This window comes from Bufo bufo, chromosome 2 (genome assembly GCF_905171765.1).
Source record: "Bufo bufo chromosome 2, aBufBuf1.1, whole genome shotgun sequence".
Taxonomy (NCBI): Eukaryota; Metazoa; Chordata; class Amphibia; order Anura; family Bufonidae; genus Bufo; species Bufo bufo.
The window spans coordinates 218,136,611-218,208,699 of record NC_053390.1 but is presented as its reverse complement, the minus strand read 5'-3'; the positions used below and the strand labels follow the sequence as shown (position 1 = coordinate 218,208,699).

The 72,089-nt window shown below is 46.9% G+C and overlaps 1 protein-coding gene across 1 annotated transcript; it reads left to right on the top strand.

Moving 5' to 3' along the window:
• Positions 1–30,616: 30,616 nt before the first annotated feature.
• CCDC92 (coiled-coil domain containing 92) lies at positions 30,617–70,653 on the top strand. Its single transcript, XM_040416218.1, has 4 exons — positions 30,617–30,862; positions 54,431–54,595; positions 55,874–55,915; positions 69,495–70,653. Exons 2-4 carry the CDS (start codon positions 54,466–54,468, stop codon positions 70,265–70,267), a joined length of 945 nt encoding a protein of 314 aa, XP_040272152.1. The 5' UTR covers positions 30,617–30,862; positions 54,431–54,465; the 3' UTR covers positions 70,268–70,653.
• The last annotated feature ends 1,436 nt before the right edge of the window (positions 70,654–72,089 follow it).

Genomic DNA, 72,089 nt, shown 5'->3' with positions numbered 1-72,089 from the left:
TGGCACTGGGGGGAAGCTGGAGGCACTGGGGGGGCAGTTGATGGCACTGGGGGGGGAGCCTGATGGCACTGAGGGGGCAGATGAGTTTTTATGAAGAAAAACATTCTTTTAATTAGTTTTTTGTTATTAGAGTACTCGATTAATCGTTGGATTAATCGCTAGAATACTTAATTACAAAAATAGTCGATAGCTGACGCGCTAACTATATGATGTCCGATTTTCATTTTTTTCATTAATCACGGGATAACACGTTTAAAGGGTTTCTATCACTTCATATGACATAATTAGCTGGCAGACACTAGCGATCTGCTAGTGTCTGCTCTGGCCAACCATCCTACTATAATCACTTGTGGGGCAGCGGTTTTGCTAAAAAACTAACTTTTATAAATATGCTAATGAGCCTCTAGGTGCTATGTGGGCGTCATTAGCACCTAGAGGCTCCGTCTACCTTCATACACAGCGGCCGCCCAGCACGTCCCTCCAGCCCGCCCATGTCCTCCTCCGTGTGACGCAGCGGCCGAATTCTCGCGCATGCGCCGTGCGCGGCTGTATTCGGCGCATTAGAGATGTCTGAGCTCGGAGCGGTCAGACATTCAATGCGCATGCGCGGCTGTATTCAGCATTTTGTGTGCTTGAGCATTTGGTGTGCTCTTTAAGCCTACTGTTTTCATAGAACGGCGCTACAAGAATTAAAGCAGAATAACAGACAGTCTGGTTGGACTAAAAAGTTAGAGATATCAAAATTCTTCTAATGCCACAGCGCAAAAGGCACTTTATAGTGCTGCGCCTGTCACAGTGGAACTTTCAGACCTCAGAGGACAAAGCAATAGCGCTCCTCAACTTGCACAGTAAAGTGCAGCAACTGTTCCCTGAGTGAGCAAGCAAAGACACCTCAGCGGAGCTACCATAGAGGCCATAGAACGTGTGTATTAAACTGCTGCCGACCCTTAACCCCTTAAGGACATAGGACGTACCGGTACGCCCTATTTCCCGAGTCCTTAAGGACACAGGACGTACCGGTACGTCCTGACTTAAAATCGGCATTCCGGCGCCGCGGGGGTTAATCGGAACGGGATGCCGGCTGAAATCATTCAGCCGGCATCCCGTAACAATGCAGGGGGGGGTCATTTGACCCCCCCGTATCGACGATCGCAGAAAACCGCAGGTCAATTCAGACCTGCGGTTTTCTGCGTTTCCGGTCCATTCGGGTGTCCTGTGACCCGATGAACCGGAAAAAGACTGCGATCGGTGGCGTAATTATACACCACCTATCGCAGTCCGAGGATTTGGAGAGGCGTTGCTGGCCCTGGTGCTGAACGCCGCTGTCCAGGGTGCTGATTGGAGCAGGGGAGAGAGGCGCGAGATTCAAACTTCCTGCGCTCCTCTCTCCCCTCCTCTTCCTGTCCAGCACCCTGACCGTGCAGCACCGTTCGGCACCAGCTCCTGCGTCCCCCTAATCGCCATCCATCACCCTCCTGCACCCATCGCCACCCAGGTAGGTTAGGGTCAGTGAGGGAGAGGCACCGTTAGGCAGGGAAAGAAGGGAAAAGTTAGAAAAAAAAAAAAGTTCTTTTATTTCAAAACTTTTTTTGATCCATCAGACCCCAGACCCCCCCACCAGCCCCGCACCCCCCCCCCACCCCCACCAGCCCCCCACCCCCCACCAGCCCCCCTTCCCCCACCAGCCCCCCTTCCCCTCACCACCACTTTTTTTTTTTTTTTTCTGCGTGCGCTGACTGGCCGGCACTTTTTAGCGTCCGTCCACTGTTAGCGCATCGCCCACCCCACCACCCCACCGACCGCTGATCAGCGTTGTACCGCTGATCAGCAAATTTGAACTTTTTTTTCCTAACACTTGCCCTTTCTTTTTTTGCCTTTTTTAGTACGTGAACACCCGTTGCCCCCACACACACGCACATATAATAAAGGTTTCCACACACGCACACTTACACGCACACACACCCATGGCCCGCCGGATGTTCTCGGCCGAGGAGGCATACGCCCAGATTGCCTCCGACTCTGAGAGCCCCAGTGAGGATGAGGATGACCCCACGTTCCTTTTGTCATCCGCATCCTCCTCATCATCATCGGATGATGATGAGCCACCGAGGCGGCGGAGACGCCGCCAGGCGGAGCCAGGGGCCCCACATGCTAGGGATCCTGTGGCCCACCCTAGTACGAGCCGCCCTGGGGTTCGTACTGGTTTCCCGGCCCACCAAATAAGTCCACCGGAGCCCCCTGCCGATGAACTTAGTTGGTGTCCCCCAGTGGACTTTGAGCCTGAGATTCCGGATTTTGCTGGCAATCCTGGAATCCAGATTCCCACAGTGGGGTTTACTGAAATTGACTATTTTAGTTTTTTTTTCAGTAACCCACTGGTGAATCTGATGGTGGAGCAGACGAATCTGTACGCCCAACAGTTCGTCGCTCAAAACCCAGGCTCATTTTTGGCTAGACCCGGTGGCTGGACGCCGGTCAGTGCAGCCGAGATGAGGACATTTTGGGGCCTCGTGCTGCATATGGGTCTAGTCCAAAAACCCAGTGTCAGGCAATACTGGAGTGGGGACGTCCTATACCAGACCCCACTGTACAGTATGGTCATGACACGCTCCCGGTTTGAGGCCGTCCGGAAATGTCTGCATTATTCCGATAATGCAGCATGTCCACCCCGAGGTGATTCTGCCTATGACCGGCTGTATAAGATACGGCCGGTCATCGATCACTTTGGGGCCAAATTCATGGAGGCCTACGTACCTGGAAGGGAGGTCGCGGTTGATGAGTCTCTCGTTGCGTTCAAGGGGAGACTCAGTTTCCGCCAATACATTCCCACAAAGCGGGCGAGGTATGGCGTGAAGCTATACAAAATTTGTGAGAGTACCTCAGGGTACACTTACAAATTTCGTGTGTACGAGGGGCGAGATTCCCGTATTCAACCCCCAGAATGTCCCCCCACTCTGGGTGTTACCGGGAAACTCGTGTGGGACCTTATGTACCCACTGCTGGATAACGGTTACCACTTGTACGTGGACAACTTTTATACCAGTATCCCCTTGTTCAGGTCCCTTGCCGCCAGATCCACGTTCGCTTGTGGGACCGTGCGGAAAAATCAACGCGGCCTCCCTGCCTACCCCCTCCAGGTACCTATCCCCAGGGGTGAGACCTGTGCCCTTACCAGTGGAAACCTGTTGCTGGTCAGGTATAAGGACAAGAGGGATGTCCTTATGCTGTCCACAATCCACAGTAACAGCACCACCCCAGTCCCTGTGCGAGGTACCGCGGCAACGGTCCTCAAGCCCGATTGTATCGTCGACTACAATCGGTATATGGGAGGAGTTGATCTCTCTGATCAAGTCCTCAAGCCATATAACGCCATGCGCAAAACCCGGGCATGGTACAAAAAAGTTGCGGTCTACTTGGTACAGGTTGCCATGTACAACTCTTTTGTACTATCCCGAAGCGCTGGCAGCACAGGGACATTCCTCCAATTCTATGAGGCAGTCCTCAAGGCCCTGATCTTTTCGGACCGGGAAAGAGCAGGCCGGAGTACCTCGGGAATTGGAGGCGCCCGGATCGTCCCTGGCCAACACTTTCCAGGTGTGGTCCCCCATACTGGAAAGAAGGGACGAACCCAAAAAAAGTGCAGAGTGTGTCACAAGAGGGGGATACGGAAGGACACCACCACTCAGTGTGACACGTGCCCCGATCATCCGGGCCTCTGCATTATCGATTGCTTCAGGGAGTATCACACTTCCATGGAGTACTAAATTTTTATAATCCCCAACAGTCCACTAGAGAACATAAAAAACTATGGCTCTCAGACTTTGGAGACACGGAAACATTTTTTTTTTCCCCAAAAAATATTAGTTTTAGTGCAGGCATCCTCAAACTGCGGCCCTCCAGATGTTGTAAAACTATAACTCCCAGCATGCCCAGACAACCTACAGCCATCAGCAGGGCATGGTGGGAATTGTAGTTTTACAACATCTGGAGGGCCGCAGTTTTTAGGATGCCTGCTTAGTGTCTCCAAAGTCTGAGAGCCATACATATTGGGCATCGTCGCGTGCGTAAAAGTCGTCGCTATAAAAATAACTTTTGCCCAAACGCCTCGGATGAACGGTGTTAAAAATATAAAATAAAAACGGTGCCAAAACACCCATTTTTGGGCAAAATTTCCATTTGAATCCTTTTTGCCGGTAATAAAGCTAGGGTTAACAGCCAAACAAAACTCAATATTTATGGCCCTGATTCTGTAGTTTGCAGAAACACCCCATATGTGGTCGTAAATGGCTATATAGCCGCACGGCAGGGCATAGAACGAAGGGAACTCCATATGGTTTCTGGAAGGCAGATTTTGATGGACAGTTTTTTTTTTGACACCATGTCCCATTAGAAGCCCCCCCTGATGTAGCCTAGACTAGAAACTCCAAAAAAGTGACCCCATCTAAGAAACTACACCCCTCAAGGTATTCAAAAGTTACTTTACAAACTACGTTAACCCTTTAGGTGTTCCACAAAACTAAATAGCGAATGTAGAAACAATTTTAGAATTTAATTTTTTTGTTACATTGCCTCAAAAAGAGTAATATAGAGCAACCAAAAATCTAATTTACCCCTAAAATAGTCCCAAAACAACAACCACCTTATCCCATAGTTTCCTAGATGGGGTCACTTTTATGGAGTTTCTACTCTAGGGGTGCATCAGGGGGCTTGAAAGGGTACATGGTGTCAATAAACCAGTCCAGCAAAATCTGCCTTCCAAAAACCATATGACGTTCCCCTTCTTCTATGTCCTGCCGTTTAGCCAAACAGTAGTTTACGACCACATATGGGGTGTTTTTGCAAACTACAGAATCAGGGCAACCCATTTTGAGTGTTGTTTGGCAGTTAACCCTTGTTTTACTCCTGGAAAAAATGTATTATATTGGAAACTTTTCCAAAAAATAGAAATTTCAAAATTGTTTCTCCATCTGCCATTAACTCTTGTGGAACACCTAAAGGGTTAACAAAGTTTGTAAACCCAGTTTTGAATACCTTGAGGGGTGTACTTTCTTAGATGGAGTCACTTTTTTGAAATTTCTATTCTAGGGGTGCAACAGGGGGCTTCAAATGGGACATGGTATAAACAAAACCAGTCCTGCCAAATCTGCCTTCCAAAACCCATATGGCATTCCCCTCCTTCTATGTGCTACCGTTCGGCCAAACAGTAGTTTACGACCACATATGGGGTGTTTTTGCAAACTACAGAATCAGGGCAACCCATTTTGAGTGTTGTTTGGCAGTTAACCCTTGTTTTACTCCTGGAAAAAATTGATTATATTGGAAACTTTTCCAAAAAATAGAAATTTCAAAATTGTTTCTCCATCTGCCATTAACTCTTGTGGAACACCTAAAGGGTTAACAAAGTTTGTAAACCCAGTTTTGAATACCTTGAGGGGTGTACTTTCTTAGATGGAGTCACTTTTTTGAAATTTCTATTCTAGGGGTGCAACAGGGGGCTTCAAATGGGACATGGTATAAACAAAACCAGTCCTGCCAAATCTGCCTTCCAAAACCCATATGGTGTTCCCCTCCTTCTATGTGCTACCGTTCGGCCAAACAGTAGTTTACGACCACATATGGGGTGTTTTTGCAAACTACAGAATCAGGGCAACCCATTTTGAGTGTTGTTTGGCAGTTAACCCTTGTTTTACTCCTGGAAAAAATTGATTATATTGGAAAATTTTCCAAAAACTAGAAATTTCAAAATTGTTTCTCCATCTGCCATTAACTCTTGTGGAAGACCTAAAGGGTTAATAAAGTTTGAAAAAACAGTTTTGAATACCTTGAGGGGTGTAGTTTCTAGAATGGGGTCATTTTTGGGAGGTTTCTATTATCTAAGCCTCACAAAGTGACTTCAAACCTGAACTGGTCCATAAAAAGTGGGATTTTGAAGATTTCTGAAAATTTCAAAATTTGCTTCTAAACTTCTAAGCCTTGTAACATCCCCAAAAAATAAAATATCATTCCCAAAACAATTCAAACATGAAGTAGACATATGGGGAATGTAAAATCATCATAATTTTTGGGGGTATTACTATGTATTACAGAAGTAGAGAAACTGAAAGTTTGAAATTTGCTAATTTTTCAAAATTTTTGGTAAAAATTGTATTTTTTTATGCAAAAAAATTAAATTTTTTGACCCAATTTTAGCAGTGACATGAAGTACAATATGTGACGAAAAAACAATCTCAGAACGGCCTGGGTAAGTCAAAGCGTTTTAAAGTTATGAGCACTTAAAGTGACACTGGTCAGATTTCCAAAAAATGGCCTGGTCCTTAAGGTGAAAATGAGCCCGGTCCTTAAGGGGTTAAAGTGGCAGAACGGCAAAGGCAAGATAGTCAGAGAAAGAGCGCCAACCCTCCTGCGATCCCTAGAGAGAGAAAGAGACGCATGGTGAGAGGCCAAAATCCTGAGCCAGAGTGCCCGCACCGTTATCTATGAAGAGGCCACATGTTGCAACCAGCTAGTTTCCCGCCATTAGGCCCAAAGCCTGCAGCAGCGTATCCAAGCCAGCGCATCGCAAGTCATCACAGAGCATCGCAAGTCATCGCAGAGCATCGCAAGTCAGCACAGAGCATCGCAAGTCAGCACAGAGCATCGCATCACATCAAGAAAAGACAAGTCTCCTTTAAGACTGACATTTGTTCCAGCAACCTACAGATTACAGCATCCTGCTCTTCATAATAAGCTCAGAGCTTTTCTTTTTATTACTTATCATTGCATGTAGGCTTTGGCATAAAGATACATTTTTGTGTTCAGGAATAAAAGACTTTAAAGTAAAATAAAGGACAGTTTGTAGTACACGGACTCTTAAGTATTTAAAGTGAAAGTAATTTATTGCCTGCATCTATTGCTATTGCATTTAAAGTGAAAGTCATTTATTTTTGCATTTGTCAATATTGCATTTAAAGTGAAAGGACTTTTATTAGTAGTATTGATTGTTATAGCATTTAAAGTAAAATGTCTGAGCCTAGTATTACCATGCCACTGTTAGAAGATGCAAAGACGAGAGTAGAGGGGGAAGAGCAAGAGAACCTGTCCGAGTCAGAAGAGTCTAATGCAACACTAGTCTTGCCTCAAGCAAATATAGCCCAAACAAATGAACTAAGACGTTCATCACGTGTCAGAAAACCGACCCAAAAGATGCTGGAAAATTTGGAGCAAGAAGCAGCACTAAAAGGAAAAAAGTTTCCCAGAATGTATGATAAGTGGTAGGCAATTAAGAGTGCCGCATTTGTGTGAGGGGAGGCGGGGCGTTCACTATTTAAACCTGGCCCTCCTCCCCCCACTTGTCGGTTCGAACTATTTCGAATCGGCTTGTGGGTTGGTGCCAGAGAAGGGCATGCGTCACTGGAGGATCGGGGGATCGGCTGCGTCGGGCTCGTCGCTACGGTGATTAGGTAGGCAGGGTGGCTTGCACACCCGTCTTGCTATGTATAACATGTGGGGCTGCCGAGCGTGCCGCAGGTCCCCAGCTGCGCTGGAGACTGCCCGCACTCCCGATCGCTTCCGGCACCCCGAGACAGGCACCCCGATCCGCTCCAGGCCCTGTGCTAAGCACCCCCGCTCCCACATGCAGCATCCCCCAGGCGGGCACCCCTCACCTGTGGCTCAGCAGCGACGGGTCCCGACGTGCGCTCGCATACCCTGAGCATCGGTCACGCCGGCCGTCGGCTCCACGACGCAGCGTTAGATATCACTCCCTCCCGTATCAGAACATAAACATTCGTTCCGCCGTAGAGGAAAATGCCGTCCGCTCACACAGGGATCCATTCATTAGCTGCAATCAGTAAGCGGAGGTCCAGCTGCAGGATCAGGGGGCGGAAGCCGAAACCTATAGGCGATTAATACGCCGCGGCTTTCCCTGTACAAATAGTCGATAGCGGTGGGCACGGGATGCAATGTTCCACATGGCGGAGCGCAAATCCCTCGCAGCCGCTCCTGATGCACGTTCTCCTGGTAATTACAATTAGCGAGGCAGTGAAGGTGGACATGCTTATGTGACTTTCAGTCATGTCTAGGAATCCGCTGCAGAATAAACTCGTCTTCTTTACTGCACCAAACTCAGGCAAGACAAGATAAGCAGATACTCAGACATGTGCACTGTATAACAAGTTAGGATTTCAATGGTTAATTCTAACCTAGAAGGGAATCACTGGCTTGCTGCGCTCCAGCAGGTCCTGGCTTGATAGAGGGCGACACCTACAGGCCCATACTGGTACTGCAGTCCAGGTGCAGGGCTCCTTTGCTCAGGCACAGTGGCTAGGTACTAAGGCAGGAGTAAAAAAAAAAAAAAAAAAAAATATTTAAATAAATTTGGAATATGTTCAAGGATCAAAAATAAAGAGGGCTTCAAGGAGGGGGGCTGGCCACGTCACTTTGCGCACTCAGCCGGGCCGCCCGTAAGCCCATACGGTCAGTCAGGGGGTTGGTTCGGGCGCAGTCACAATAATCCGGTGGTTAGCTAGGGAGCGGTGGCATGAGTGAAGGGTCGCCCAGCCGGCGTGCGCTCACTCACACGTCTGTCCTTGGTTATTCAGGTCCACAGGTGGTGGGCTAACTTACGATACTGTGGGGTTCGTGGCTGTCATGGCCGCCAGGTGAGTCAGGGGTGGTGCATGCGGGGGCCAACCCCCTCTTTTCTCCTGCATAGGCGTGGGGGACGGGGGATGGTGGACTATTATGTCCAGGCCTCTGGCGCATCTCTTACAGGGTGGCGCCTACAGTCGTGGCCTTTGGTGGGGAAAAAAATAAATAAATAAATAAATAAAAAATAAAAATAAAATTAATGGTATAGATAGGAATGTTGCTTTGCCAGGTCTGTCACGACTACAGACTCCTTATAAAGCCCTGCCACGACTGCAGGCATCAGTCTGTCACAACTACAGACCCGCTCTAAAGCCCTGCCACGACTGCAGGCAACAGTCTGTCACGACTACAGACCCGTTATAAAGCCCTGCCACGACTGCAGGCATCAGTCTGTCACGACTACAGACTCGTTATAAAGTCCTGCCACGACTGCAGGCATCAGTCTGTCACGACTACAGACCCGTTATAAAGCCCTGCCACGACTGCAGGCATCAGTCTGTCACGACTACAGACCCGCTCTAAAGCCCTGCCACGACTGCAGGCACAAATCCGTTACGACTACAGACTCATTATTAAGACCGGCCACGACTGCAGGCATTAGTCTCATGTCAACAGACTCATGAGGTAATACTACCACGTCTACAGGCGATGGTCCGTTACTGCTACTCTCGATGTAGGGCCCCCTCACGACTACAGGGGCTAGTCGGTCACATCCACAGACTCGGTAGCACTCCCGTTAACTACAGGCACTGGGTGGGCATCTACGGGTAGTTGCGTCACGACTACGCACGTGGGTCAGCCACGGCCTGGGAGGTCAGCCTTCACGGTCACAGGTAGGTCCAGTTAGGCTTCAGTCTCCCAGCGGGTTCCAGTCACAATAACCAGCCCCTAGGTGAGGGGGGGCACTCCCGCACCAGCGCACAATGCCAGGGAGCTGTGCGGCTCCTCACGCGGCACACGGTTCAAACCAGCGGGGGCCGGGGCCCACGGTAAAGGAAGGGCTCCCTCTGATCCGGTGCACATTGCCAGGGAGTGGCGCTGCTCCCCACGCGGTACGAGTGTCCAGCCGGCGGTGGGTCGGCCCTAGCTGAGGAGGGGGGCTCCCCCGCACTGGTGCATTCTGCCAGGGAGCAGCGTGAGCTCCCCACGCGGCTGGGGGGTAAGGCTCCTCATCTTCAATAAAGTCTGGCACGGGCCGCCGTGCCGTTAGGTAGGCAGGGATCAGGGGAAGGAGTACTAGGCTTGGTCAGGGGGAGCAGATCATAGGCGGTGGCTGGCTTCCTGCTGCCGGCCGTACATAAGGTTCCAAGGGGGTTATTTAGGCACAGGATGTTAGTTAGTCCGTGCAGGTGATCTGCGTTATACCATGCTCTTCATGCTCGTACTCAGAGCTGTGCCCATACGGGAGCTGCTTAAGTGGTTGATAGTGAAAAAAAATAAAATAAATATATATATATATACACATTTTTGAGTCTCTCACGCATGGCTCCGCCATTAGAGTCTCTCACGCATGGCTTCTCCGTTTTAGGTTTACACATATGACTCCGCCATCGGAGTCTCACGCATGGCTTCTCCGTGTTAGTTTTACACATACGGATCCGCCATTAGAGTCTCTCACGCATGGCTTCTCCGTTTTAGGTTTACACATATGACTCCGCCATTAGAGTCTCTCACGCATGGCTTCTCCGTGTGAGTTTTACACATACGACTCCGCCATTAGTCTCTCACGCCTGGCTTCTCCGTTTTAGGTTGGCACATTAGAATCTCTCACGCATGGCTGCTCCGTTTTAGGTTTACACATATGACTCCGCCATTAGAGTCTCTCACGCATGGCTTCTCCGTTTTAGGTTACACATATGACTCCGCCATTAGTCTCTCACGCATGGCTTCTCCGTTTAGGTTCACACATATGTCTCCGCCATTAGAGTCTCACGCATGGCTTCCCCGTTTTAGGTTACACATATGACTCCGCCATCTGAGTCTCTCACGCATGGCTTCTCCGTTTTAGGTTTACACATATGACTCCGCCATTAGAGTCTCTCACGCATGGCTTCCCCGTTTTAGGTTACACATATGACTCCGCCATTAGAGTCTCTCACGCATGGCTTCTCAGTGTGAGTTTTACACATGCGACTCCGCCAGTAGTCTCTCACGCCTGGCTTCTCCGTTTTAGGTTGGCACATATGACTCCGCCATTAGAGTCTCACGCATGGCTTCCCCGTTTTAGGTTACACATATGACTCCGCCATCTGAGTCTCTCACGCATGGCTTCTCCGTTTTAGTTTTACACATATGACTCCGCCATTAGTCTCTCACGCATGGCTCCGCCATTAGTCTCTCGCGCATGGCTTCTCCGCTTTAGGTTTACACACAGGACTCCGCCATTAGAGTCTCTCACGCATGGAGGTAAAAAAAATAAAAAATTCCTCACCAGGCCCAGCTGCGCCGGGACTAGTCTCTCATCTCACCATAGCTAAGAGACTGATGGCCAATTCCTTGGCCAGTAATACTCTGAGGGCTTACAAGACAGCTTGGCGCCTGTTTCAGAGATATGAGAACACCTACCCGGCCGCTGGCCGGGGGCCTATCACTCACCTATTGGGCTTTGTCAGGGTTTTTGCCACTCTCAATTAAACCTGTCCTATAGCATTGTTAACTATACATGGCAGGTATTCAGCACCATTGGTACAGGCTACATCCGGACCTACCGTCACTCTTCTCCGCCCACCCGATCAAAGCGGCGTTGAAGGGTTTGCGCAAGATGTCTGTTGTGAAACGACATGGGCGTCAGCCATTTACCGGTAGCTTGTTCAGGCCGTGACAGGCAAACTGCAGGGTAAACCGTTCGGGCCGCAGGTTAGCGCTCTAGTAGAAACAGCCTTGTACCTGGCTTTCCATGGATTCCTCAGGTCGGGCGAGCTCATGGGCACCAATACGCTGGCTGGGTGCTTGCGGAAAGGTCAGCTCATCCGGCGCGGGTCCATCTATGTCCTCACCTTGGCCTCGTCCAAGACGTCACGGCCGGGGCAATCAGTGGCGGTCAGATACTTTCCCACGGACAGCAGATGGTGTCCGGTGCAGGCCTTGGAGGCTTGGCTGCGTAGTATTTAGTCCAAGCGGCATGTTCGCCCGTACTCGAACTAGGCAATGCCCGGCTAACCACTGCGGCCTTTCTTACGTAAATTCAGGTTAGTTGACAGGTTCAGGGGTCGGTCCTCGCTGGATCACAGGACATTCCTTCCGCATGGGCGCGGCAGCGGCGGCGTCCATGCATAAGGTGCCAGTACATGTCATCAAACGGTTGGGTCGTCGCAGTTCCGGGTGTTCCATGCGTAATATCCCGGGTCCTTATACGAAATATCATTGGCTTTCGAGTTTTGGTCTGTAGTTTCTGTTATCAAGTTTTCAAACTCCTATGCATGGTTCTTTTGGCCCCTTTAGGCTACCCTTCGATAAGCAGTTCCGGCATAACTCTGCTGCTTCTAGGTTGGGGGGGTGGAGTATAGGCTTAGGTAGGGTACCCTCTCAGCATGAGCCGATCCGAGCACAAGTGGTAGGCAATTAAGAGTGCCGCATTTGTGTGAGGGGAGGCGGGGCGTTCACTATTTAAACCTGGCCCTCCTCCCCCCACTTGTCGGTTCGAACTATTTCAACCCACCCAGGAGCCCTCCCTTCTTTCAGGTCTCATCATTGGGGTAGCCCCCTTTAGGCTACCCTTCGATAAGCAGTTCCGGCATAACTCTGCTGCTTCTAGGTTGGGGGGGTGGAGTATAGGCTTAGGTAGGGTACCCTCTCAGCATGAGCCGATCCGAGCACAAGTGGAAATTATACATTAAAGACCTTCGTAGAAAGCTGAAACAAGAAAGTATAAAAGGGAACTTGAGTGATATGGTAGAAACAGTAGAAGAATCTGAATCAGAGCTTATAGCAGCATATGTCAACCTGCGGTCATCTACAACACCTTCCTAGGATATTGTCAGGAACATGGACACATATACTGCGGTCACTAAAGATTTAGTAAAGCTCATGAGCGAACTATCATCTGCAGCAAACTATGATGAAGCAGCTAAAGGTCTAGATACCTATGAGAACAAGTCCAAAGTCACTACTGGGATCAGTAGAGAGACTGAACAAACAAATCTTCAGACTACCTTCAAATGTATGTTCTGTGGAGAGAACCACTTCATACACAAGTGCCAACAATTGAAGGAGAAGTCCCCAGATAAAAAGAAAAGGTTTGTACTTGAGATTTAACCAACTGTGTTTCGGTTGTCTAAGAAAAGGCCATGTTACTAAGGAGTGTAAGAAAAAGGCCACATGCAGCGTTTGCAAAGGACGCCATCCTACACCACTACATGAAGTTACGTCCAAAGAAAGATAAATCCTCAATACCTAAAGATGCTGAGGAAGAAAATAGAAAGTATCGGTATTCTCTTGCAGAGTGAGGGAAAGAGAAAACAATGGCACATGAATGGTTGTACCAGTGTGCATTTTAAATCCTAAAAGGAGGAACAAGAAGGTATACGCCTATGCGCTACTGGATGCCCAGAGTGACGTCACCTTCATTGATCAAGAAATCTGCAAGAAATTACAAGTGGCTACAGAACCAGTGAAGCTCAAACTCACCACAATGACAGGAAGAGACACATTAGTGAACAGTCAAAGGGTCAAAGGACTGAGAGAGGACTTCATTCAAACTTCACATTAGATCTATCTCCAGCTTATACAAAAGATGATATACCTCTAGATCGAGATCGCATACCTACCTGTGAAACAGCCAATAAATGGGAGCACCCATCTATCATATCTCATGAAATGTCCACACTGAAGGAGTTTGGCCTTGGTACCACGAAACGTAATTACAGGAGGAAAGGGTGAACCCTATGCTGTTCAAACTGATCTAGGATGGGGTGTTTGAGGAAAACAGCAGATTGCAAACTCAAGACAGGTGACAGGATTGTGTCATCAAATATCTGTCCAAGAGTTACCAACTGTAAGTCCAGCGAAAGTAATCAAGATCCTTGAATGTGATTTTAAAGACATAAGTTCTAAAGAAAATAGTGTATACCAAGAAGACATAAAGTTCGTACACACTCTAGAAGAAAGCATTCAGCAGAATCAACAAGGTCATCATGAAATGCCCTTACCATTTAGGAAACAGCCTCGTCTGCCAAATAACAGATCTTGCCCTAGCAAGATTGATGGAAAGAGATCCTAAATTCAAGAAGGATTATTTGAAATTCATGAAAAGCATCCTCGAAGGACATGCAGAGAAAGTCAATAGTCGACCTATAGAAGGATAAGTGTGAAAGGAAAAGTGTGGTACTGTCACGGGGTGCCAAAGGTGCACTCTGTCTCCCATCAGCTGCAGACCTGCTGCTTAGCTTCGGGAGCGAGGATCTGTGTTTGGCCTCGTTCCCAGGGCGGCTTTGCTAGCTGGGAGGCTCCCTGCTCCTAGGTCTGCCTTGAGCGCTGAGCTGATCACTCGGTGCTCGATTTGTCTGTCTGTCGGTCATGTGACGCTGGCCACGTCACATGACCCTCACTCCCCACTATAAATACAGGCAGCCTGCTGGCCACAGGTTGCCTGTTAATTTTAGGTATCTGGTGATTGTTTTGTTCCTGTATACTTACCTGATCCTGTGTTCCCTGACGATTCTCTGCCTGCTCCTCCTGTACTGCGCATCTCTCCTGGTATCCTGACCCCGGCTTCCACCTGACGATTCTTTGCGGACTCCTGTTGTACTTCGTTTCTCTCCTGGTATTTGACCTCGGCTTTTCCTGACTATTCTCTTCTCATTCCTTAGTACTGTGTAGCTCTCTAGGTATTGACCCGGTCCGTTCACGTTCCGTTATTTGTCTTGTCTGTCTTCCCAGCACGTATCCTAAGTTAGGGACTGCCGTCTAGTTGTCCCCTGTCATTAGGACTTGTGAGGCAAGTAGGCAGCACCAGGGGTGGGGGTGGAGCGCAGTGGTCACTATCCTCCCCCCTGTGTGTAGTGTACGTTACCATCACAGATTAACAGGCCGTAACCTAACCACTGTATCATGAATCCTCTGGTGACCCTGACTGACCATGTCTCTAACCTGACGCAGATGGTGCAGGAGCTAGGGGAGAAACTCTGTTCTTTTGAGCTAGGACAAGGTACTTCCATTCCTCAGGCCTCCAGTCCACATTTAGAGCAGCATATTAAGCTTCCTGAGCCCTTTTCTGGAGATCGGAAGAGGTTTCTTTCCTTTAAAGAAAATTGTAAACTTTTTTTCCGTTTGCGCCCCGTATCCTCTGTCCCCGAGAGTCAACGCGTGGGCTTTGTCATTTCCCGGTTACAGGGTGATCGCCAGGACTGGGCATTTTCTTTACCTGCTGACGCCAGTTGTTTAACATCAGTGGAGGGTTTTTTTCAGGCCCTGGGTACCCTGTATTATGAACCAGACAGGACACTGGTAGCCGAGACTGCTCTAAAGGGCAGCTAGACCTGCCAATAACCTTAATACAGTTTATATGTTTATATGTTAAAGGCAGAAAGAGAGTTATTTACAGTGACTTCATGTTTGGATGCCATATAACAGTTATATATTGTGTTCACAGAAGCAGAAAGATAATATGCCTTTAAGATTCATTAAATGAATGTAAGGTAAGCTCAATGACACAGCAGAATCAATAGAAAGCATAGAGTTAAACTGTTGTCACTGAGCAGGAGTCTTGACCAATCACAGCCAGCCTCACACTGAGCCTGTGTGGGAAATCCCTTAGCAGAAGCTGCTAGAATTATTACACCAGAGGAGAGGAGCTGAACAGACATTCACTCCACTAACAGCTGAGTTTTATGGGAACAAGGGACCAAATGGGTATTTAGTAAGGTTATGTGAGGTTCCTATTGTTAGTATTGTGATTAGAACTGTATACTGAACTAGTTATACGTGTTTACTTACAGTTCCACCAAACTGCTCATACCAGATCATACTGAGACATAAAAAGCAAACTAAGCACCAAACTAAAGTGCAAAACTGCTGAAAGCAAACAATCTGCAAATAGTTACTGCTAACTGCATACTGCAAACCAAGTTGAGCAAGTAGAACTATTGGTTAAACCTCAGATATACCTCTCAGAGAGATCATAAAGTGCTTAAATAACTTAAAGTGAGCACACAGATACTGAAGAGAGAAATATATCCATTTTATGTTGAATGACAAGCTTGAACAGTTGAACCACCATTTTGTGATACTTTATTCAACAGGTGTTTTGTACATGGACTATCTGCTGCGGAGGTGGCAGTGTTATATTAGAAGAAAAGTTAATAAACAAGTTATCTTAAGTATTTGGTGTGCTCTTTAAGCCTACTGTTTCCATAGAGCGGCGCTAGAAGAATTAAAGCAGAATAACAGACGGTCTGTTTGGACTAAAAAGTTGGAGATATCAAAATTCTTCTAATGCCATAGCGCAAAAGGCACTAGACGGGGAGAGCATGAGTGCGCTTGCGCTGCAGGAGCACGTAGAAGGCGGTAATGTCGGAAAAGGCCTTCAGCTTAGAGCAGCCAAACTCTGGCAACTGAGCCCACCAGGATGGAGCAGAGAGACGCCGGTGGTCTGTGGTGTCGCAGAGGTGCAGGAGAGGTAAGTATTTCAGTGGTCGTGCACGGACCGCCAGCATTGCAACCCCATCTCTTTTTAAGGAATGTGAAAAAAAACTGTAAAAACATGAGACATGGCAAGGTGCAATGATAGATATTTATTTTGTCATATTATTTTCATACACGTTTACCCTGAAATAAGACCTCTTTCACGTCATGTATTGTGTTTCTGGCAAAGAATACGTTTTTTTTTTAAGAAACTCGATCTGTTCCATTTCTTAATTATTTTTTTAATGGATTAAAAAAAAAAGATGCTATTGTATGTAATCAGTCTTTATTCTCACACAAAATTAAAAAAACCGCAATTAGACTTACCGGTAATTCCGTTTCCTTGAATCCACCATGACGGCCCACATTGAGATTGACCCTTGACCTCTGTAGGGGCAGGAACACAGAGAGTTTAAGAACCCCCCACCCCCTCAGTGCTTTACAATTACCCGAAAGGTGGAACAAAAGTAAAAGGATATTGATTCATACCCTTAAACTCCTAATAATCATCTGCATGTATATGCAACTTATATACAAAAAACATTTTTTTTTTTTTTTTTTTTTTTTTGGAAGGGGAATAGTATGGGCCGTCATGGTGGATTCAAGGAAACGGAATTACCGGTAAGTCTAATTGCGGTTTTTCCATTTCATCCACCATGACGGCCCACATTGAGACATATCAGATAACTAAATGGGTGGGGATATCGCCTGTAAAACCTTCCGGCCGAAAAGAGCTTCATTCGCGTCCGGAAGATTAAGACGATAGTGTCTTACAAAAGTTTTAGTGCTAGACCAGGTTGCGGCTTTACAGATCTGGTCCAGCGAGACCCCTCCTTTCTCGGCCCAAGAAGAGGCAGTGGCCCTAGTAGAATGGGCTTTAATATTACCAGGACTGGGTTTGTTCTGGATCTTGTAGCAGCATTCAATAGTGGATTTGATCCATCTGGCTATGGAAGACCTGGCTAACTTCTTTCCTTTATTTTTTCCTGAAAACTGAATAAGAAGGTTGTTATCCACCCTGAAATCTCTGGTAGAATCCAGGTAATGGATAACTATGTCCCTAACATCCAGGAGATGTAACCTATCTCTAGACCCTGTATGTTCGGACCTAGGGATAGAGGGTAGGAAGATCTCCTGCTCTAGATGGAAAGGTGAGACTACCTTAGGGAGAAAACCTGGGTCGAGAGTTAGACGGATATAATCTTTGCTAATTTGGAGGTAGGGCTCTTTACAAGAAAAGGCCTGGATCTCTCCAATGCATCTGGCTGAGGTGATAGCGATCAGAAAGGCAGTTTTTAGAGAAAGGTGTTTTAAAGAGATCTCAGATAATGGTACAAATGGAGGTTTTGTTAGGCCCTCCAGGACGATGTTAAGATCCCAAGTCGGAGCTCTGGATCTCAGAGAGGGTCTCAATCTAGAAACTGCTCTGAAGAACCGCCTGATCCATCTATGGTTGGCCAGGCTGCAGTCATAGAAGGAGCTGAGGGCAGAAATTTGGACCTTCAGAGTACTAGGTCTCAGGCCTAACTCAAGGCCGCACTGTAGAAAGTCCAAAATTCTGTTGATGGGAGGAGAGGTGGTGTCTGGGTGCTCAACTCCTAACCAGGAACAGTATTTCTTCCAGATCTTAAGGTAGATGGAGGAGGTCACCTTTTTTCTACTCGCCCTCAGAGTAAGTATCACCTTTTCCGAAAGTCCTCTGCTTCTTAATGTCTCGCTCTCAGGATCCAGGCTGACAGTCTGAATATACCTGGGTCTGGATGAAGGAGAGGGCCCTGGACTAGAATATCCCTCTGGAAGGGAATCTCCCACGGATCTTCCAGCGATAGCTGTTTTAGAGTGGAGTACCAACTTCTCTTTGGCCATAGAGGGGCTATCAGGATGAGAGTAGTTGGTTCCTCCAGGAGCTTCTGGACGACCCGCGGTATTAGTGGTATTGGGGGAAAGGCGTAGGCTAGTTTCCATTTCCATTGTATTGACAGGGCATCGATTGCCCATGGACTGTCTCCTGGGTTTAGGGAGCAGAAACATTTTACCTGCGCATTTCTTCTGGAGGCGAATAAGTCTACCTCTGGACAGCCCCATCTTTCTGAGATCTTCTGGAAGATATTCCTGTTCAGAGACCATTCTCCTGGATCTACTGTCTCTCTGCTCAGAAAATCTGCTACTGCGTTTTCGCAGCCCCTTAGGTGGACGGCGGACAGAGATAAAGCGTTCTCTTCTGCCCAGGAGAAAATTATTTTTGCTATCTCTCCAAGAGGCCGTGACCTTGTCCCTCCTTGGTGACGCAGATAAGCCACCGTTGTGGTATTGTCTGACATTATTCTTAGGTGTCGCCCTTTTAGAAGACACTCTCCCTTTAATAATGCCTCCAGGACTGCGTATAGTTCTCGGTAGTTGGAGGATCTGTGTTTTATCTCGGCCGGCCAGGTACCCTGTAGAAGATGATCTCCTATCTTTGCTCCCCAGCCTCCGAGGCTTGCGTCCGTGATTACTTGCACGGCGGGATGGTTCCGCCACTGAAGGCCTCCTAGCAGTCGTCTTTTTACTTTCCACCAATCCAAGTCTGTTTTTACGGCCTGAGGGATCCGAAAAATCCTGTCTAGACTTACTTGTCTTCCGTCCCAGATAGTTAAGATCCAACTTTGGATTACTCTTGTGTGGCTTTGGCACCATGCCACTGAGGGAATGCAGGCGGTTAGGCTTCCCAGGAGACTCATGGCCTTTCTGATGGAGCAATTGCGAGCCCTCTGGAATGTTCTGATCTTCACTGTCAGTGCAGTAGCCTTGTCCTGAGGGAGGAAGGTCATCAACAGGGACGAATCTAGTTCCACACCCAGGAACTTTATTTTCATGGACGGGGTTAGGGTGGATTTTTTTGTATTTATAATCCAGCCAAGGTTTTTTAAGAATTCCGAGAATCTTTGGGTTGGCAAACGGTTCTCGGATTCTGTCTTGCCCAGAATTAAAAAGTCGTCGAGATATGGAATGATTGTGATTCCTTCCTGACGAAGGTAGGCCACCATCTCTACCACGACTTTTGTGAAGACCCTGGGGGCCGAGGAAATACCGAAAGGGAGGGCGACATATTGGAAGTGATGGATAGACCTGTCTGGTCCTCTTAGAGCGAATCTTAGATATTTTTGGGAAAGATGATGGATGGGGACATGGTAGTAAGCGTCCTTTAGATAGATTGACGACATGAACGCCCCTTTTGGAATCAGAGGGATTGTGGAAGGGATGGTCTCCATCCTGAACCTCCTGTATAGAATAGACCTGTTTAGGGGTTTTAGGTTTATTATCGTGCGAAAGGATTGGTCTGGTTTTTTTACTAAAAAAAGACTGGAATAAAATCCTCTCCTTTCCTCTGAGATAGGAACCTTTTGAATTACCCCTAGCTCTAAGAGGTCCTGGACGCCCTGCCAGATTTTTGGAAGATCTGAACTGCTCTGAGGTGTGATGCAGAATCTTCTCGGGGGGACTGATGTGAACTCTATCCTGTAACCGTGAGAGATTACATTTAGCACCCAGGGATTTGAAGTTACCTGACTCCAGGAGGATAGAAAACCCATCAGTCGCCCCCCGACCCTGGCGTCATTGCTGTTTATTTTGCCTATTCTGGGGATTGAGGATGAAGCCTCTTCCTCTCCCTCCTTTGGGATAGCTCCATCAGCCAGACTTCCCTTTCCCCCTGTAGGATCTCTGCTGGGGTTGGTACTGACGAAAGGGCTTCTTTTTTGGTTCTTTGTCCTCTGGAAAACCCTTCTTCTTGTCTGCTGCTCCCTCTAGGATTTTATCCAGAGTGGGGCCGAAGACAAATTCCCCTGAAAAGGGGATAGAACAAAGCTTGGCCTTGGATGCCTTGTCTCCTGACCAGGCCTTCATCCATAAAGCCCGTCGGGCTGCATTAGAGAGAGCAGCATCCTTGGCGGAAAACCGGATGGACTCTGCAGACGCATCGGCCAAAAAAGCTGTGGCGGAGCGGAGAAGGGGGAGAGAGTCCCTGATCTCTTCCCTTGGAGTCTTATTTTTTAGATGTTCGTCCAACTCTCCTAGCCATATATACATCGCTCTGGCGACGGAGGTAGCAGCAATATTAGTTTTTACCCCAAACATAGCTGACTCCCAGGATTTTTTTAGGAGGCCATCTGCCTTTCTATCCATAGGATCGCCTAGCTGAGAGGAATCCTCAAAGGGTAGGGCGGTCTTTTTTACTACTTTGGCCACCTGTAGATCGACCTTAGGCATCTGGTTGTATATCTTGCTTTCAGCCGGGTCAAAGCAGAGCCTATTCCTGAATTCTTTGGGAACGCCAAGCCTCTTTTCTGGATCTGACCACTCCTCCAATATCATTTCTTTTATATTTTCATTAATGGGGAAAACAATAGAGGACTTAGATCTGAGACCCCCAAACATCTCATCCTGCACCGTACGGGGCCTAGGAGTATCTTCAATGCCCATAGTGGACCTGACCGCACGTAGCAACTCCTCCATCTCATCGGCCGAAAAAAAGTATTTTTTATCTTCTTCTAGAATTTCCCCGTCCGACAAGGGTTCCTCATTAGGAAATTGTCTGGATGAGGTGGAGGCCACTTCAACCTCTTCGCCCTCAGAAGAGGAAATAACGGACAGTTTGCGTTTCTTAGAAGGGATGGGGTTGCTGGAGGGGGTAGACAAGGGGGCTAAAGAGGACTTAATCTCGTCTGAAATAAAAGACTTCATTTCCGAGAGTATATCTGGTTGCTCTTCCTTCCAAATTTCCGTAGTGCAAGGTTTGCATAGCCTCTTTTTATAATTTTCAGGGAGACGCTTGGAACAAGCACAGCATTTTAAGGGTTTTGTTTTTGTTTTTAACTCCTTGCTGCCCTGCAGAAGGAAGCAACCAGATATCCCAGCATTAGTAATTCAGATTAAAGAACTGAAATATATACCCCCCAGAAGGGGACTCACGGTACTGGTGGCAGAAGGATCAGGACCTTCCTGGCGGGGAGCAGGTGTCTCAGACATCGCGGTGTAGCAGGCGAGGGGCCGAAAGGAACCGCGGTCTTCTCTTTTTAAAATTCCCGGCGTCTGACGTCATCTAGCTGCGCCCTGTTTGATGGCATAGGCCTGCGCCGCACCAGCCTACTAAGAGGTACGTGCGTCGCCTGGCCCGCCCATAGAGACGCTCCATGCGCCGCATCTGGTCCCCCTGCCGGACGCTAGAACTCGGCCCTCCTCCAGAAGGAAAGGACGCCGAGCGCAGCGCGCGATGATCCGAGAAGCCGGCACCTCCGACTGCTTCCTCAAGGAGGGAAGGGAGTCTGAAGGTATGGGGAGGACCGCAGGCCTCAGCATAAGCCAAGACGAGGGTCCTCGATGCTCCTAGCTGGCCAGCCTTAGCTCCTGCCGCGGGAGGCCAGCTGGAGAACCTGTAAAGAAAATAAGGTTATTTTATCCTCCATGAAGGAGGAACTCTCCACATGTTGGCCCCTGTAGGGGCAGGAAAGCACTGAGGAGGTGGAGGGGTGGGGGGTTCTTAAACTCTCTATGTGTTCCTGCCCCTACAGAGGTCAAGGGTCAATCTCAATGTGGGCCGTCATGGTGGATGAAATGGAAAATATTTTACTAATGTAGTTGGGCCAAGAGCTTGTTGTGAAGGCACCTAAATGTTGCACTTTTCTAAAGCATAATGTCACATCAGGTTTTAGAGGTGTATATCAAAGAAATGCAACAAAAATATATACGGTGATCTGCTAAGCCTAGCCCGTCTGCTTCATTTTCCAGATCGACAAGGGGGCATGACTTAAAGGGGTTGTCTGAGTTATTTTTTTTTATTCTTTCTATGTTTCTAACTAGGCAAATGTAACAACTTTCCAATTAACTCACTTTATCTCCAGTGGCTGGTTTCTCAGATTTCACTGAGGGCCACATGACCTGTGATGTCAGCTTCTCTCCCTGCTCGGATAATGTTCGTGCACAAGCCTGAGAGATCTGTACACCAGAGGTCACTGTGCTGGCCACGCCCCCCTGCACTGCCGGTGTTCTGTCAGAATACTATACCTGATCAGAATGCTATACCCTCTTCACTTCCGGTGACTCGGCCGCACCGGAAGTGACGAGAATCAGCTGGAGGAGGGGGGGTGCGTTGCTGCGCAAGCGCAGATCCACAGGTAAGTCAAAATTTTAGCACCGCCGCAGGAGAAGCACCCACTTAATGCGCATGCGCAAAACCGTCCGGGACACACTGTGCCTGTGCCTGGAGCCACGGCTAGGTAGGAGAGGGTGCGCACGTGAGGCTATATACTCCCGTCGGCCACACACATCAGGATTATACTGCGCGTGCGCACTCGGGGTAGGTAGATTTGTCAGTGCAAAATGTTCCATCAGATCTCCCTAACCGTCAGATCTCCACACCTCTCCTACCCAACCGTGGCTCCAGGCGCAGGCACAGTGTGTCCCGGCCGGTTTAGCACATGCGCATTAAGTGGGCGCTTCTCCCGCGGCGGTGCTATCATTTTGACTTACCAGTAGATCTGCGCTTGTGCAGCGCCGCACACCCCCTCCTCCAACTGATTCTCGTCACTTCCAGTGCGGCCGCGTCACCGGAAGTGACCAGGGTATAGCATTCTGATAAGGTATAGTATTCTGTGAGAACACTGGCTGCTGCTTATTGCGCTCTCCCAGGATTCTTAACCCCTTCAGCTGCACAGACTCAGGGCTGAAGTGTTTACTGTGTAGCTGCAGGCAGTGAGGAAACAAATGCTGGGCACAGGAGCTGAAAGAGAAGTTCTGTAGAGCATTGCAGGTAGGGGGAAGATCCTGTGTGTATTAGCAGTGTCATTATACAGCTGGGACTTGTAGTTCTACACATACAACATGCTGCTGAGTCTCCCAGCAGGCAGACATGTCACTCAGGGCAGCACTTGTATTCACTCCCTTAGCAGTGTCATTATACAGCTGGGACTTGTAGTCCTACACATACAACATGCTGCTGATTCTCCCAGAAGGCAGACATGTCACTCAGGGCAGCACTTGTATTCACTCCCTTAGCAGTGTCATTGTACAGCTGGGACTTGTAGTCCTACACATACAACATGCTGCTGATTCTCCCAGAAGGCAGACATGTCACTCAGGGCAGCACTTGTATTCACTCCCTTAGCAGTGTCATTATACAGCTGGGACTTGTAGTTCTACACATACAACATGCTGCAGAGTCTCCCAGCAGGCAGACATGTCACTCAGCGCAGCTCTTGTATTCACTCCCTTAGCAGTGTCATTATACATCTGGGACTTGTAGTTCTACACATACAACATGCTGCTGAGTCTCCCAGCAGGCAGACATGTCACTCAGGGCAGCACTTGTATTCACTACCTTAGCAGAGTCATTATACAGCTGGGACTTGTAGTCCCACACATACAACATGCTGCTGAGTCTCCCAGCAGGCAGACATGTCACTCAGGGCAGCACTTGTATTCACTCCCTTAGCAGTGTCATTATACAGCTGGGACTTGTGGTCCTACACATACAACATGCTGCTGAGTCTCCGAGCAGGCGGACATGTCACTCAGGGCAGCACTTGTATTCACTCCCTTAGCAGTGTCATTATACAGCTGGGACTTGTAGTTCTACACATACAACATGCTGCAGAGTCTCCCAGCAGGCAGACATGTCACTCAGGGAAATACTTGTATTCACTCCCTTAGCAGAGTCATTATACAGCTGGGACTTGTAGTTCTACACATACAACATGCTGCAGAGTCTCCCAGCAGGCAGACATGTCCCTCAGGGCAGTACTTGTTTTCACTCCCTTAGCAGTGTCATTATACAGCTGGGACTTGTAGTTCTACATATACAACATGCTGGAGAGTCTCCCAGCAGGCGGACATGTCACTCAGGGCAGCACTTGTATTCACTCCCTTAGCAGTGTCATTATACAGCTGGGACTTGTAGTTCTACACATACAACATGCTGCCGAGTCTCCCAGCAGGCGGACATGTCACTCAGGGCAGCACTTGTATTCCCTCCCTTAGCAGTGTCATTATACAGCTGGGACTTGTAGTTCTACACATACAACATGCTGCTGAGCAGTGATGGTCAGTTCGCAGTGTTCGCCAGCGAATACATGCGGGCTGCCATCTTTAGTAAGGTAGACTCACCCGTCCGGCGATGCACAGGTAAGCCCTTACCTGTGCCTGTGACGGGAGCCGGTCTGAAATCAAATGCAGTCACCGGGAGCAGGCAGTTCTGATAACAGCCCGATAAAGGCCCCAGGCGGCTGTTCTCGGAACTGCCTGCTCCCGGTGACCTTATTTGATTTCAGACCGGCTCCCGTCACAGGCACAGGTAAGGGCTTACCTGTGCATCGCCGGACGGGTGAGTCTACCTTACTAAAGATGGCAGCCCGCATGTATTCGCTGGTGAACACTGCGAACTGACCATCACTGCTGCTGAGTCTCCCAGCAGGCAGACATGTCACTCAGGGCAATACTTGTATTCACTCCCTTAGCAGTGTCATTATACAGCTGGGACTTGTAGTCCTACACATACAACATGCTGCAGAGTCTCCCAGCAGGCAGACATGTCACTCAGGGCAGCACTTGTATTCACTCCCTTAGCAGTGTCATTATACAGCTTGGACTTGTAGTTCTACACATACAACATACTGCTGAGTATCCTAGCAGGCGGATATGTCACTCAGGGCAGCACTTGTATTCACTCCCTTAGCAGTGTCATTATACAGCTGGGACTTGTAGTTCTACACATACAACATGCTGCTGAGTCTCCCAGCAGGCAGACATGTCACTCAGCGCAGCTCTTGTATTCACTCCCTTAGCACTGTCATTATACAGCTGGGACTTGTAGTTCTACACATACAACATGCTGCAGAGTCTCCCAGCAGGCAGACATGTCACTCAGGGCAGCACTTGTATTCACTCCCTTAGCAGTGTCATTATACAGCTGGGACTTGTAGTTCTACACATACAACATGCTGCTGAGTCTCCCAGCAGGCAGACATGTCACTCAGGGCAATACTTGTATTCACTCCCTTAGCAGTGTCATTATACAGCTGGGACTTGTAGTTCTACACATACAACATGCTGCTGAGTCTCCCAGCAGGCAGACATGTCACTCAGGGCAATACTTGTATTCACTCCCTTAGCAGTGTCATTATACAGCTGGGACTTGTAGTCCTACACATAAAACATGCTGCAGAGTCTCCCAGCAGGCAGACATGTCACTCAGGGCAGCTCTTGTATTCACTCCCTTAGCAGTGTCATTGTACAGCTGGGACTTGTAGTTCTACACATACAACATGCTGCTGATTCTCCCAGCAGGCAGACATGTCACTCAGGTCAGCACTTGTATTCACTCCCTTAGCAGTGTCATTATACAGCTGGGACTTGTAGTTCTACACATACAACATGCTGCTGATTCTCCCAGCAGGCAGACATGTCACTCAGGGCAGCACTTGTATCCACTCCCTTAGCAGAGTCATTATACAGCTGGGACTTGTAGTTCTACACATACAACATGCTGCAGAGTCTCCCAGCAGGCAGACATGTCACTCAGGGCAGCTCTTGTATTCACTCCCTTAGCAGAGTCATTATACAGCTGGGACTTGTAGTTCTACACATACAACATGCTGCTGAGTCTCCCAGCAGGCAGACATGTCACTCAGGGCAGCTCTTGTATTCACTCCCTTAGCAGTGTCATTATACAGCTGGGACTTGTAGTCCTACACATACAACATGCTGCTGAGTCTCCCAGCAGTCAGACATGTCACTCAGGGCAGCACTTGTATTCTCTCCCTTAGCAGTGTCATTATACAGCTGGGACTTGTAGTCCTACACATACAACATGCTGGAGAGTCTCCCAGCAGGCGGACATGTCACTCAGGGCAGCTCTTGTATTCACTCCCTTAGCAGTGTCATTATACAGCTGGGACTTGTAGCACTACACATACAACATACTGCTGAGTCTCCCAGCAGGAAGACATGTCACTCAGGGCAGCACTTGTATTCACTCCCTTAGCAGAGTCATTATACAGCTGGGACTTGTAGTCCTACACATACAACATGCTGCAGAGTCTCCCAGAAGGCAGACATGTCACTCAGGGCAGCACTTGTATTCACTCCCTTAGCAGTGTCATTATACAGCTGGGACTTGTAGTCCTACACATACAACATGCTGCAGAGTCTCCCAGCAGGCAGACATGTCACTCAGGGCAGCACTTGTATTCACTCCCTTAGGGTATTTTCACACTAGCGTTTTTCTTTTCCGGAATAGAGTTCCGTCACAGGGTCTCTATACCGGAAAAGAACTGATTTATCCTAATGCATTCTGAATGGAGCATAATCCCTTCAGGATGCATCAGGTTGTCTCAGGCAAAAGAGAAAACCGTAGCATGCTACGGTTTTTTCTCCGGCGAAAAAGACTTGCCTGGCATTTTTTTCCATAGGAATGTATTAGTGCCGGATCAGGCATTCAAAATACTGCAATGCCGGATCCGACCTTCCGGACACCGGAACGACGGATCCGGCATTTCAATGCATTTTTTTGACTGATCAGGCATTTTTAAAACTGATCAGGATCCTGATCAGTCTTACTAATGCCATCAGTTGGCATACATTTTGGCGATGGAACTGCTTGCCGGATCACTCTGCCGCAAGTGTGAAAGTAGCCTTAGAGTACTTTCACACTAGCGTTTTTCTTTTCCGGCATAGAGTTCCGTCCTAGGGGCTCAATACCGGAAAAGAACTGATCAGTTTTATCCCTATGCATTCTGAATGGAGAGCAATCCGTTCAGGATGCATCAGGATGTCTTCAGTTCAGTCTTTTTGACTATTCAGGATGGAGATAATACCACAGCATGATACGGTTTTATCTCCGGCCAAAAAAACTGAAGACATGCCTGAATGCCGGATCCGGCATTTTTCCCCATAGGAATGTATTAGTGTCGGATCCGTCCTTCGCAGACCGGTAAAAATGTGAAAAAAGATACAAGACGGATCCGTCTGTCCGCATGACAAACGGAGAGACGAATCCGTTCTTGCAATGCATTTGTGAGACGGATCCGCATCCGGATGCGTCTCACAAATGCTTTCAGTCACATCCAGATCGGCGGATCCGGCGGGCAGTTCCGACTACAGAACTGCTTGCCGGATCACACTGCCGCTAGAGTAAAAGTAGCCTTATTAGTGCTGGGGGAGGGGCACAGATTGTTTTTATAGCAAGTAAACAAAGGGCCAGAAAAGAACCAGGGAAAAGAGGAAATTGATATTTTTTTGCCTAAAACTTGCTTAGCTTAGTTATATATCGCTGACCATCAGATTTACAGTGCTATATCTTTTTTTTTTCCATAACTTGGACAACCCCTTTAAAGGAGTTCTCCGGAAATTATTTAAAATGGCCGCCAGTAACCTGTCCTAGAATGTGAGCACTGGTTACCATTTTTGCGTGGCCAGCGGAACGGAACAACGGATGTGGACAGCACACTGCAAAATTGAGGAACGGATGCGGACCCAGAATTACAGTTGTGTGAATGGACCCTTAGCCAATAACTGGCCTTTGTGGTATATGGCATGAGACCGCTGGACACAGTGATTGGTTGCAACAGTATACTGGAATGTCACCACTGCAGTCATGAAAATAAAGCTGGATACATTGGGGATAGGGATGAGCGAATCGACTTCGGATGAAACATCTGCAGTCTATTCGCATAAAAAACTTTGTTTCAATACTGTACAGAGCAAACGCTCCGTACAGTATTAGAATGTATTGGCTCCTTGGAACCGATTCCGAGTTCAGGAAAGTTTTTTTTTACAGTAGAAATCAATTTATTAAGTCATTACGTGAAGTCTCGCGAGAGTAATAACTTTGGCTCATCGGAGCCAATACATTCTAATATACATAGTAACATAGTACATAAGGCTGAAAAAAGACATCTGTCCATCCAGTTCAGCCTGTTAGGGTACTTTCACACCTGCGGCAGGACGGATCCGACATTCTGTTCACCATGTCGGATCCGTCCTTCTGCTATTTCGCCGTGCCGCCGCTCCGTCCCTATTGACTATAATGGGGACGGGGGTGGAGCTCCGGCGCAGCACGGCAGTGCACGGCGAAAGCCGCCGGACTAAAAAGTCGGACATGCAGGACTTTTTAGTCCGGCGGCTTTCGCCGTGCTGCGCCGGAGCTCTGCCCCCGTCGCCATTATAGTCAATGGGGACGGAGCGGCGGTCCGGCGGCACGGCGAAATAGCGGAAGGACGGATTCGACATGGTGAACAGCATGTCGGATCCGTCCTGTCGCAAGTGTGAAAGTATCCTTATCCTGCAAGTTGATCCAGAGAAAGGCAAAAAATAAATGTGAGGTAGAAGCCAATTTCCCCCACTTAAGGCCGAATGCACACGGCTGTGTTCCGTGGCCGAGAGCGGTCCGTGGTATGCCGGGCTGGATTCCTGTTCAGAGCAGGAGCGCACGGCGTCATTGGTTGCTATGACGCCGTGCGCTTCATGCCGCCGCTGCACTACAGTAATACACTGGTATGAACTCCCTGGATCAACGACCCCTCTCTAGTATCTACAGTGCTGCTTATAATTATTCATACCCCTGGCAAATTTTGACTTCAAGTTACTTTTATTCAACCAGCAAGTAATTTTTTGACTGGAAATGACATAGGTGTCTCCCAAAAGATAATAAGACGATGTACAAGAGGCATTATTGTGGGGAAAAACATTTCTCAGCTTTTATTTACATTTGAGCAAAAAGTGTCCAGTCCAAAATGATTCATACCCTTCTCAATAATCAATAGAAAAGCCTTTATTGGCTATTACAGCAATCAGACGCTTCCTATAATTGCAGACCAGCTTTTTGCATGTCTCCACAGGTATTTTTGCCCATTCATCTTTAGCAATGAGCTCCAAATCTTTCAGGTTGGAGGGTCTTCTTGCCATCACCCTGATCTTTAGCTCCCTCCACAGATTCTCAATTGGATTCAAGTCTGGACTCTGGCTGGGCCACTCCAAAACGTTAATGTTGTTGTCTGCTAACCATTCCTTCACCACTTTTGCTGTGTGTTTTGGGTCATTGTCATGCTGAAATGTCCACTGGTGCCAAGGCCACATTTCTCTGCAGACTGCCTGATGTTGTCGTTGAGAATCCTCATCTATTGCTCTTTTTTCATGGTGCGGAACATTTTGTATTTTTTATTTAATACTTTGCACTGTAGCCACTGGAACTTGAAAACATTTAGAAATGGCCTTGTAGCCCTTTCCTGACTTGTGAGCAGCCGCAGGTCCTCACTGAGCTCCTTTGTCTTAGCCATGACTGTCCACAAACCAACTGCAGAGAGCTGCTGTTTTTCACCTGTTGAGTAGATTAAAACAGCTGTTTCCAATTAATCGGGGTAATTAGGATGCTTTAAAACAGCTTGGACTATTTGGAATGGTATAACTTTGGTTTTTCCCGCAGACTGTGACAGTTTGTGAAGGGTTTGAATAATTTTGGACTGGACACTTTTTGCTCAAATGTAAATAAAAGCTGAGAAATGGTTTTTTCACAATAATGCCTCTTGTACATCGTCTTACTATCTTTTGGGAGACACCTATGTCATTTCCCGTCAAATCAATCAATTACTTGCTGGTTGAATAGAAGTAACTTCAAGTCAAAATTTGCCAGGGGTATGAATAATTATGGGCAGCACTGTATAGCCTGTAATATTATTAACACTCCAGAAATACATAGATGATGGGAGAGATCTCTGTACTGCCCCCTGATATATTTATACATAGTTATTAGATCTCTCCTCAGTCTTTTCTAACGTGAATAACCCTCATTTTGATATGGAAGAGAATAGGGCCCAATACTGACCCCTGAGGTACCCCACTAATGACAGTGACCCAATCTGAGTGTGTACCACTAATAACCACCCTCTGTTTTCTATCACTGAGCCAGCGCCCACTCCGTTCAGTATTGAAACAAAGTTTTATGCGAATCAACTTAATCCGAAGTCGATTCACTTATCCCTAATTGGGGAGATATATTAAAGCTGGTGTAAAGGAACAGAACAGACTCTACCTTTCATCTTCCAAAAGAACTCTGAAAATATGAAAGGTAGAATCTGATTGGTTGCTATGGGCAACTAAACCAGTTTTCCTTTATTCTAGTTTTGATAAATCCTAATTTCTAACAATGTGCCTGCCAAGAAGGGCAAACCCTTTAAGAACTGGACATGAGTACACATTAACCAGTTGTATGCCGCTCCTCTGAAGTAGCAGGCGACTCTAGCAAGCCCCTAGCGGCCATGAGTGTTCCTGCAGCGCTTAGCCGCTTCCTGTGTGACCTCGTTTCTATGGTGACCGCAGTGCACCTGAGCCCTGTGCCGTTGTGTCCCACGGTAGGCAGCCGTGAACCCGCTCATACCGGAAACACCGAAGGCCTCCCACCGAGCCTGAGCTAGGAGTCAGTCAGGAAGACTGCGTGGATACCTACAGACGAGTGGTCGCCGCAGTGTCCGGGAGGCGTCCCGGCATGCACCGCTTTATTGTGACTGGTAGCTCAGGGAGATAGGAGTGAAGGCTGCTGGACAGAAGACGCAGGCGGCGGACATGACCCTGTAATCTCCTCATCTGGGTATGTGTGACTAATGCGCCATAGATACAGAGCTGTAGGTGACACGTACCTACCTGCAGTCTGGATGCAGCTCACAGCTCTTTATACGTGCAGATATGTCGCGGTTCTGGGGGTGCAGTGACACCCAGGACAGGCGGGGGGTGCAGTGACACCCAGGACAGCCGGGGGGTGCAGGGACAGGCGGGGGGTGCAGTGCCACCCAGGACAGTGCAGTGACACCCAGGACAGGCGGGGGGTGCAGTGACACCCAGGACAGGCGGGGGGTGCAGTGACACCCAGGACAGGCGGGGGGTGCAGTGACACCCAGGACAGCCGGGGGGTGCAGGGACAGGCGGGGGGTGCAGTGACACCCAGGACAGCCGGGGGGTGCAGGGACAGGCGGGGGGTGCAGTGACACCCAGGACAGCCGGGGGGTGCAGAGACAGGCGGGGGGTGCAGGGACACCCAGGACAGGCGGGGGGTGCAGGGACACCCAGGACAGGCGGGGGGTGCAGGGACACCCAGGACAGCCGGGGGGTGCAGTGACACCCAGGACAGCAGGGGGGTGCAGTGACACCCAGGACAGCAGGGGGGTGCAGTGACACCCAGGACAGCCGGGGGGTGCAGTGACACCCAGGACAGCAGGGGGGTGCAGTGACACCCAGGACAGCCGGGGGGTGCAGTGACACCCAGGACAGCCGGGGGGTGCAGGGACAGGCGGGGGTTGCAGTGACACCCAGGACAGCCGGGGGGTGCAGTGACACCCAGGACAGGCGGGGGGTGCAGTGACACCCAGGACAGGCGGGGGGTGCAGTGACACCCAGGACAGGCGGGGGGTGCAGTGACACCCAGGACAGCCGGGGGGTGCAGGGACAGGCGGGGGGTGCAGTGACACCCAGGACAGCCGGGGGGTGCAGTGACACCCAGGACAGCCGGTCTGTAGATTGTTCTCCAGTGCAGATGGTCATTAAAGGGGGTTTTCAGAGGGGGGAAAAAAAAAATCAGTATTGCCCTGGTGGCTCCAGATGCCCTGCTGCTCCTGGAGGGAGGCCCCCCATACTCTCACAGTGGTTATGCCCAGATATGTGCCCCCTCACAGTGGTTATGACCAGATATGTGCCCCCTCACAGTGGTTATGAACAGATATGTGCCCCCTCACAGTGGTTATGCCCAGATATGTGCCCCCTCACAGTAGTTATGACCAGATATGTGCCCCCTCACAGTGGTTATGACCAGATATGTGCCCCCTCACAGTGGTTATGACCAGATATGTGCCCCCTCACAGTGGTTATGACCAGATATGTGCCCCCTCACAGTGGTTATGACCAGGTATGTGCCCCCTCACAGTGGTTATGACCAGATATGTGCCCCCTCACAGTGGTTATGACCAGATATGTGCCCCCTCACAGTGGTTATGACCAGATATGTGCCCCCTCACAGTGGTTATGACCAGATATGTGCCCCCTCACAGTGGTTATGACCAGATATGTGCCCCCTCACAGTAGTTATGCCAGATATGTGCCCCCTCAAAGTGGTTGCGCCCCGTTCAGAGGAAGTTTAAAAAAAAATAACAAAAAATACTCACCTAGTTCCCCCGATGCTCACAGTTCAGCATGAGGCACTGTCACACATCACTCTGCTGGTCTTTGGAGGGGGAGCACAGAGGCTGATTCTCGGCTTCTCCTGCACAGACCAGCAGAGCGATGTGTGACAGTACATGGTGGAGCGGGGAGCGGATGGCTTCTGCTTCACCATTACAATCAGCTGTCCCGGGGTCCGTCACGGATAGGATCGCCTTCCTTGACTTCAAAGCTCAGAATGAGCAGAAATATAAATGTATAAATTACAAGTTTTACTAAATCTTGTAACATAGTTTATAAGGCAAAAAAAAAAAATACATTTGTCCATCCAGTTCAGCCTGTCATCCTGCAAGTTGATCCAGAGGAAGGCAAAAAAACTCCTGTGAGGTAGAAGCCAATTTTCCCCACTTTAGGGGAATAAAAAATTCCTTCCCGACTCCAATCAGGCAATCAGAATAACTCCCTGGATCAACGACCCCTCTCTAGTAGCTATAGCCTGTAATATTATTACGCTCCAGAAATACATCCAGGCCCCTCTTGAATTCCTTTATTGTACTCACCATCACCACCTCCTCAGGCAGAGAGTTCCATAGTCTCACTGCTCTTACCGTAAAGAACCCTCTTCTATGTTTGTGTACAAACCTTCTTTCCTCCAGACGCAGAGGGTGTCCCCTCGTCATAGTCACAGTCCTGGGGATAAATAGATGATGGGATAGATCTCTGTACTGACCCCTGATATATTTATACATATTAATTAGATCTCCCCTCAGTCGTCTTTTTTCTAAAGTGAATAACCCTAATGTTGATAATCTTTCTGGGTACTGTAGTCCACCTATTCCCAGTTATTACTTTAGTTGCCCTCCTCTGGACCTTCTCCAGCTCTGCTATGTCTGCCTTGTTCACAGGAGCCCAGAACTGTACACAGTACTCCATGTGTGGTCTGACTAGCGATTTGTAAAGTGGTAGGACTATGTTCTCATCACGGGCATCTATGCCCCTTCTGATGCAACCCATTATCTTATTGGCCTTGGCAGCAGCTGCCTGACACTGTTTTTTTCAGCTTAGTTTGCTGTTCACTAAAATTCCTAGATCCTTTTCCATGTCAGTGTTACCGAGTGTTTTACCATTTAGTATGTACGGGTGACTTGCTTTATTCCTTCCCATGTGCATAACCTTACATTTGTCAGTGTTAAACCTCATCTGCCACTTCTCTGCCCAAGCCTCCAATCTATCCAGATCCCTCTGTAGTAGTATACTGTCCTCTTCCGTGTCAATTACTTTACACAGTTTAGGGTCATCTGCAAAAATTGATATTTTACTGTGCAAGCCTTCTACAAGATCATTAATAAATATATTGGAGAATAGGGCCCAATACTGACCCCTGAGGTACTCCACTAGTGACAGTGACCCAATCTGAGTATGTACCGTTAATAACCACCCTCTGTTTTCTATCATTGAGACAGTTACTTACCCACTTACAGACGTTTTCTCCCAGTCCGAGCATTCTCATTTTATATACTAACCTTTTATGTGGCACAGTGTCAAATGCTTTGGAGAAGTCCAGATACACGACATCCATTGATTCGCCGCTGTCAAGTCTAGAACTTGCCTCCTCATAGAAACTGATTAAAGAGGATCTTTCACCAGAAGAAAGTATGTAAACTGACTATACAGACGTGAAGAGCGGCGCCCAGGGATCCCCCTGCACTTACTGTTATCCCCGGGCGCCGCTCCGTTCTCCGGTATAGCCTCCGGTATCTTCATAGTTAGGCTCCACCCAGGGGAACCTGCCAGCGTCTCTTTCTCCTATGCTGTAGCGCTGGCCAATCGCAGCGCTCAGCTTATAGCCAGGCTATGAGCTGAGCGCTGCGATTGGCCAGCGCTACAGCATAGGAGAAGGAGACCGCGGCAGGCTCAAGTGGGTGGAGCCTAACTACGAACATACCGGAGGCTATACCGGAGAACGGAGCGGCGCCCGGGGATAACAGTAAGTGCAGGGGGATCCCTGGGCGCCGCTCTTCACGTCTGTATAGTCAGTTTACATACTTTCTTCTGGTGAAAGGTCCTCTTTAAGGCTACTTTCACACTTGCGTTCAGAGCGGGTCCGTCTGGTGTCAGCACAGACGGATCCGCTCCTATAATGCAGACGTTTGTATCCGTTCAGAATGGATCCGTCTGCATTATAGTTTAGAAAAAATTCTAAGTGTGAAAGTAGTTCAGACGGATCCGTCCAGACTTTACATTGAAAGTCAGTGGGGGACGGATCCGTTTGAAAATTGAGCCATATTGTGTCAACTTCAAACGGATCCGTCCCCATTGACTTACATTGTAAGTCTGGACGGATCCGTTTGCCTCCACACGGCCAGGCGGACACCCGAACGCTGCAAGCAGCGTTCAGGTGTCCGCTTGCTGAGCGGAGGCTGAATGCTGCCAGACTGATGCATTCTGAGCGGATCCGCATCCACTCCGAATGCATTGGGGCTGGACGGATGCGTTCGGGGCCGCTTGTGAGACTCTTCAAACAGAGCTCACAAGCGGCGCCCCGAACGCTAGTGTGAAAGTAGCCTAAATTAGTTTGGCATGACCGATCCCTCACGAAGCCATGCTGATATGGCGTTATTTGCTTATTTCCGTTGAGATGCTCTAACATAGCATCTCTTAGAAAACCTTTAAACAGTTTACCCACAACAGATGTTAAACTTACCGGCCTATAGTTTCCAGGCTCTGTTTTCGGACCCTTTTTGAATATTGGCACCACATTTGCTATGCGCCAATCCTGTGGGACATTCCCGGTCAGTATAGAGTCCGCAAATATCAGAAATAAGGGTCTGGCTATGACATTACTTAATTCCCTTAGGATACGAGGATGTATGCCATCCGGTCCTGGCGATTTGTCTATTTTAATCTTTTCAAGTCGCTGATGTCCTTTATCCTGGGTCAGACAGGACACTTTTAATGGGGAATTTATTTTTACATTCTGCATGTCATCTGACAGTTTATTTTCCTCAGTGAATACATTGGAGAAAAAAATATTTTACAGGTTTGCTTTCTCCTCGTCGCTTTCTGCGACTCCCCCCTCAATACTCTTTAAAGGGCCGACACCTTCAGATTTATACTTTTTACCATTTACAGTACAGACCAAAAGTTTGGACACACCTTCTCATTCAAAGAGTTTTCTTTATTTTAATGACTATTAAGGCATCAAAACTATGAACTAACACATGTGGAATTATATACATAACAAACAAGTGTGAAACAACTGAAAATATGTCATATTCTAGGTTCTTCAAAGTAGCCACCTTTTGCTTTGATTACTGCTTTGCACACTTTTGGCATTCTCTTGATGAGCTTCAAGAGGTAGTCCCCTGAAATGGTTTTCACTTCATATAAATGGGGTTGGGACCATCAGTTGCGTTGAGGAGAAGTCAGCTGGATACACAGCTGATAGTCCTACTGAATAGACTGTTAGAATTTGGATTATGGCAAGAAAAAGCAGCTAAGTAAAGAAAAACTAGTGGCCATCATTACTTTAAGAAATGAAGGTCAGTCAGTCAGCCGAAAAATTTGGAAAACTTTGAAAGTAAGGGCTATTTGACCATGAAGGAGAGTGATGGGGTGCTGCGCCAGATGACCTGGCCTCCACAGTCACCAGACCTGAACCCAATCAAGATGGTTTGGGGAGAGCTGGACCGCAGAGTGAAGGCAAAAGGGCCAACAAGTGCTAAGCATCTCTGGGAACTCCTTCAAGACTGTTGGAAGACCATTTCAGGGGACTACCTCTTGAAGCTCATCAAGAGAATGCCAAGAGTGTGCAAAGCAGTAATCAAAGCAAAAGGTGGCTACTTTGAAGAACCTAGAATATGAAATATTTTCAGTTGTTTCACACTTGTTTGTTATGTATATAATTCCACATGTGTTAATTCATAGTTTTGATGCCTTCATAGTCATGAAAATAAAGAAAACTCTTTGAATGAGAAGGTGTGTCCAAACTTTTGGTCTGTACTGTATATAATTGAAGAACATTTTAGGGTTGGTTTTACTCTCTTTGGCAATTAATCTCTCGGTCTCTAGTTTGGCCGCTCTTATTTGTTTTTTACATATTCAATTTTTTTCCTTATAGTTTTTCAGTGCTTCTGTGCTACCCTCCTGTTTTAGTGATTTATATGCTTTCTTTTTGTCATTTATTGCTTTCATTGCAGTTCTATTAAGGCTACTTTCACACTGGCGTTTTGGCTTTCCATTTCTGAGATCCGTTCAGGGCTCTCACAAGCGGTCCAAAACGGATCAGTTTTGCCTTAATACATTCTGAATGGAAAATTATCAGCTCAGAATACATCAGTTTGCCTCCGTTCAGTCTCCATTTCGCTCTGGAGGTGGACACCAAAACGCTGCCTGCTGCGTTTTGCTGTCCGCCTGACGAAGCGGAGCCAAACGGATTCGTCCTGACACACAATGTAAGTCAATGGGGACGGATACGTTTTCTCTGACACAATATGGCACAATAGAAAACGGATCCGTCTCCCATTGACTTTCAATGGTGTTCAAGACTGATCCGTCTTAGCCATGTTAAAGATACTACAACCGGATCCGTTCTGAACAGATGCAGACGGCTGTATTATCTGAACGGATCCGCACCAAATGCGAGTGTGAAAGTAGCCTTATCCACATTGGTTTCTTCTTGTTCCTTAACCTTTTATTCCCATACGGTATGTACATCTCCATTAGATTTTAGGATGCTTTTAAAGATATCCCATTTTGTGGCTGTATTTTTATTTGTGAGGACTTTATTCCATTTAGTTAGGCCTATGGCCTCTCTTAGTTGGCTAAATTTAGCTTTTTTGAAGTTTGGTATTTTTGTTCCTCCCTGTAGAAACGCTCTTTTGAATGATAATTGGAAGGTTATTACTTTATGGTCACTAATTCCTAGGTGTCCTCCGACCTGCACATCTGTTGTTCTGTCAGGCCTATTGGTTAGTACTAAGTCCAGTATGGCCGGCCCTCTAGTCGGGTCCTGAACCAGTTGGGAGAGGTAATTGTCTTTGGTTATTGCCAAGAACCTGTTTCCTTTATGAGATATACAGGTTTCAGTTTCCCAGTCTATATCTGGGTAGTTGAAGTCCCCCATAATAACGACCTCATTATGATCTGCCGCCTCGTCTATCTCGTTTAGTAGTAGATTTTCTGTGGACTCTGGTGGCTTATAGTAAACTCCTATTAGTAATTTATTGTTGTTTTTGCCTCCATGTATCTCTATATACAAACCAACAGAAAGAATGGCGTGGTGTTAAACAGGCAGAAAGTGTTTAAACCCACATGCAGTTCTGCATATATATACAGGGGAGCAAATCCTGCACTTGTGGTCCATTGCTAATGGCGATCCCCAGCAAAAATGCATACAGTGGAGGATGCCCGCAGCAGACCACAAGTACCACAATAGACATCCTTACGCTCCTGTAATTTGCCCACTGGCTCCTGGTATTACCCATACGGCACAGGTAGGTTTAGCGTTAGGTCCCGAGCTACTTGAGAAACCTTGGCGCGGTGTTCGGGCTCAGACATGTCCTCCACAGTAGGATATGTTGGCTAATCTCTCAATTTTACATCAGTATGAGGGTTAGTAAGACCGCAGAGTGCACTTGTCTTTGCAAATGTTATATTTTTTCCATGTATCTCCACCCACAGTGAGTCCACATGGTCATGTCCCTCACTTATATCTTCCCGGAGTGTGGGCTTTAGACAGGACTTTACATAAAGGCAGACCCCTCCCCCTCTCCGGTTAGTGTGATCCTTTCTAAACAGACTGTAACCTTGTACATTAACTGCCCAGTCATAGCTATCATCCACCCATGTCTCAGTTATTCCCACTATGTCATAGTCCTCCTCACACATCACTAATTCCAGTTCACCAGTTTTATTAGTCAGGCTTCTGGCATTAGTATACATAAAATTAAGAGGTTTATGTATATTTTTACCCTACACCTTTCCTTCTGAACAGTCCCTCCTTCCATTCCTCCCCCAGTTCCACTACCTTGCCCCCGGTCTCTATCTGCACTATCTTCCCATCCTATAACGTAGTTCCCCTCTCACCCAGTCCCTAGTTTAAACACATCTTCTAGCCATCTTCTCCCCCAACACAGCTGCCCCTTCCCCATTGAGGTGCAGCCCATGCCTACGATAGAGCCTGTAGCTGACAGAGAAGTCGTCCCAGTTCTCCAGGAATCCAAACCCCTCCTTCCTACACCAGTTCTTGAGCCACTTGTTAACCTCCCTAACCTCCCGCTGCCTTTCTTGTGTGGCTCGTGGTACAGGTAGTATTTTGGAAAACACTTGGTCCTTGCCCTAAGCTTGTGACCAAAATCCCTGAAATCATTTTTAAGGACTCTCCACCTACCTCTTACTTTGTCATTGGCTCCGATATGGACCATGACCGCTGGATCTTCTCCAGCCCCTCCCAGTAATCTGTCAACCCGATCTGCGATGTGTCGAACTCGAGCACCAAGAAGACAACACACCGTTCGATGATCCCGGTCTTTGTGACCGATCACCCTATAATTGAGTCTCCCACTACCAGCACCTGTCTGGCCTGCCCTGCTCTCCTGGTCCCCTGCTTACTGGAGCTGACATTCCCCTGACTGGCAGAGGAAGGGTTCCGCTGCAGCAGTGCTCTCCCTGGACTGACATCCCCCTCATCTGCCAAACGTGCAAACTTGTTGGGGTGTGTAAGATCAGGGCTAGCCTCGCTGGCACTCTTCCCTCTACCCTGCTTTCTAACTGTTATCCAGCTAGGTACCTCACTTTCCTGACCCTCCCCCACATCTACCCCAACTCTTTTCCAAATTGACAACGCTTCAGTGTTGAAACTCGCCCGGTTAGATACATGATGTGCGATTCCAAGCGAGCAATCAGCTCACATTTTGAACAAAGATATGCACCCTCAAAAGGCTGTTCCAGGACTGCATACATTAGACAAGATGCGCACTGGACTCCACTGTTAGGCCCCTTTCACACGAGCGAGTATTCCGCGCGGATGCGATGCGGGAGGTGAACGCATTGCACCCGCACTGAATACCGACCCATTCATTTCTATGGGGCTGTGCACACGAGCGGTGATTTTCACGCATCACTTTTGCGTTGCGTGAAAATCGCAGCATGCTCCTCTTTGTGCGTTTTTCACGTAACGCAGGCCCCATAGAAATGAATGGGGTTGCGTGAAAATCGCAAGCATCCGCAAGCAAGTGCGGATGCGGTGCGATTTTCACGCAGGGTTGCTAGGAGACGATCGGGATGGAGACCCGAACCTTATTATTTTCCCTTATAACATGGTTATAAGGGAAAATAATAGCATTCTGAATACAGAATGCATAGTAAAACAGGGCTGGAGGGGTTAAAAAAAAAAAATAAATCATTTAACTCACCTTAATCCACTTGCACGCGATGCCCGGCATCTCCGTCTGACTCTTTTACTGTATAGGACCTGTGGAGAGCATTAACTATAGTTTAAGGACCTGGGATGACGTCACTCCGGTCATCACATGGTACGTCACATGATCTTTTACCATGGTGATTCACCATGGTAAAAGATCATGTGACGTACCATGGGATGACCGGAGTGACGTCATCGAAGGTCCTGTAGCCAGGTCCTAAAGAAAAGAATACAGAAGCAGATGCCGGCTGCGCTATCAAGTGGTTTAAGGTGAGTTAAATTATTTTTTATTTTTTTTAACCCCTCCAGTGCTGTTTTACTATGCATTCTGTATTCAGAATGCTATTATTTTCCCTTATAACCAAATAATACAATCCACAGAACACCGATCCCAAGCCCGAACTTCTGTGAAGAAGTTCGGGTTTGGGTACCAAACACGCACGATTTTTCTCACGCGAGTGCAAAACGCATTACAATGTATTGCACTCGCGCTGAAAAATCGCGGGTGTTCCCGCAACGCACCCGCGCATTTTTCAGCAACGCTCGTGTGAAAGAGGCCTTAATAATGGAACACATACTAAGTGGGGTTTACGCAAGAAAAGAGAAAAAATACAATATAGTGCAGTGATCAGAATCTAACTTACTGCAGTCCCCTCCTAAAGTCCCTGAATCTCAAGTCACGTAATCTAAAGTCACACACTTAATACAAACACACACTGGATATCAAACACGCTAACGCTCACAAACTCGCGTTATTTGCCGGCTTGTATAAGTGCAGATCTCAAACCAGACAGCTTTTTTTCCCCTCTGGATTCAATGGCTTTCCTCATAACCTAAATATCAATCTGCTCAGCTCCTCTTGCATTTCATGCTCCAATGCTCTCCCTTGCCCTGCCTCCGCCTAGCCGTCCCTATGGAGAACCCTGTACGTCACCGGATCTCCTAAAAATGCCTTTGCCCTGTGCGATTCAGCGCAGGGCAAAGGAGATCATCAGAGCAAGAAATGTTCAGGCGGGGCAGATGGGGGAAGATGGGGACATGTCTGGGTCCAGCTTTGAAGCCGGAAAACCCCTTTAATGGTGGTGCAGTAAACCTACAGTCAACCTTTAAAGATGTAATAGAAAACAACCGCGGGTTGTGTGGGTTTTTTTTTTTGCCCGCGTTGCAGCAACATGTAGAGCGTCCGCTGGCGCCATGTCAGGTCTAACCCATAATCAGCACTTGCAACATATGACATTGGCTTATTAATAATCGTATGGGGGCATTAATTTAGCACAGTAGAAGGGTACTAAGTAGGCACTCTATGGGAGTATTTATTGGGGGAAACTGTGACCCTTGGTAGTTCTGACCTCGTTTGCACACAGAGAGGTACTTTTTCAAAGTTCTATACCTCCCATGTACCTCCAAAACAGCGCTGCTGCCAGCTTCTCTGGGGACATGACTGATTTCAGTGTCACAGGACCTGCAGAGCCATGCCATTACTTTCATATGCTGGAGGTTTCTGACAGGTCCCCCTTACTTTAGGCCGGTGACATCGCAGAGGAATATACAGCCGGCTGAGTGCATTTACTTAAGATTGCAATGGAACGTAGCCTTGGGTTACATGGCTGAAATTTCTTGGAATATTGAGTTTACTAAGTTCAGATGTGATGAGAAGTGCTGGTATAGAACACCCAACAAATATCATTTAAGAGCTTATTCACATATTACAGATCCATATACATTCAGGGGTTCTTTTCATTTAACAAACGGTACTAGCACCTTTTAAAGAGGACCTGTCACCACTCCTGACATCCCTGTTCAATAGCTTCATGCCTTCCCCATATAATAATTCTGGAGCATCTATTCTTTGGCTCTATGCTGTGCCATTCCTTTATTATTCCTGCTAGAAGTTATGAATGAATTGCTAGCAGTCTGCAGTAAGGGTACAGAGGGTGGTAACCAGTTGGGGGGGTGTACCTATACATTCTCATATCCAATCAGTGCTGCCATTGTTAGATTGTGCAGGCACCCCCCCCCCCCCAACTGGTTACCTCCCCCCTGTACCCTTACTGTAGACTGCTAGCAATTGATTTATAACTTCTAGTAGAAATAATAAAATGATGGCACAACATACAGACATAAGAATAGATGCTCCAGCATTATTACATGGGGAATGCATGAAGCTATTAAAGAGGACTTTTCATGGGTCCGAACATTGTAAGATAACTATCTGGACATGAAGAGCGGCGCCCAGGGATCTCACTGCATTTACTATTATCCCTGGGCGCCACTCCGTTGGCCCGCTGTGGCCCCGTTACCTTCTCCCGCTCTGTATGGTAATTGCTACTATCGGTTCACCAGGGAGGAGTCTGCATTGTTTCTCCCTGGGCGTTCCTTCTCCCTGGCTGTAGCGCTGTCCAATCGCAGGGAGGTTTTTTTCTCCATGGCTGTGAGCACTGCGCTGCGATTGGACAGCGCTACAGCCTGGGAGAAGGAACGCCCAGGGAGAAACAAGGCAGACTCCTCCCTGGTTTACCGATGGTAGCAATTACCATACAGCGCGGGAGAAAGTAACAGGGCCATAGCCGGCGAACGAAGCGGCGCTCAGGGATAATAGTAAGTGCAGAGAGATCACTGGGCGCCACTCTACATGTCCAGATAGTTATCTTACAATGTTCGGACCCATGAAAGGTCCTCTTTAAACCAGACATGTCAGGAGTGCCGACAGGTCCTCTTGAAATGGTTTCATACACATAAAAAAAAAAATTCAATACACTTCATGTTCCAATGGATGCATACTTGTACTGTTTTTAAATACAAAAAACAGAAAGTCAGTCCTGTGTCCCAACACGGACAAGTTACTTGCGCTGCTGCAGGTCCCGAAGTAGTGTGGTAGGTCGTTCACACCGATATAGGCAATTCAAAAGGGTTTTGGAACCGCGCTGCTAGAGACTATGTCTCCCGGTCATCAGTGAATGAAAAAGGGTGTCAGCCCCTCTCCTCAATACCCGCCGGATCCAGTCCTCCCCAGAACTCTCTCACTGCAGGGTTGAAAGGAAATAGGCAGAATAGTGAAGCACCTTTTACACTCTTTTTATAAAAGGTTTTATTCTACTTACAAAGGTTCGTAGACAAAAGGCATAAAATCAATATCAGTCGTCACATTCCTGCCCGACCCGGGTTTCGCTACCTTGCTTCTTCAGGGGCGATAACTGCGCATGCTTGCAGTCAAGCCTCTTAAATTACACAGGCCGGTCTAATTTCGGATCATAACATGATTCTAAAACATCATTCACATAACATGATCTAAAAACATCATTCACAATTCATACGGTGGAGCCTTGTGATGTGGATGTCTGGGTGGAGGAGAGGTCGGGAACACCTGAGTGACGCCACGGGAGTAGGTGGATTACATCTGAAGAAACGCCCCAGAGGTGGGTGGAGAGCACAGGAACTATGTCCTCAGAATAGACCGATATCAAGGTATAATATTGAGACTGTGGTCCTAATATATGACATTTGAGATATTGGATGGTATGATTAGAATATGGGATAAGAATTTCTATAAGGAGGTTAGAGATATAGATTGAATATATGGAATTGCGGTAACCCGAAAGGGTAGAGAGATATATGTATTTGTGTATTAATTGGTAAGAGAGAGAGAAAATCCTCTCGCAGTTTTATATTGTATATGTTTTTTATGTTTGAAATGTGATGGTATCAAAGGATCACTGATGGTATTTTTATTAAGTATGAATTGTGAATGATGTTTTAGAATCATGTTATGATCCGAAATTAGACCGGCCTGTGTAATTTAATCAGCTGGGCTATTTAAGAGGCTTGACTGCAAGCATGCGCAGTTATCGCCCCTGAAGAAGCAAGGTAGCGAAACCCGGGTCGGGCAGGAATGTGATGACTGATATTGATTTTATGCCTTTTGTCTACGAACCTTTGTGAGTAGAATAAAACCTTTTATAAAAAGAGTGTAAAAGGTGCTTCACTATTCTGCCTATTTCCTTTCAACCCTGCAGTGAGAGAGTTCTGGGGAGGACTGGATCCGGCGGGTATTGAGGAGAGGGGCTGACACCCTTTTTCATTCACTGATGACCGGGAGACATAGTCTCTAGCAGCGCGGTTCCAAAACCCTTTTGAATTGTACTGTTTTTAGCCCATAGAAGTCAGTAGGGGTCATTTATTAGGGGACTTTCGACTATGTTAGTCGAAAAATAGTCACAAGTTTCTTTTATAACCAGCTGTGCGACAATATTTAGTTGTGCCACCAGTTTCACGCCACGTGAAACTACAGGGGCTGGCGTAGTTTTTTCCTCCAGGCGAAGGACACATAATTTATGATTAGACGCACTGCTTTTAGAAATTGGACGAATCCTATGGCAGAGCTGGGGGAAACCTAAGACCGCCGTAAAAAGTCGGTTTTAGTAAATGTACCCCAGTGGGTTAAATTTAAAGGGAGTCTGTCATCACAGTTTCACCTTTTTAACCCTTCCCATAGCTTTCTAGCAGCATTACAGTTGATAAAAACGTTACCTTTATAAGCAATCGTGGACTTATAAAACTGGCAAAAATCATCTTAGTAGGATATGCAAATGAGGGCTCGCAAGTGCCCAGGGGCGGCGTCAACCTCGTAGGTGCCCAGGCAGCTCTGCCTCATCGTCGCTTCCCCCCGCCCAGTCTTTCCCTCTGCCCACCTATCCTTTCCCTCTGCCCGCCCATCTTCTTACTACTTCTCTCGCCGAGATCCCGCGCCTGCGCGCTGAGTCCGTCGGCACATGCACAGGCCGGCACATGCGCACTGCTAACTCGCCGCCTCTTTAAACAGCTGATCAGCAAGGGTGCTGGGAGTTGAACCCCCACCGATCTGATATTTTTGACCTATCCTAGGGATAGTCTGTCAATATCATACTCTAGGACAGGGATGGCCAACCTGCGGCTCTCCAGCTGTTGCAAAAACTGCCTACAGCAGCGCATGGTGGGAGGGCCGCAGGTTGACCATCCCTGCTCTGGGAAAACCCCTTTTAATTATCTCAGACAACCCATTAAAGTAATAATAAAAAAAATGAGATTTGCTCACCACTCTTGTAAAAACCTCCAGACCTGGGTGCACGAGAAGGGCACTGACGTGCAATTCCAGTGTAGAAAAAAAAGCTTTTTTTATTTGTTAGTTTTTTATCCCTTTTTGTATAGATGTTTTTAATGCATATACAACAAAAAAAATTATTTATTTTTTATTTATTTTTTAAGGATTGCTGGAGAAATTGCTTTCTACATTGGAACCCCTGTAAAGGCAGTGTATCACAAATCATGGAAAACTTCAATGGCTTTTTGGTTGTTAAATGATCTTTGAGGTGCCACCTTATGACACCCCATCTGATAGTTACTGTAGATTGTAGAATATTTCTGGGTGTCGGCTTCGTCATAAGCACTTTTTTTGATGAATATTTTTGTGATATTTGAGTATAGAGAGCAGAGGAAGAAACAGGTTCTGTTTCGGGTCTCCTGTGGATCACGCTCTGGTCAGTCAGAAGAATGGAGAAAATCACTGCCGTATTGTTGACTCTCCTTTAGGCCTCCTGCACATGACTGTATGCATTTTGCGCAAAGTACGGATGGGGTCCGTGCGCATCACGCAATTGTCTGCAGGAGCCACTGTTAAAAAGCTTATTCTAAGTATAGGACAGGTTCTATCATTTGCGTCACTGCCGCATGGATGCCATCCGTGTGCTGCGTGTGTTTTTCGGAACCCTTAGAAATGAGTGGGTTTGTTATGCGGATCGGACATGAACCAAACGCATGAGTCATTAAGAACAAAATATTGGGCTGCCTGTCTGACGCGGCGTAATATTGCGTATATATATCACCAATAAATAATTATTTTTTGATTTTGGCATCTGGAGCTTTGATGGAATATGATGCAGGATTATTATTGAGACACTTAATTACGTTCATTTTTTTTTTGTAGAAATCCAGTGGTCCTGCGTTAGACCTGCCGTGGGTTTGGCTGCGCTGTCCGTAGATGCAGTCATGAGGCGGGTGGTATTTTTAGCACTGGGTAGCAGTACATTTGATCCACTTCTGATGGGAGGGAGGGGCAGAGCCTTTATTTTCCCAGCCTCCCGTCTCTCGTCATCAGTATGCGGGGCATTGCCTGGGAATAAAAGATCCATATCATACCCCCGGGATGTGAAGGGCGTTTTCCTCTGCTGATTACTAGAGGACAAGGGGCTCGGAGCATCCTCTGACTGCCAGGGTGGGGACTGCATACACCCAGAGCAGCGCTGCACTTCCTCATGAGCTGACCCTTTTACACGTGGTGCTGAAATCTACAGGAGGCGAGGAGATTCTCCCCCCAGAGGTAACGCATACATTTCTATTAATGTCAGTGTGGAGATCAGACGATCCGCATTGCAGATGTAGAACTATGTGTCCAGCCTGGCACCACCATGATCTCCGGCTGTAAGATAACGGTGGTGTGTTTGTCCCTCTGTGGAGGCACAGGACCATGTCTGGCATTCCTTCTCCACTACCCCTGCCAGGCGTCCCATCAGATGAATGACTGCACTTGTCATGTATTTTACTGGTAATGGAACTAATTGTTCCCGGAGATAACAAAGATGTGAGCTGCCCTGGGAGGAGGCGGTGAGGGCGTCCATGTCACCTATTGTTCCCCTCCGGTACGGGCGTTCTCTCCACATTAGACTGGGGCAGGGGATCTTTAGGAGTTAAACTAGGTTTACAGCTCAGGCCACGTGCGTTTCATTTGATATCTCCTGCAGAGATCGCTTGCTCGCTCGCTTGCTTGATTGCTTCATCTTGTTTGGCAAAAAAAATAAAAAATCTCTATCAAAGCAGCTTTTTGTTTCTTTTTCTTGTTTTTTTTCTCCATGGTAAAATTCAGGGAATGTACAGCTGTAGCTACATTGTGATGCAGGACAGCAGCGAATGTCGTCTGTACAATTAACCCTTTCGTAGTCACTGGAGTCAATGTATGAACTTAGTTTCTGTAATTTACATTGCGGCACCATATGGCACAGCGTAGTACCCAGTGGAGCTCACTGTGTCTTTTCTAGAACTTATATATATGTGTGTGTGTGTGTGTGTGTGTGTGTGTATGTATATATATATATATACTGTATGTGTGTATATCTGTTCTATGTAGTGACTTGTGTGGTCGGCCAGAGCTCAGCTGGGATATAGGATCACTATACAGTATGATCTCAGCCGCCCGTTCACCATTGTTCTGGGACACACCCATAAGCACACAGAGCTCAGGTCTTATGAATCTGATGTCCTCCAGGCCTGCCCTTGTGTCCAGTACACCCCATGAGACCAGTACAATGGTTCGGGTTTCTATAGCGGCCATAGAGATAACATGACGGCCAGGATTGGCGCCATACGCACACAATGTTATCACGCAGAGTGCACATGGAGATAGCATACACAGAAGAGCGCTGTCCGAACTTGTCTGCAGTGAATAGAGTTTACGCTCTTCCAACACCTCATAGACCAATCTCACCAGTGGATCTGGAAACTAAGTCACTAGGCCACATTTATCACTCTTTGTTGTCCATAGCAACCAAGCTATCTCTTCTTATAGGGGTTGTTCAGGTTATAAAACCCATTTTTATACACACTATTAGGGAATTCAGAGGTAATGACTGGTGTCCTTTGTTCAAGATCCTCATCTCTCGGTCTCTGAAGGACCTGCCCTGTCCTGTGGTACACAGACAACTCATTGATTTGAAAGGGGCAGTGTGTAATGCTTCATTTTCCCTGTGGTGGCAATGCAGGGATATTAAAGGGGTTGTATCATCTCAGACATTGGGGGCATATTGCTAGGATATGCCCCCAATGTCTCATAGGTGCAGGTCCCATACCTAGTTTTAGGACAGAGCCCGCAAAGGGAAGTAGGGTGTGCTGCGCATGCACGGCCTCCCTCCTTTCATTCCTATCAGCGGTGCACTCGGCTATTTTCGGCAGTCCCCTTGAAAGGATTTGGAGGGCGCACCGCGCAAGCACGGCCGCCACTCTATTCACTTCTATAGGGCTGACGAAAATAGCCAAGCCAGTGCTTGGTTATTTTCGGCAGTCCCATAGAAGTGGATAGAGGGTGGCCTTGCATGCACGGTGCAGGCTCCATTCTAAAAACAGGTGTGGGACCCGCACCTATCAGACTTTGGGGGCATATCCTAGCGATATGCCCCCAATGTCTGAGATGATACAACCCCTTTAAACTCTTAGGGGGTCATTTATCAAGATTGGTGTTCCCATACAGCGGTCTTGATCTCCTGTCCGCTGGAGTGAGATGCGAGTAATTTATTAAGAGGCAGATACCGTTTAATAAATTAGGCGCATGTCCGGCAGTGCCAGAAGCTCAAATCTATACTAGCTAGTGGCTGGCGTAGACTTTAGCTATAGTAAATCCAGAGGGCTGTGATAGGCTCTGACCCTCCCGCTAACCCTTTCTTGCCACTTTAAAAAAGTGCTTAGAAGCTCAAAAAGTCCCAAAGTATGCCGCAGTTATAGAGTGCGCTGCAATTTGCCACTTTTTTACGTCACAGTATTGTTATAAATAGATTAGTAAATGTCCCTCTTCCAGTTTTCCTAGAGATTTCATCTGATTGCCAGGACACTCTCAGGGAAAGACAACCATCTCAATAGCGCCACCTGTTGGAAATGGCTCCTATGAGTAAAAGTCCAGGGAAAATAGCCAAATATCCATCTATAGACTGTTGTTCAAAAGTTGGACTTTGACTCCTAGGGAGTCACTTCCAAAAGGTGGTGCTAGTGAGATGGTTCTCTGTCCCTGGGAGATACCTCTTTGCATATTCCTAGGACCAGTACCCTGCCTCATCTGCTTACTGTAAAGGGCACCCTTCTAACAAGTAGGTTATGCCCAAAGCGGAGAACCCCTTTAAAACGCTGTGGTAAAGTGATTGGTTGCTGTCCCAGTCCCTAAGGTTTTAGACTAAATACTGATGACCTTTCCCCGCTGACCTTAGAAGAGGTCCGGCACTCAATGAGTGCCGCAGCCTCTTCCTAGGCCATGTGATGTCACTGTACGTTGGTCACATGTCCTAGTTGCAGCTCAGCCCCATCGAAGTCAATGGTGCTGAGCTGCAATACCAAGCACTGCCACTATACTCTGTATGGCACTGTGCTTGGAAAGCTGCCGGGAGTCGGCTACACTACCGAGAGTTCAGAGGAGCGCACCGGCTCCCTGATCAACAGCTGATCAGCGGTGGTGCTAGGACACCTGAGGATAGGTCATCATTATCATTTCGTGGATAACCCCTGTAATGGAAGGCAGTATCTGAAACAGTGACTGATGAAGATAAAGGGGTGCATATACTTATACGGCTGAGATACATATGTAGCAGGAAAGAACTCTGTATAACAAGAAACATGTACTGTATACCACCGATGGATGTCGTTTTGACCACTTGTCCTTTAAAAAAACATTAAAGGGTTATTTCCATCTCGGCCACAGATAGGCAGCCGGATTTAAGGAAACGGTCGGGTGGGCTGTGCTATGCTGTTTTCATAATGCCCATAGAGATGAATAGGAGCTAAGGGAACAGCGCAGCACAATGAGCCATGCTCTTTCCATAACTCGAGAGCTACAGAAACAGGGTAGCTCTCTGTCACTTCCATTCACCTGTACAGGGGTTATGAGAATAGCGTAGCCCATGTTTGGCAGAGATGGGAATAACCCTTTAAAGGGAATCTGTGACCAGTAACCTCCCTGTCCAACTGTTTGCATAGACACATAGCTTTGTTGATCCGAGGCTCTGATCCTAAGCTATGACAGATACCCTTTTAATGGATGGCCCAACTGTATACTAACTGTATCCAAGTGTGTGGGGCTGAGCGTGATACCAAGCACAGCCGCTATATGATGTACCGCGCTGTGCTTGGTAAGCTGCGAGAAGGCCGTGGCACTCACAGGAGCGTCAGTGCCTTCTCTAACAGCTGATAGGCCAGGGTCCCGGGTGTTGGACCCCCACCGATCAGATACTGATGACCTATCCTGAGAATAGGTTATCAGTATCAAAATCTCAGAAAACCCCTTTAAACGTCCACAGTCCGGGGAGAAAAGGCTAGGGAACCTCTGTGACTTCTTCAAGACCCAATTGGCAAAAGGTCTGCAGAAAAGAGATGAGATTGAATAGGTGACACACTGAAGCTTGGGACAGCCCCTTTAAGCATATGTTCACATTCAGATACACTGATTTGCATCCAGAAAACCTGCAGGGCTTTATAGTAGCCTAAAGGCGGATGAGAATTTAGGGAATCTCATTCACACACTGCAGAAAAAAAATCTGCAGCGTAAATTGACCAGCATTTCAGTGGAGGCTACTTTCACACTTGGGTAGTGTTCTGTGCTGAGATCCGGCGCAGCCTGTCAGAACCGAAGCACAATGCTTTTGTCCCCGTTCATTTTCAATGGGGTCAAAACTGGACAAACCAGAATGGAGTGCACCAGAAAGCATTTTTGTGTGCGGCATGAAAACTGAAGAAGCTGGATAACCATGTAAGTCAATGGTGCCAGACCCCTTTCTGTTCAGAACGGATGCAGCCGGTTGTATTATTAGAACGGAAGCATTTTGCTGTGGTTTTAACCTGTTTGGGACATAGGGCATACAGGTACGCCCTGATGTCCTAGTACTTAAGGACACAGGGCGTACCTGTACGTCCTATGTAGTTCCGATCACCGCCGCACGGCGGGCGGTGATCGGAACAAGGTGCCTGCTCAAATCATTGAGCAGGCACCTTGGGTCCCGCGCGGGGGGGTCCCGCGATCGCCTACATGTTGCGGCAGGCGCTGGTGCCATCGGATCCCCGTGCGGCTGTAGGGGGGACCCGATGGCATGGAAGGCAGCGCGATTCCTTCCTTAGACATCGGCGCTGCCTTCCGTTGACGAGCCTGTGAGATCCAGCCCCCTGGATCTCACAGTCCGGAAGCTGTATGCGTGATACACACTGTATTACTCATACAGCCAATGCATTCCAATACAAAAGTATTGGAATGCATTGTTAAGGGGATCAGACCCCAAAAGTTGAAGTCCCAAAGTGGGACAAAAAATAAAGTTAAAAAAAAGTTGACATATTAGGTATCGCCGCATCTATAAACATATCACATGACCTAACCCCTCAGATGAACACTATAACAAATAAAAATTGTGCTAAATAAACAATTTTTTTGTCACCTTACATCACAAAAAGAAAGCGATCAAAAAGGCGTATGCCCACCAAAATAGTACCAATCTAACCGTCACCTCATCTTGCAAAAAATGAGCCCCTACCTAAGACAATCGCCCAAAAAATTTTAAAAAACTATGGCTCAGAATATGGAAACACTAAAACATCTTTTTTTTTTTTTAAAAAAAAGCTGTTATTGTGTAAAACTTAAGTAAATTTAAAAAAGTATACATATTAGGTATCGCTGCATCCGTATATCACATGACCTAACCCCTCAGGTGAACACCGTAAAAAAGTTTAAATTAAAACCCACAAAAAGTGTAATAGCAAGCGATAAAGTCATACGCACCCCAAAATAGTGCCAATCAAAACGTCATCTCATCCGGCAAAAATCACACCCTACCAAAAATAATCGCCAAAAAACTATGGCGCTCAGACTATGGAAACACTATATCATTGTGTAAAACTGACATAAATAAAAAAAATAGTATACATATTAGGTATCGCCGCGTCCGTGACAACCTGCTCTATTAAAATACCACATGATCTAACCTGTCAGATGAATGTTGTAAATAACAAAAAATAAAAACGGTGCCAAAACAGCTATTTCTTGTTACCTTGCCTCACAAAAAGTGTAATATAGAGCAACCAAAAATCATATGTACCCTAAACTAGTACCAACAAAACTTTTGTTGTTGTTAATTTACTACACTGCTCAGGGCCGGTCATCAATATCGCCACCTGGCACCGCCACCAGTCAGCTCCGGTGAGGGCTGCACCCTCTTCACCAAGCACAGCGCTGTACATTGTATGCCGCCACTTGAATGGGACTGAGTATCACCTAAGCCAGGGATCAGCAACCTTCAGCACCCCAGCTGCTATGAAACTTCATTTATTATTATTTCATTATTTTGCTTTATTTTATTACATTGTTTTATGTTTATTTTAATTGTTTTAAATTTTAATATGTCTTATTTCATGTATTATTTTAGTTCTTTTGTTTTATTTATTTTCTATCCCTGAACATTCACTACTTTGCTCCTATCTTTTCTGGTTCAGTGTCATGTGCAGTAAGTCCCTCATTCAAGGCTCCAGAATTCCTATCTGGGGACAGAGATGGCTGATTTCATGTTGTGAGATCATATAGTTGTTTTGAAGGGGCCGGTTATCTAGATTTTTACAAACACGTATGATATAGATCATGGATGACCAACCTGCGGTCCTCCAGCTGTTGCAAAACTACAACTCCCAGACTGCCTACAGCAGGGCATAATGGGAGTTGTAGTTTTACAACTGTTAGAGGGCCGCAGGTTGAGCATCCCTGATGTAGATGAACAGACTGGCAGGGGGCTCTGGTTTTAGCTGTACTACTTACAGGTTTGTTTTCTGGTGTGATAACTTATAAGCTTACTGTCATTGACATTGCCTGCGTCCTCCATATAACTGATACGAAATCCTGAATTATACTGAGTCACATAACAGCTAAGGAACGTGTCATGACCTATAGCCACCCTCACGGAGTGGGGGAGTTGGGGAACAGGCATTTGAATAGAAGTGTGTGTAGGAAGATGTGAGTAGATGAATAATTATATGTTATAATGCAGGACTGGATATGCCCAGGTGCCACCTGCCTAAAATGTATTGACGCTCAACTATTTAAGTTATTTTTACTGTTGATTTCTATGAAGGTTCTCTTTGCTTGGCTACAAACAAAATGAACAGTTGTTCCTGGAGGTTTGTGACTGGTCTTTAAAGTATAAAGAATATCAGCACCCTGTTTTCAGGGGCAGACTGGCTATAAACCATAACGGCCACCATTCAGATACATAAAGATCTGATGCTCTCAGCATTAATTAATATAGGAGCATCAGGAAATTATGCACCTAGCCAGTGGCTGCAGGTGCCCTCCTGAATTCAATTGCATCTCCCCCCTTAAGGACAGTGATGGACTTGAATACTGCAGTGAGGATGGTGGTATTTTGTGCTGCACTGTCTTATTTGGTTCTGCAGGGGTGGTATTTTGTGCTGCACTGTCTTATTTGGTTCTGCAGGGGTGGTATTTTGTGCTGCACTGTCTTATTTGGTTCTGCAGGGGTGGTATTTTGTGCTGCACTAGAGTATTTCTGGCCACGCCTACTTCAGTTGTCCCTGTCCCTGGCTACTTTCACACTCGCGTTTTGGCTTTCCGTTTGTTAGATCTGTTCAGGGCTCTCACAAGCGGTCCAAAACGGATCAGTTTGCATTCTGAATGGAAAAGGATCCGCTCAGAATGCATCAGTTTGCATCAGTTCAGTGTCCATTCTGCTTTGGGGGCGGACACTAAAATCTGCCTGCAGCGTTTTTCTGTCCGTCCTGTTCTGTCCTGACACAATAGAAAACGGATCCGTCCCCCATTGACTTTCAATGGTGTTCATGATGGATCCGTCTTGGCTATATAAGACATAATACAACCGGATCCGTTCATGACGGATGCATGCGGTTGTATTATTGTAACGGAGGCTTTTTTGCAGATCCATGACTGATCCGCAAAAAACGCTAGTGTGAAAGTAGCCTTAGAACATGGGGCCCCTTTAAAGAGGTTGTGTCACTTCAGCAAGTGGCATTTATCATGTACAGAAAGTTAATACAAGGCACTTACTAATGTATTGTGATTGTCCATATTGCTTCCTTTGCTGGCTTGATTCATTTTTCCATCACATTATACAATGCTTGTTTCCATGGTTACGACCACCCTGCAATCCATCAGTGGTGGTTGTGCTTGCACACTATCGGAAAAAGCACTGGCCTCTCTGGTGGCTGGGACTGTGGGAGCTCCAATAGGCCGGGGCTTTTTCCTACAGTGTGCAAGCACGACCACCACTGATGGATTGCAGGGTGGTCGTAACCATGGAAACAAGCAGAGTATAATGTGATGGTAAAATGAATCAAGCCAGCAAAGGAAGCAATATGGACAATCACAATATGTTAGTAAGTGCCTTGTCTTAACTTCCTGTACATTATAAATGCCATTTTCTGAAGTGAGACAGCCCCTTTTAAGTTTCCAGTCCACCGTTGCCTGTTTTAGTGCGTTTTACATGTAGGTATTGAGGTATTTGTATGTAGGTACCTTTCTGGGCTCTATATTGAGAATACAATAACAACTAACTATAATTGCTCTGTTCAGATCTGCCTTGTGGCTTTTATGGCATAATGGGGTCCATCAGATTACACCATGGTGGGCTCCATGCAGCGCTATGTTCAGCACCAAAAACAACAAAATCTGAAGTTCTGATGCAGGTCTGAACAGAGTCTGAAGAAAACCTCCAGCGACCCCGATGCGTGCCGCACATGAGAGATCCCATCTGTTCTATGCATCTGTTTGAAAGATCTTGTTTTTTACTTTTGCAGGCTTACACCTTCCTCTCTCCTTTAAAGTGATCAAGATGGCCACTTCTAACCTGGAAAACCAACTGCAGAGTGCCCAAAAGAATCTGTTGTTCCTCCAACAGGAGCATGCCAATACGCTGAAGGGACTACACGCTGAAATCCGCCGGCTACAACAACACTGCACAGGTAAGAATGGAGAACAGGGGAGCAGGGCAAGATGATAAGGAATGGTATGATGTCCGAGGGCCACTGGCAGGCGACATCTGCCCACTGTGGGGCAGCGACATGGATGCCGAGTGTGAACAGAGCTTTACAGAAGATGATGTAAGATAATATACCGGTATGTTGTATAATACTACTCCTATCCATCATGTCTCTTGGTTGGAATATTGAATATTGTTGAATGAACTGATGCCCAGATGTTCACTTGTGTTGGATCTAATCTAAGATGTATTCACCATAGGACCTTCTGGGATCCCACGACTGGCCTCAGGCTTCTGCCGCAGATGTGCCAGAGGATCAGTCTCAATTTAATACAACAGGGCTAATCTTCTCCATGAAGAATCCATGGAAATAAGTTTCATGCTACTTATTTCCATCGCAGATCATTTTCTGTGCTGATTGTAAATAATCTGAGCAGAATTTTTTGTAGCATGTGAACGGAGGTTGCGGAAACCCGAAATACATGAATTTGATGCAGATTGTCATTGGATTTGACTTGGATTTCAGCACAGAACTCCTTTCAAAGGACCTAAGGACATTCTGTGTACTTAGGCCTCATGCACATGACCGCGGCTCGGGTGCGGACTAATTCACTTCAATGGGGCCGCAAAAGATGCGGACAAGAATAGGCATCCGTTGCTCCATTACGTAGCCCCGCAATTTTTTTTTAACATGCCCTATTCTTGTCCGTTTTGCGGACAAGAATAGGCATTTCTACAATGGGCCGCCTGTTCCGTTCCGCAAATTGCGGAAGGCACACGGGCGGTTTCCGTGTTTTGTGGATCCGCAATTTGCGGACCACAAAAAACGGAACGGTCGTGTGCATGAGGCCTTATTCTAAAGCTTCACTCATATCTTTATTTATTGGAATGTATTGATTCTATACTTTCTTCAGATTTCCCCATTTGAATATGTGATAAGTGGAAGTCCGACTGCTGGGACTCCTACTGGTGCTCAGACTGAAGTGTTGTGGCGCCTTCACAGATTCTTCCCTGCGCAATGACATTCCTGGACACATGCTGTGCAGGCCCCATACGCTTCAATAGAACTGGGCTACAGCTCTCCCTGTACAGTGGGTGGCCATGAACTCCGCTGTGCTAGAAGTACCATGAAGGGACTAAGGTCCATTCATTCTAGTGATGGTAATGTTATAGTATGTCCCTGTGATATGCCTGTCCTTAGGGACAGGGAAAGTGTTAACAAAATGAATTCTTATCCATCTCCTGTTTTCTGTTTCTACAGATCTAACCTATGAACTGACGCTAAAAACTTCTGATCAAACAGGTAAAAATCAGTAAATCTTCACTGATTAATACATTATTCATTTTAGTCCTTTTATTGTTGTAATAAAAGTTTTATTTCCTTTTATAAATTGAGAATTGGGACAGTTGTGTCTGTGGTCTCGATTGCACTTCTGTTCTAGAACAAGGAGACCTCTCTTTCCTGCTCCGGTAGGTTCCCTCCGAGCTGAATCTGATTATACAAGTAGAAATGTATGAGAGGTTGTGGAGAATAAAAGGCTGTAGGGACCGTGCCAGCATGGACCCCACATCCCACACACTGCTGCCATTGTACTTCCTATCTGACATTCCTCCTGTCTGTGTACAGGGGAGAGCTGGGACTTCTTGGATTTCTAGAGCTAATGTTGGTAACATTTCTGTTTCTAACCGAATAGACATGAAGCTGACAGTTTATGAAATTATTATTTATTTGAAGGCGCCATTAATTCCATGGCGCTGTACATCAAGAAACAGTCGGGAAGAAACATTATAAAAAAATTAATAAAAAAAAAAGCAAACCTGCTATACTGTACCTACTAAAACTCCCACCATTCAAACACAGATGCTCTGGTGGTCCTTGATGGACTCTGTTTACTTTTCTGGAGCGATGGTATGCAGTGCCAAATATTGGCCTCAATGGTCATGTGCAATACTGAGACCGTTGATTGACTGCCAAGTGCCACCAGTACATTAGCATTTGAGCTGCAGGTGATTTAAATGAGTTGTGCAGGCAATTTATATTGATGACCTATTCTAAGGATAGGTCATCAGTATCTGATTGGTGGGGTCTGACACCCAGCACCACCGCCGATCAGCTGTTTGAAGAGGAGGCGGAGCTCCATGCGAGCGCTACTTCCATATATATACAGTTGCAAGAAAAAGTATGTGAACCCTTTGAAATTATATGGATTTCTGCACAAATTGGTCAAAAATGTGATCTGATCTTCATCTAAGTCACAACAATAGACAATCACAGTCTGCTTAAACTAATAACACACAAAGAATTAAATGTTACCATGTTTTTATTGAGCACACCATGTAAACATTCACAGTGCAGGTGGAAAAAGTATGTGAACCCTTGGATTTAATAACTGGTTGAACCTTCTTTGGCAGCAATAACTTCAACAAAACGTTTCCTGTATTTGCAGATCAGACGTGCACAACGGGCAGAAGTAATTCTTGACCATTCCTCTTTACAGAACTGTTTCAGTTCAGCAATATTCTTGGGATGTCTGGTGTGAATCGCTTTCTTGAGGTCATGCCACAGCATCTCAATCTGGTTGAGATCAGGACTCTGACTGGGCCACTCCAGAAGGCGTATTTTCTTCTGTTTAAGCCATTCTGTTGTTGATTTACTTCTATGCTTTGGGTCGTTGTCTTATTGCAACACCCATCTTCTGTTGAGCTTCAGCTGGTGGACAGATGGCCTTAAGTTCTCCTGCAAATTGTCTTGATAAACTTAGGAATTCATTTTTCCTTGGATGATAGCAATCCATCCAGGCCTTGACGCAGCAAAGCAGCCCCAAACCATGATGCCCCACCACCATACTTAACAGTTGGGATGAGATTTTGATGTTGGTGTGCTGTGCCTCTTTTTCTCCACACATAGTGTTGTGTGTTTCTTCCAAACAACTCAACTTTGGTTTCATCGGTCCACAGAATATTTTGCCAGTGGAACATACAGGTGCTCTTGTGAAAACTGTAAACGTGCAGCAATTTTCTTTGGACAGCAGTGGCTTCTTCTGTGGTATCCTCCCATGAAATCCATTCTTGTTTAGTGTTTTACGCATCGTAGATTCGCCAACAGGGATGTTAGCATATGCCAGAGACTTTTGTAAGTCTTTAGCTGACACTCTAGGATTCTTCTTCACCTCATTGAGCAGTCTGCGCTGTGCTCTTGTAGTCATCTTTACAGGACAGACACTCCTAGGGAGAGTAGCAGCAGTGCTGAACTTTCTCCATTTATAGACAATTTGTGTTAGCGTGGACTGATGGACAGCAAGGCTTTTGGAGATACTTTTATAACCCTTTAAAGCTTTATGCAAGTCAACAATTCTTAATCGTAGGTCTTCTGAGAGCTCTTTTGTGCGAGGCATCATTCACATCAGGCAATGCTTCTTATGAAAAGCAAACCCAGAACTGGTGTGTGTTTTTTATAGGACAGGGCAGCTGTAACCAACACCTCCAATCTCATCTCATTGATGGGACTCCAGTTGGCTGACACCTCACTCCAATTAGCTCTTGGAGATGTCATTAGTCTAGGGGTTCACATACTTTTTCCACCTGCACTGTGAATGTTTACATGGTGTGTTCAATAAAAACATGGTAACATTTAATTATTTGTGTGTTATTAGTTTAAGCCGACTGTGATTGTCTATTGTTGTGACTTAGATGAAGAACCGATCACATTTTATGACCAATTTGGGCAGAAATCCATATAATTCCAAAGGGTTCACATACTTTTTCTTGCAACTGTATATTCCAATATACATATTGCCTGAACAGCCCCTTTAAGCTCTCAAACAACCTTTCTAGGCTGGTTCCCACTTTTTTTTTTTTTTTTTTGTTTGTTTGTTTTTTATGGCTTTCTTTGCCGACTTTTGCATTTGCTTTGTATTTTAGTAAAAATAAATGCCACCTCCAAAATAAAGCTTGTAAAAACATGCATAAATTTCACTGCCTTTTTTGCAAGCCCTAAAAAATGGCACAAAACAATTGTGTGAAGCAGTCCTTAAAGGGGTTTTCTGGCAATCATTATATTTTATGTAATGCCCGTAGCCTACCTCCTGAAAAAGAAGATTCATACTTGCCTGATCCTTGCCGCTCCAGTCCCCGCACTGTTTATATCCATCTGGCCATGGACATAGTCACATGCAGCGCTCCATCGGTGACCTGCTGCTTGTGGTCACATCACTGCTGAAGCTAGTCATTGGCTGACCATGCACCACTGGAAGAAAACCGTGCAGGGACCGAAAGATGGAGACAGCAGAGGACCAGAGCAGCATAGATCAGGTAAGTATAAATCTTTTTCAGGAGGCAGGCCTTACAAAAACTCTGATTACTGGAAAACCCCTTTAAGCTGCAGAGGATCTCCACCAAATTACTTTATTTGCCATAATAATATTGGATTAGATTTCTAGGGCTTCATAGTTCATGGTTTACACAAGTTGATAATTTGCTTTGCCTTTAGAGTCATCCAAGTACATTGCGGCAAAGATAAAATATACCCTGTGATGGGAGGTCCTTTGTTTCGTGCCATTGGACCTAACAAATGTGAGGAGAATATTCCCCCTTATCATTTTACCTCTATGGTCAATATGAATTACTGACAACACACAATGAGCCCCAGGACCTACGCTGCTTGTGGCAAGTTCATTTAGTTCCATTAAAAGGGGTTGTGGAAAGATATAAATATATCCCCTATCCACAGGGTCGGGGATAGGCGTCCAGTAGAGATGTCCTGGCAGTCTTTCATCCGTCTTTGTTTACAAGCTGTCAACAAAGACCTGCCATACTGAACAGTGATGATGATCATGTGACTGCTGTGACCACTGGTTGGCTGCAGTGGTCATGTGCCGGTATGACATGTAATCACTCCAAGCATGTAAGCAGAGGCCTTTGTGCTGGATCGGCAGGGAGTAACTTTTGTTTTTTGTTATTTTAGTGGTTGCTGTTTTATTCTTTCCTTTGGCTGGCATTACACACCCCTTTAATAAGATGTATTTTATATCATCGGTATATCAATAGACACAGCTGTCTTAGATATGAGAGCAGAAGAATGCCTCCTTCCTACTAATGATACCGTAAAGTACTTTATGGAGACGTCGGGGTCATGCTGTCACTTTAAGTGTCACTAAGCAGCTGATTATCTCCTCTCAGCTACATCTGTGCCATACATGCGCAGCGTCCCCTGTGATTTTCAGGAGGCAGATTTACTGGAGATATAAATGTTTCATGTAATCTTGTTACCGCCTGCATTGATGGTCAAACGTAAGTGCGAAAAACCGGACCCTTGAACAAGGAACGGCCTCGCCTTATTGATTTATTGGCCATTAGTGTCCTTCAGCACGTCCATGTTCTTCTCTGTGCAGACTGAAACCTGAGCTCCTCGGAGAGTTTCATCAATGTTTTATTATTGCTGATGGTGCATGGACTAAACCATGTGGTACGGGGAAGGGGGAGATACACGCTTCACACAAGCAGGAGCTGTTTCCATTTGGCTTTATATACCTTTAGTCTACAGTATGGCATTTCCATTCTTTCCAAATGATGTCATTTACAAATAAATGCAAAAGTCTGTAATGTTCAGTGAAGAATTTTGCTTCAACTTGTGGTGGCAAAATATTAACATCAGATATTAAACCATTAAATGATGGCGTTCTGCTTTTTACAGCGTAATTTAAAGGGTTTCTACCACCAGAAATACTGTTATGTAGCTGACTGACATTAGCGATGCGCTAATGTCAGCACTACATAAGAGTATGTTTTTTACCTTTCTCCCTGCAGCCGTTTTGGTAAAAAAAAGCAAGTTTAGAATATGCTAATGAGCCTCTAGGTGCTATGTGGGCGTAGATTCAGCACCTAGAGGCTCCGTCTACTCACCCTTTATCCCGCCCAGGTCCCCTGTTCTGCCCGCCCTGCTCCTCTTGATTGATGTGACGGTTCGCAGCAGCGTTGACGAAATCCCGCGCCTGTGCTGTTCACTTCGGCGCAGGCGCAGTGAGTGAAGGCCGCTCTCCTGGTGCCGGCTTCCTCACTGTGACGTAGTCGGCGCAGGCGCAGTGAGGAATCCGGCCCCAGGAGCGCATAATTCACTCACTGCGTCGAAGACAGAAGTAAATGGCGCAGGCGCGGGATTTCGTCAACGCTGCTGCGAACCGTCACATCAATCAAGAGGAGCGTGGCGGGCAGAACAGGGGACCTGGGCGGGATAAAGGGTGAGTAGACGGAGCCTCTAGGTGCTGATTTTACGCCCACATAGCACCTAGAGGCTCATTAGCATATTATAAAAGTGCTTATTTTACCAAAACGGCTGCAGGGAGAAAGGTAAAAAACATACTCTTATATAGTGCTGACATTAGCGCATCGCTAATGTCACTCAGCTACATAACAGTATTTTCTGGTGGTAGAAACCCTTTAATAATCACAGAGCAGGAGATCTACCAATCACAATGCAGCAGAATTTGGATAAGTGATGGGAGGAATGCTGCTTATATTTTTTCAACCCATTATGTGCCTTGTCTAAAAAAAAAAATAAAAAAAATCCCCCCAGACAGCCCCATAAAATTTTTGTGCTGTTAAAGTAGTATCGATATCTGTGTATCCGCTGTTCATCAGTATCTGATCGTGGGGTGGGGGGGCAGATACCCAGGATCTCCACTAGAGTTGAGCGAACACCTGGATGTTCGGGTTCGAGAAGTTCGGCCGAACTTCCCGGAAATGTTCGGGTTCGGGATCCGAACCCGACCCGAACTTCGTCCCGAACCCGAACCCCATTGAAGTCAATGGGGACCCGAACTTTTGGGCACTAAAAAGGCTGTAAAACAGCCCAGGAAAGAGCTAGAGGGCTGCAAAAGGCAGCAACATGTAGGTAAATCCCCTGCAAACAAATGTGGATAGGGAAATGAATTAAAATAAAATATTATTATTTTTTTTTTTAACCAATATCAATTGGACAGAGGTCCCATAGCAGAGAATCTGGCTTCACGTCAGCAGAGAATCAGTCTCTTCATGCCATAGCAAAGAATCTGGCTTCATGTCAGCAGAGAATCAGTCTCTTCATGCCATAGCAGAGAATCTGGCTTCATGTCAGCACAGAATCTGTCTTCATGTCATAGCAGAGAATCAGGCTTCACGTCACCCACCACTGGAACAGGCCACTGTCACACATTTAGGCCCCGGCACCCAGACAGAGGAGAGAGGTCCCGTAACAGAGAATCTGGCCTTATGTCAGCACAGAATCTGTCTTCATGTCATAGCAGAGAATCAGGCTTCACGTCACCCACCACTGGAACAGGCCACTGTCACACATTTAGGCCCCGGCACCCAGACAGAGGAGAGAGGTCCCGTAACAGAGAATCTGGCCTTATGTCAGCACAGAATCTGTCTTCATGTCATAGCAGAGAATCAGGCTTCACGTCACCCACCACTGGAACAGGCCACTGTCACACATTTAGGCCCCGGCACCCAGACAGAGGAGAGAGGTCCCGTAACAGAGAATCTGGCCTTATGTCAGCACAGAATCTGTATTCATGTCATAGCAGAGAATCAGGCTTCACGTCACCCACCACTGGAACAGGCCACTGTCACACATTTAGGCCCCGGCACCCAGACAGAGGAGAGGTTCATTCAACTTTGGGTTGCCCCGCAATATAATGGTAAAATTAAAATAAAAATAGTATTGAATGAGGAAGTGCCCTGGAGTAGAATAATATATTGTTAAGGGGAGGTAGTTAATATCTAATCTGCACAAGGGATGGACAGGTCCTGTGGGATCCATGCCTGGTTCATTTTTATGAACGTCAGCTTGTCCACATTGGCTGTAGACAGGCGGCTGCGTTTTGTCTGTAATGACTCCCCCTGCCGTGCTGAATACACGTTCAGACAAAACGCTGGCCGCCGGGCAGGCCAGCACCTCCAAGGCATAAAAGGCTAGCTCTGGCCACATGGACAATTTGGAGACCCAGAAGTTGAATGGGGCCGAACCATCAGTCAGTACGTGGAGGGGTGTGCACAGGTACTGTTCCACCATGTTAGTGAAATGTTGCCTCCTGCTAACACGTTCCGTATCAGGTGGTGGTGCAGTTAGCTGTGGCGTGGTGACAAAACTTTTTCACATCTCTGCCATGCTAACCCTGCCCTCAGAGGAGCTGGCCGTGACACAGCTGCGTTGGTGACCTCTTGCTCCTCCTCTGCCTTCGCCTTGGGCTTCCACTGGTTCCCCTGTGACATTTGGGAATGCTCTCAGTAGCGCGTCTACCAACGTGCGCTTGTACTCGCGCATCTTCCTATCACGCTCCAGTGTAGGAAGTAAGGTGGGCCCATTGTCTTTGTACCGGGGATCCAGCAGGGTGGCAACCCAGTAGTCCGCACACGTTAAAATGTGGGCAACTCTGCTGTCGTTGCGCAGGCACTGCAGCATGTAGTCGCTCATGTGTGCCAGGCTGCCCAGAGGTAAGGACAAGCTGTCCTCTGTGGGAGGCATATCGTCATCGTCCTGTGTTTCCCCCCAGCCACGCACCAGTGATGGGCCCGAGCTGCTTTGGGTGCCACCCCGCTGTGAACATGCTTCATCCTCATCCTCCTCCACCTCCTCCTCATCCTCGTCCTCCAGTAGTGGGCCCTGTCTGGCCACATTTGTACCTGGCCTCTGGTCTTGCAAAAAACCTCCCTCTGAGTCACTTCGAAGAGACTGGCCTGAAAGTGCTAAAAATGACCCCTCTTCCTCCTGGGCCACCTCCTCTTCCATCATCGTGTTTTCTCAAGGAGACATAGAAGTAGTATTGTAACGCTGATAACGGCGTCATCGCCACTGGCCATGTTGGTGGAGTACTCGAAACAGCGCAACAGGGCACACAGGTCTCGCATGGAGGCCCAGTCATTGGTGGTGAAGTGGGTCTGATCCGCAGTGCGACTGACCCGTGCGTGCTGCAGCTGAAACTCCACTATGGCCTGCTGCTGCTCGCACAGTCTGTCCAGCATGTGCAAGGTGGAGTTCCACCTGGTGGGCACGTCGCATATGAGGCGGTGAGCGGGAAGGCCGAAGTTACGCTGTAGCGCAGACAGACGAGCAGCGGCAGGGTGTGAACGCCGGAAGCGCGAACAGACGGCCCACACTTTATGCAGCAGCTCTGACATGTCGGGGTAGTTGCGAATAAACTTCTGCACCACCAAATTCAGCACATGCGCCAGGCAAGGGATGTGCGTCAAACCGGCTAGTCCCAGAGCTGCAACGAGATTTCGCCCATTATCGCACACCACCAGGCCGGGCTTGAGGCTCACCGGCAGCAACCACTCGTCGGTCTGTTGTTCTATACCCCCCCCACAACTCCTGTGCGGTGTGGGGCCTGTCCCCCAAACATATGAGTTTCAGAACGGCCTGCTGACGTTTACCCCGGGCTGTGCTGAAGTTGGTGGTGAAGGTGTGTGGCTGACTGGATGAGCAGGTGAAAGAAGAGGAGGAGGAAGCTGAGTAGGAGGAGGAGGAGACAGGAGGCAAAGAATGTTGCCCTGCGATCCTTGGCGGCGGAAGGACGTGCGCCAAACAGCTCTCCGCCTGGGGCCCAGCCGCCACTACATTTACCCAGTGTGCAGTTAGGGAGATATAGCGTCCCTGGCCTTGCTTACTGGTCCACGTATCTGTGGTTAGGTGGACCTTGCCACAGATGGCGTTGCGCAGTGCACACTTGATTTTATCGGACACTTGGTTGTGCAGGGAAGGCACGGCTCTCTTGGAGAAGTAGTGCCGGCTGGGAACAACATACTGTGGGACAGCAAGCGACATGAGCTGTTTGAAGCTGTGTGTGTCCACCAGCCTAAATGACAGCATTTCATAGGCCAGTAGTTTAGAAATGCTGGCATTCAGGGCCAGGGATCGAGGGTGGCTAGGTGGGAATTTACGCTTTCTCTCAAATGTTTGTGAGATGGAGAGCTGAACGCTGCCGTGTGACATGGTTGAGATGCTTGGTGACGCAGGTGGTGGTGTTGGTGGTACATCCCATGTTTGCTGGGCGGCAGGTGCCAACGTTCCTCCAGAGGCGGAGGAAGAGGCCGAGGCGGCAGCAGCAGAAGAGGTAGCAGGGGGAGCCTGAGTGACTTCCTTGTTTTTAAGGTGTTTACTCCACTGCAGTTCATGCTTTGCATGCAGGTGCCTGGTCATGCAGGTTGTGCTAAGGTTCAGAACGTTAATGCCTCGCTTCAGGCTCTGATGGCACAGCGTGCAAACCACTCGGGTCTTGTCGTCAGCACATTGTTTGAAGTGCCATGCCAGGGAACTCCTTGAAGCTGCCTTTGGGGTGCTCGGTCCCAGATGGCGGCGGTCAGTAGCAGGCGGAGTCTCTTGGCGGCGGGTGTTCTGATTTTGCCCACTGCTCCCTCTTTTGCTACGCTGTTGGCTCGGTCTCACCACTGCCTCTTCCTCCGAACTGTGAAAGTCAGTGGCACGACTTTCATTCCATGTGGGGTCTAGGACCTCATCGTCCCCTGCATCGTCTTCCACTCAGTCTTGATCCCTGACCTCCTGTTCAGTCTGCACACTGCAGAAAGACGCAGCAGTTGGCACCTGTGTTTCGTCATCATCAGAGACGTGCTGAGGTGGTATTCCCATGTCCTCATCATCAGGAAACATAAGTGGTTGTGCGTTAGTGCATTCTATCTCTTCCACCCCTGGGGAAGGGCTAGGTGGATGCCCTTGGGAAACCCTGGCAGCAGAGTCTTCAAACAGCATAAGAGACTGCTGCATAACTTGAGGCTCAGACAGTTTCCCTGATATGCATGGGGGTGATGTGACAGACCGATGGGCTTGGTTTTCATGCGCCATCTGTGCGCTTTCTGCAGAAGACTGGGTGGGAGATAATGTGAACGTGCTGGATCCACTGTCGGCCACCCAATTGACTAATGCCTGTACCTGCTCAGGCCTTACCATCCTTAGAACGGCATTGGGCCCCACCAAATATCACTGTAAATTCTGCTGGCTACTGGGACCTGAGGTAGTTGGTTCACTAGGACGTGTGGCTGTGGCAGAACGGCCACGTCCTCTCCCAGCACCAGAGGGTCCACTAACACCACCACGACCATGTCCACGTCCTCGTCCCTTATTAGATGTTTTCCTCATTGTTCCCGTTCACCACAATTTTGAGAATGGCAAATTTGGGAATAGTTTTTCAACCCAGAACAAAAACTGTGCTTTTACGGTCACTACAAATAACTTGACCAGCTAAAACAGTACAGATTTGGTTGAATAGAAATGTGAGGCCTGTTTTTTTTTTTGCGCTGTGTGACAGGTATAGGTTTAATCACAGAATTAGACTTGTATCTGCACGGTAGCGTGTGTGTTAAGTTTTTCTGAATGACACTATCAGCACCTTGAATCTAAGATATCCTTTTTGGGATAGATTTCAAGTAGGCCTGATATAGCAGAAACTACTTATTTTGAGAATGGCAAATTTGGGAATAGTTTTTCAACCCAGAACAAAAACTGTGCTTTTACGGTCACTACAAATAACTTGACCAGCTAAAACAGTACAGATTTGGTTGAATAGAAATGTGAGGCCTGTTTTTTTTTTTGCGCTGTGTGACAGGTATAGGTTTAATCACAGAATTAGACTTGTATCTGCACGGTAGCGTGTGTGTTAAGTTTTTCTGAATGACACTATCAGCACCTTGAATCTAAGATATCCTTTTTGGGATAGATTTCAAGTAGGCCTGATATAGCAGAAACTACTTATTTTGAGAATGGCAAATTTGGGAATAGTTTTTCAACCCAGAACAAAAACTGTGCTTTTACGGTCACTACAAATAACTTGACCAGCTAAAACAGTACAGATTTGGTTGAATAGAAATGTGAGGTCTATTTTTTAGGCGCTGGGTGACAGGCTCAACTTGCCCCTGATGTAGTATATGGCCAAAAAATAACCACACTATTGATGGTTAAATGCACTTGGGTGACACAGGCTCAGCCTGCACCAGATGTAGTATATGGCCAAAAAATAACCAGACTGTTGATGGTTAAATGCACTTCGGTGACACAGGCTCAGCCTGCAGCTGATGTAGTATATGGCCAAAAAATAACCAGACTGTTGATGGTTAAATGCACTTCGGTGACACAGGCTCAGCCTGCAGCTGATGTAGGATATAGCAAAAAATAACCACACTATTGATGGTTAAATGCACTTGGTGGCAGCTTGTGCTGGCGCACCACAAGCCACAAAATGGCCGCCGATCACCCCAGAAAAAAGTGATAAAAAAACGCTCTGGGCACCCTAAAAAAAGTGAGCAAGTCGATATTAGCACTTCAATGATCCACAGCTGGAGATCGATCACAGAAGGAAGACTTTTGGAGGAGTTAATCTGCCTAATCTCGCCCTAACGTCGCAGCAGCAACCTCTCCCTATGCTTGAATCAGCAGAGTGACGTGCAGCGCTACGTGACCCAAGCTTATATAGAGGCTGGGTCACATGCTGCACTGGCCAATCACAGCCATGCCAATAGTAGGCAAGGCTGTGATGGCCTCTTGGGGCAAGTAGTATGACGCTTGTTGATTGGCTGCTTTGCAGCCTTTCAAAAAGCGCCAAGAAAGCGCCGAACACCGAACCCGAACCCGGACTTTTACAAAAATGTTCGGGTTCGGGTCCGTGTCACGGACACCCCAAAATTCGGTACGAACCCGAACTATACAGTTCGGGTTCGCTCATCCCTAATCTCCACCAATCAGCTGTTTGAGAAGGCACTGTAGTGCTTTTCCTATGCCATGTGACCTCACGTTAAGCAGTCACATGGCCTAGGCACAGCTCAGCCCCATTGAAGTGAATGGGGTTGAGCTGCTATACCAAGCACAGATGCTATCAAGTGGACAGTGCTGTGCTTGGTGCTGAGAGAAGGCTTGTCTTCTCAAACAGCTGATCGGCGGGGATCCCGAGTGTTGGACCCCCACTGATCAGATACTGATGACCTATCCAGAGGATAGATTATCAGTTAAAAAATCCGGAAAAACCCCTTTAACTCCTTAAGGACCGGGCTCATTTTCACCTTCAGGACCCGGCCATTTTTTGCAAATCTGACCAGTGTCACTTTATGTGGTGATAACTTTAAAACGCTTTGACTTATCCAGGCCATTCTGAGATAGTTTTCTTGTCACATATTGTACTTCATGACACTGGTAAAATGGAGTTAAAAAAAATCATTTTTATTTATAAAAAAATACCAAATTTGGAAACATTTGCATATTTCCAAGTTTCAATTTCTCTACTTCTATAATACATATTAATACCTACAAAAATAGTTATTACTTTACATTTCCCATATGTCTACTTCATGTTAGGATCATTTTGGGAATGACATTTTATTTTTGGGGGACGTTACAAGGCTTAGAAGTTTAGAAGTAAATCTTGAAATTTCTTAGAAATTTTCAAAAACCAACTTTTTAAGGACCAGTTCAGGTTCAGAAACAGAAGCCGAAACAGAATATCTTGCTGTACTACATTGTTTCCGTAACTCCCATTCTTTTCTAAGGTATACAATACACTGAGACGCTACCATGTCATTGCCAAGAAAGAGAAGTTTAAAGGGGTTGTCCGGGTTCATACCCTTATTTTCACCCAGGCAGCCCCCCTGAGGCTAAATCGCACAGGGCACGGGCTATTTTGTTTACAATAACACACTGCTGGGCGGTAACTTCCGCCCGGCAGTGTGTTCGGTGACGTCAACGGCTCTGAGCGGCAGGCTTTAGCTCTGCCCTAGCCGTTTTACTGGCTAGGGCAGAGCTAAATCCCGCCCATCAGTGCTGGTGACATCACCGGGGTTCCTGTCAGCCCCATGGAGAGCCCCGGTACGTCACCGGAACACCTAAAAATGCCTTTGCCCTGTGCAATTTAGCGCAGGGCAAAGGAGAGCATCGGAGGATGAACTGCTCCGATGCTCATGTCAGGGGGGCTGCTGGGGTGAAAATGGAGGGATGTCCGGGTTCAGCTCTGAAGCCGGACAACCCCTTTAAAGTGTAACTGTCATCTTTTTTATTTGCTAGTTTATTAGAGTTAGGGCTCATTCAGACGGCCGTATGCTGTACGCAAAATTACGGATCTTTTTTTGTGGAGAGTTCAGCATGTCCACAAAAAAACAGATTGCATTCTGCATTTTTGCGGACCCATAGACTTCAAACAATGGGGCCACGTCTTGATTTTCATTGACCAGTATAGGACATGTTTTATTTGTTTTGTGGAGCCATAGAAAGGAAGAAAAGGGCTCGAAAGAAGTGAATAGGTCTGCATCTAATCCACAAAAAAAATTATTCTCATTTTTGCAGACAGCAAACGGCCGTCTGAATGAGCCCTTAGGCAACTATACCTGAGTTAGTCTGTCAATGATTGCCAAAAGATCCGTAATTACCTTATAATAACAGCTTTCATTATTGTCTCCTGTCCCTTTCCACTGCTCTTTTAAAAGATAGTTGCCAGGGCTTGTCTGGCTTCCCCTTAGTGTAAACAGAAGACAGAGGGGCGGTCCTTCACACTGCATGCCTGCATTAGGCTTCAGAGTGAGGAGGCGTGTCTCTCAGTAATCCAATCTGATTGGCTGGCAGGGAGCTGCTGGCTACAGCAAGTGTGTATGGGAAGTAAGGGAAGGCAGTTTTGTAAGGTCCATATTGTAGTGTTAAATCAGCCGTAACCAAGGGAAAAACTCAAGGAAAACAGTGGTATGTGAAGTAACTAAAGATTGCTTTATGCATAATGCTGCTGCAGCAGTAACATATGCTATAATTCATTTTTTTATGAAAACATGACAGTTACACTTTAACATACTGGTTGTGATGAACAGACACCACCGCCACCAGAATTGAAATTTTATTATTTTTTTTACTTTATTTGCAGGGGACAGTTTTTCAAGAACTGATGAGCTCAGGAGGAAATGTGAAGAACTTGAAGCTCAGCTAAAAGACAAGGAAACGGAGAACAACGAGTTAATAAAGGAGCTTGAGCAGAAAAATGCAATGATAATGGTGCTGGAAAATACGATAAAGGAAAGAGAGAAGAAATATTTGGAAGAACTAAAAGTTAAAAGCCATAAGCTCAACATGTTGTCCAGTGAGCTGGAGCAGAGAGCTAACACTATTGCATATCTTACATCACAGCTACATGCCACAAAGAAGAAGCTGCTCAGTTCAAGTGGGGCCCCTGAAGCTGCTCCTCCAGGGAGCCCAGTAATGTCCACCTACAAGCCATCTCCCCCAAAAGAAAAGTTGCCTGAGACTCCAAGAAGAAGGATGAAGAAGAGCTTATCCACCCCTCTTAATGCTGACTTTGCAGAGGTCTATAGGCTTGGGGCAGATGGTCGTAAGATAATGTTGCGTGAACCTGTGGATGCAATGCCTGATCCCACCCCATTTTTATTGGCAAGGCAGTCGGTGGACACACAGATCATCAAAGAGCGCCCGCTTGTTATCCCTCCCATACGCTCTGACTCTAGTAGTCCAGCCAAAGAGAAGAAGCAGAAGGCCCATATTGGGGTCGCCCACAGGATCCCACATGCAGCCTCTGTCCAGAGTCAGGTTGTACCCCAGCCCGAAGTTGAGACCCTAGCAGTGGACCAGGTCAATGCAAGCAAAGTTGTTAGGAAGCATTCAGGAACTGATAGAACTATTTAATCATATTGATCCAAATCCACTGGTAAAGTCTAATGTCGATGACGCTTTTTATGCACTGTTACCATATCCGGTTAATACAAAAAGTAGATTTGATTTCCTTTTATTTTTACAATTACTTGATCTCCCTGCATGCCAAATGTAGCAGACATTTTATTGAGAAGTAACACACAGTCCTGAACGTCTAATGGCAAATTACTGTCAATAACTGTCAGCCTGTACAATGCTTACCCTCCAACAATAATCGACTATGCTGCCAGAATCCCAGGCCTGCAGCACTACTTACACAGCAATACTAGTATGAAGGCAGCAAGCTGTACAAGGCTGTTCTCACCTACTGCTCTATTCTGTACACTGTATAACAATGCACTGACTTGACTGGCGTAGCGTCAAATCACGCAGATAAATGTATATGTCTGATCAATTTAATAAGACACTTTGCTGAAAGTCAATGGCGGTGTTTAGAGGACTCATTTACCCACAGTGCCTCTTGTTCCTATCACTTTCTTTGTTGTTCATGATATGTCTGCAGGGGGATATCCTCTTATAATGAATATGGTACCCATGTACTTCAGGAGTTCTCATTCAGGTTAATAACGCTGACGGCACCAGCTGGACTGCATAGATTATTACCTAGTTACCAATCACTGCAATAATACCATGTAAAACTACGGTACTATCAACTACTATCAATGTACAGTACCCACATATCCAAAGCACAGTAGCATTGAAGGGATCAGGAATTTTTTTTTTTTAGATAAGTGGTAGAATGGGTTAAAAAAAAAAAAAGAGGCATTACTTACCTTACCGTGCTCCCCCACCACTACCTAGCGTCTCCAATGCAGTTCTGAAAAAAGCTCCCCTTTGGTCTTCTCTTTGTGGTCCCGACTAAAAACCAATGAGTAGGACAACTCCTGCCATTTCCTGTGTGTCAAGCCAGAACCAGCATACGGAAACCAAAAGGCATCAGAACTGCAGCTCCGGGAAAGGGAGAAATGCTTCTTATTCTTTCTTTCTTTCTTTTTTTTCTTTTTTTTTTTTTATACCAATTCTGCACCTTATCTAGTACTTCCAGTAAGGGCTGTTTCACACGAGCGGATGCCGTGCTTGACATCTGCTCCGTGAATGACAGCCAAGACCCGATGCAGACTGCAGAAGCACGGAGCATTAACATCACTGATAATGCTCCGTGCCTCTCTGTGATCTCTTTACTACGAAATCACAGTGAGAGAAAGTTGTTACTGTGATTTCGTAGTAAAGAGATCACAGAGAGGCACGGAGCATTATCAATCATGTTACTGCTCCGTGCTTCTGCAGTCTGCATCGGGTCTTGGCTGTCATTCACGCAGCGGATGTCACCCACGGCATCCGCTCGTGTGAAACAGCCCTAAGTCTCCATATAGGACTGGTCTCTTTAAGGAGATTCAGCATCCGCGCTAAGCCGCTTCCAATGATGAGTGGCAGGTACCCCAAAACAGCTGTCTATGTGCAGATATTTGGTCTGGCTATATTCCCTTGTGAAATCCCAAGGCTTATTGGAAAGTCAAGTCTTGACTCATAGGGAGCCACTTCCAATAAGTGGCCATGGCAAGATGGTTCTCTCTCTTTCTTGGGAGATACCTCTTTGCACCTTATCTATAAAATGCTCCCTTCTCCCAAATAACCCTTCTAAATTTTTGGGTTGACTGAATAACCTCTTAAGGACCAGGGCATTTTTTAGTTTTCGTTTTTTTTAACTCCCTGTCTTCCAAGAGCCTTAACTTTTTTACTTTTCTGTTACTTTTCTGTTACATAGCCGTATGAGGGCTTGCTTTTTGCGGGTTAA

Coding starts and splice junctions, on each gene's coding strand:
- CCDC92 (XM_040416218.1), top strand. CDS start 54,466: ATGGCCACTTCTAACCTGGAAAACCAACTGCAGAGTGCCCAAAAGAAT. Junction 54,596..55,873: donor GCTACAACAACACTGCACAG/GTAAGAATGGAG, acceptor CTGTTTCTACAG/ATCTAACCTATGAACTGACG. Junction 55,916..69,494: donor AAAAACTTCTGATCAAACAG/GTAAAAATCAGT, acceptor CTTTATTTGCAG/GGGACAGTTTTTCAAGAACT.